The sequence below is a fragment of the Oncorhynchus mykiss genome, unplaced genomic scaffold (genome assembly GCF_057628025.1).
Source record: "Oncorhynchus mykiss isolate SJ-2025 unplaced genomic scaffold, ASM5762802v1 scaffold103, whole genome shotgun sequence".
Classification (NCBI taxonomy): Eukaryota; Metazoa; Chordata; class Actinopteri; order Salmoniformes; family Salmonidae; genus Oncorhynchus; species Oncorhynchus mykiss.
The window spans coordinates 2,663,694-2,735,782 of NW_028322102.1; the positions used below are offsets into that span (position 1 = coordinate 2,663,694).

The following is a 72,089-nucleotide window of genomic DNA, read 5'->3' on the forward strand; positions in this document are numbered from 1 at the left end:
AGGACCATTGCTTCCTGCATGGGGTTCTGGAACTAGGACCATTGCTTCCTACAAGGGGTTCTGGAGCTAGGACCATTACTTCCTGCATGGGGTTCTGGAACTAGGACCATTGCTTCCTGCATGGGGTTCTGGAGCTAGGACCATTGCTTCCTGCATGGGGTTCTGGAGCTAGGACCATTACTTCCTGCATGGGGTTCTGGAACTAGGACCATTACTTCCTGCATGGGGTTCTGGAGCTAGGACCTTTACTTCCTACATGAGGTTCTGGAACTAGGACCATTACTTCCTGCATGGGGTTCTGGAGCTAGGACCATTACTTACTGCATGGGGTTCTGGAAATAGGACCATTACTTCCTGCATGGGGTTCTGGAGCTAGGACCTTTACTTCCTACATGAGGTTCTGGAACTAGGACCATTGCTTCCTGCATGGGGTTCTGGAGTTAGGACCATTACTTCCTGCAAGGGGTTCTGGAGCTAGGACCATTACTTCCTGCTTGAGGTTCTGGAGCTAGGACCATTACTTCCTTCATGGGGTTCTGGAACTAGGACCATTGCTTCCTGCATGGGGTTCTGGAACTAGGACCATTACTTCCTACAAGGGGTTCTGGAACTAGGACCATTGCTTCCTGCATGGGGTTCTGGAACTAGGACCATTACTTCCTGCATGGGGTTCTGGAACTAGGACCATTGCTTCCTACAAGGGGTTCTGGAACTAGGACCATTGCTTCCTACAAGGGGTTCTGGAACTAGGACCATTACTTCCTGCATGGGGTTCTGGAACTAGGACCATTACTTCCTTTATTCCTGCATGGGGTTCTGGAACTAGGACCATTGCTTCCTACAAGGGGTTCTGGAGCTAGGACCATTACTTCCTTTATTCCTGCATGAGGTTCTGGAACTAGGACCATTGCTTCCTACAAGGGGTTCTGGAACTAGGACCATTACTTCCTGCATGGGGTTCTGGAACTAGGACCATTGCTTCCTGCATGGGGTTCTGGAGCTAGGACCATTGCTTCCTGCATGGGGTTCTGGAGCTAGGACCATTACTTCCTGCATTGGGTTCTGGAACTAGGACCATTACTTCCTGCATGGGGTTCTGGAGCTAGGACCTTTACTTCCTACATGAGGTTCTGGAACTAGGACCATTACTTCCTGGATGGGGTTCTGGAGCTAGGACCATTACTTCCTGCATGGGGTTCTGGAACTAGGACCATTGCTTCCTGCATGGGGTTCTGGAGCTAGGACCATTACTTCCTGCATGGGGTTCTGGAACTAGGACCATTACTTCCTGCATGGGGTTCTGGAACTAGGACCATTGCTTCCTACAAGGGGTTCTGGAACTAGGACCATTGCTTCCTACAAGGGGTTCTGGAACTAGGACCATTACTTCCTGCATGGGGTTCTGGAACTAGGACCATTACTTCCTTTATTCCTGCATGGGGTTCTGGAACTAGGACCATTGCTTCCTACAAGGGGTTCTGGAGCTAGGACCATTACTTCCTTTATTCCTGCATGAGGTTCTGGAACTAGGACCATTGCTTCCTACAAGGGGTTCTGGAACTAGGACCATTACTTCCTGCATGGGGTTCTGGAACTAGGACCATTGCTTCCTGCATGGGGTTCTGGAGCTAGGACCATTGCTTCCTGCATGGGGTTCTGGAGCTAGGACCATTACTTCCTGCATTGGGTTCTGGAACTAGGACCATTACTTCCTGCATGGGGTTCTGGAGCTAGGACCTTTACTTCCTACATGAGGTTCTGGAACTAGGACCATTACTTCCTGGATGGGGTTCTGGAGCTAGGACCATTACTTCCTGCATGGGGTTCTGGAACTAGGACCATTGCTTCCTGCATGGGGTTCTGGAGCTAGGACCATTACTTCCTGCATGGGGTTCTGGAACTAGGACCATTGCTTCCTGCATGGGGTTCTGGAAATAGGACCATTACTTCCTGCATGAGGTTCTGGAGCTAGGACCATTGCTTCCTGCATGGGGTTCTGGAGCTAGGACCATTGCTTCCTGCATGGGGTTCTGGAGCTAGGACCATTACTTCCTACATGAGGTTCTGGAACTAGGACCATTACTTCCTGCATGGGGTTCTGGAACTAGGACCATTGCTTCCTGCATGGGGTTCTGGAACTAGGACCATTACTTCCTGCATGAGGTTCTGGAGCTAGGACCATTGCTTCCTGCATGGGGTTCTGGAGCTAGGACCATTACTTCCTGCATGGGGTTCTGGAGCTAGGACCATTACTTCCTGCATGGGGTTCTGGAACTAGGACCATTACTTCCTGCATGAGGTTCTGGAGCTAGGACCATTACTTCCTGCATGGGGTTCTGGAGCTAGGACCATTACTTCCTGCATGGGGTTCTGGAGCTAGGACCTTTACTTCCTACATGAGGTTCTGGAACTAGGACCATTACTTCCTGCATGGGGTTCTGGAGCTAGGACCATTACTTCCTGCATGGGGTTCTGGAACTAGGACCATTACTTCCTGCATGGGGTTCTGGAGCTAGGACCATTACTTCCTACATGAGGTTTTGGTGCTAGGACCTTTACTTCCTGCATGGGGTTCTGGAGCTAGGACCATCACTTCCTGCATGAGGTTCTGGAGCTAGGACCATTACTTCCTGCATGAGGTTCTGACATTAACCACTACTGATAATGACATTAACCACTACTGATAAGTGAAAGGTGACCTCAGCGATCGGGTTGGTTCCAGCAGGCCTATCATAACCACTACTGATAATGTCATGGGTGTGACCAACCAGTATCTTTGATGAATGGGCCAAGAGCTGGTCTACTCTTCCAATGCCCATCAATGGGGCTCTGGCAAAGACCTCACCTCCAATCCTTACCTCTTGCCTGCTCACCAACGGTTGTCGATGGGGAGAACAGAATTAGGAATTAGGTAGGTTTAGTCTGATTTGTTCAAACTTCAACATGTTTGTGTTTCAGATATTACCTATACTAACTGCCATTGGTTTTAAAAAAAAAACAGTCACTATTTGTTCCCAGAAACATGTATGGAGCCAGCACATGGAGACTTGCATGATGATGTGATGGAGTCCAGACTGATAGACAGGTCTGATACTGATGTCTCTGAACGGAGAGAGACCTGGCACTCTGACAGACAGGCTTGATACTGATGTCTCTGAATGGAGAGAGACCTGGCATTCTGACAGACAGGCTTGATACTGATGTCTCTGAATGGAGAGAGACCTGGCACTCTGACAGATATATACTGATGTCTCTGAATGGACAGAGACCTGGCACTCTGACAGACAGGCTTGATACTGATGTCTCTGAATGGAGAGAGACCTGGCATTCTGACAGACAGGCTTGATACTGATGTCTCTAAATGGAGAGAGACCTGGCACTCTGACAGACAGGCTTGATACTGATGTCTCTGAATGGAGAGAGACCTGGCACTCTGACAGATAGATACTGATGTCTCTGAATGGAGACAGACCTGGCACTCTGACAGACAGGCATGATACCGATGTCTCTGAATGGACAGAGACCTGGCACTCTGACAGACAGGCTTGATACTGATGTCTCTGATTGGACAGAGACCAGACAGGCTTGATACTGATGTCTCTGAATGGACAGAGACCAGACAGGCTTGATACTGATGTCTTGAATGGAGACAGACCTGGCACTCTGACAGACAGGCATGATACCGATGTCTCTGAATGGACAGAGACCAGACAGGCTTGATACCGATGTCTCTGAATGGACAGAGACCTGGCACTCTGACAGACAGGCTTGATACTGATGTCTCTGAATGGAGAGAGACCTGGCACTCTGACAGACAGATACTGATGTCTCTGAACGGTGAGAGACCTGGCACTCTGACAGACAGGCTTGATACTGATGTCTCTGAATGGACAGAGACCTGGCACTCTGACTGATAGATACTGATGTCTCTGAATGGAGAGAGACCAGACACTCTGACAGACAGGCTTGATACTGATGTCTCTGAACCAGGATCAGTCAATATGTGGAGGGAGGAACCCTGTGTATGTATTCTGGACCAGGATCAGTCAATATGGGGAGGGAGAAACCCTGTGTATTCTGGACCAGGATCAGTCAATATGGGGAGGGAGAAACCCTGTGTATTCTGGACCAGGATCAGTCAATATGGGGAGGGAGAAACCCTGTTTATTCTGGACCAGGATCAGTCAATATGGGGAGGGAGAAACCCTGTGTATTCTGGACCAGGATCAGTCAATATGGGGAGGGAGAAACCCTGTGTATTCTGGACCAGGATCAGGTATCAGTCAATATGGGAGGGAGAAACCCTGTGTATTCTGGACCAGGATCAGGTATCAGTCAATATGGGGAGGGAGAAACCCTGTGTATTCTGGACCAGGATCAGTCCATATGAGGAGGGAGAAACCCTGTGTATTCTGGACCAGGATCAGGTATCAGTCAATATGGGGAGGGAGAAACCCTGTGTATTCTGAACCAGGATCAGTCAATATGGGGAGGGAGAAACCCTGTGTATTCTGGACCAGGATCAGTCAATATGGGGAGGGAGAAACCCTGTGTATTCTGGACCAGGATCAGTCAATATGGGGAGGGAGAAACCCTGTGTATTCTGGACCAGGATCAGTCAATATGGGGAGGGAGAAACCCTGTGTATTCTGAACCAGGATCAGGTATCAGTCAATATGGGGAGGGAGAAACCCTGTGTATTCTGAACCAGGATCAGGATCAGTCAATATGGGGGAGGGAGAAACCCTGTGTATTCTGGACCAGGATCAGTCAATATGGGGGAGGGAGAAACCCTGTGTATTCTGGACCAGGATCAGTCAATATGGGGAGGGAGGAAACCTGTGTGTTCTGGACCAGGATCAGAGAACTCCTGTTGTACATGGGACACCAGACAGGAAGGTATGCCCACGCTGACATGTTACCACGGTAACCCCATTACCACCACACAGGAAGGTATGAACACTCCGATGTGTTACCACGGTAACCCCATTACCAGCACACAGGAAGGTATGAACTCTCTCATATGTTACCCCGGTAACCCCATTACCACCAGACAGGAAGGTATGAACACTCTGACGTGTTACCACGGTAACCCCATTACCGCCACACAGAAAGGTATGAACACTGACGTGTACCCTGGTACACCCATGGTAGCCCCATTACCACCAGACAGGAATACGCAAATAGTCCTCAAGAGTCTTATGGCTTGAGGGTAGAAGCTGTTAGGAAGTATTTTTTTTATTTAGAATTGGCGTTCCGTTACTCCTCTAATCAAGGATAAATAATGAAACATGACTAGTGGTGAATTGAAGTTAACCCTCAAATAAATTGGACCACATTTGCAACTTTTCCTGGACTAAAAACAAGTGTTCTATTGACATACTGCATAACATTATGCAAATATCTGGTGGTATTCTAGTGACATCATCCCAACCCATAACATAATCCTTTATCGTGGTTTACACATACATGTGCATTGTGTAATCCTTGTACATATGACCTACTTTTTCACAAAGTTGTTTACGGTCAGTCAACAACTATTACAAACCTTTAAATCGGACTTATTTTTTTATGCGCTTTCGATTACTGCGGTGCGGATGAGACCATCGTTAAGGTGAGGCGGCCGCTATGTGATCGGTAAAGTCTGATACAGTATCTCTCACTATCTTTACATACTTTTGATTATTGACCGTATCAAAACAGTCATAACCACATAATGTATATCTAAATGCGCGACAACCTTAATATCATGATATTTAATGAGTAAACCCGACCACCCCTACGACTCATAAATGGTTCGCTCCAAAGTGCATGTCGTCACAGCGTGTAAATTCAGACACTGGCTCAATGTCTGGTAGTTGTGAGAGTTCAGTCCCCTGGGTGTGTGTCCATGCAGCACGGGAAGTTTGAACTCAATGCTTTGTCTTGTTGTTGTTGCAGTAGCTATGTTTTTTGCAACAAAAAACATTTGGAAGATGATTCTGCATTTCGAACTGTAAGTTGGTGTGGGAGTCAGACAGACATTGGGACCCATCGAGATGTGCAGCTTAATTCTCGTGAGTTGTAACACTGTTTAGCTACTATAGTTATACATTTTAGCTATGAGATTCTAGGTAGTAGAATAAGTAGCTGTGCAGTTAACTACCAAGCCATCTAGCAGGCTGTGCAGCTAACTACCAAGCCATCTAGCAGGCTGTGCAGCTAACTACCAAGCCATCTAGCAGGCTGTTCAGCTAACTTCCAATGCATCTAGCTGACTGTGCTGCTAACTACCAAGCCATCTAGCTGACTGTGCTGCTAACTACCAAGCCATCTAGCTGACTGTGCTGCTAACTACCAAGCCATCTAGCTGACTGTGCTGCTAACTACTAAGCCATCTAGCTGACTGTGCTGCTAACTACCAAGCCATCTAGCTGGCTGTGCTGCTAACTACCAAGCCATCTAGCTGACTGTGCTGCTAACTACCAAGCCATCTAGCTGGCTGTGCTGCTAACTACCAAGCCATCTAGCTGGCTGTGCTGCTAACTACCAAGCCATCTAGCTGGCTGTGCTGCTAGCTACCAAGCCATCTAGCTGGCTGTGCTGCTAGCTACCAAGCCATCTAGCTGGCTGTGATGCTAGCTACCAAGCCATCTAGCTGGCTGTGCAGCTAACTACCAAGCCATCTAGCTGACTGTGCTGCTAGCTACCAAGCCATCTAGCTGACTGTGCATCTAGCTGGCTGTGCTGCTAACTACCAAGCCATCTAGCTGACTGTGCATCTAGCTACCAAGCCATCTAGCTGACTGTGCTGCTAACTTCCAAGCCATCTAGCTGACTGTGCTGCTAACTACCAAGCCATCTAGCTGGCTGTGCTGCTAACTACCAAGCCATCTAGCTGACTGTGCTGCTAACTACCAAGCCATCTAGCTGACTGTGCTGCTAGCTACCAAGCCATCTAGCTGACTGTGCTGCTAGCTACCAAGCCATCTAGCAGACTGTGCTGCTAACTACCAAGCCATCTAGCTGGCTGTGCTGCTAACTACCAAGCCATCTAGCTGGCTGTGCTGCTAACTACCAAGCCATCTAGCTGGCTGTGCTGCTAGCTACCAAGCCATCTAGTTGACTGTGCATCTAGCTACCAAGCCATCTAGCTGACTGTGCTGCTAGCTACCAAGCCATCTAGCTGACTGTGCATCTAGCTACCAAGCCATCTAGTTGACTGTGCATCTAGCTACCAAGCCATCTAGTTGACTGTGCATCTAGCTACCAAGCCATCTAGCTGACTGTGCTGCTAACTACCAAGCCATCTAGCTGACTGTGCAGCTAACTACCAAGCCATCTAGCTGACTGTGCATCTAGCTACCAAGCCATCTAGCTGACTGTGCATCTAGCTACCAAGCCATCTAGCTGACTGTGCTGCTAGCTACCAAGCCATCTAGCTGACTGTGCTGCTAGCTACCAAGCCATCTAGCAGACTGTGCTGCTAACTACCAAGCCATCTAGCTGGCTGTGCTGCTAACTACCAAGCCATCTAGCTGGCTGTGCTGCTAACTACCAAGCCATCTAGCTGGCTGTGCTGCTAGCTACCAAGCCATCTAGTTGACTGTGCATCTAGCTACCAAGCCATCTAGCTGACTGTGCTGCTAGCTACCAAGCCATCTAGCTGACTGTGCATCTAGCTACCAAGCCATCTAGTTGACTGTGCATCTAGCTACCAAGCCATCTAGCTGACTGTGCTGCTAACTACCAAGCCATCTAGCTGACTGTGCAGCTAACTACCAAGCCATCTAGCTGACTGTGCATCTAGCTACCAAGCCATCTAGCTGACTGTGCATCTAGCTACCAAGCCATCTAGCTGACTGTGCATCTAGCTTCCAAGCCATCTAGCTGACTGTGCATCTAGCTACCAAGCCATCTAGTTGACTGTGCTGCTAACTACTAAGCCATCTAGCAGGCTGCATAAAAAGCTAGCTACTAGTAAACATGCGTACCCCGATGTAGGCTTATGTTAAAGCAATAATTGTGTTTGTACGATTTAACAAGTTATTTTATTCAGTCATTAAGCTTGCAATGTAACTATGTCTTCTGATAGGAAGGAAACTGTTATTATGTAAGAAAGTTAGAAAAAGTCAGCTACAACGTTTTCTACTTTGCTCTACTTTGTCCAGCCGGTTGTGCAGCCTAGTTAGTAAAGTATAGAAAAACAACCGGCATGCTAGTGAAGATGTTCATGAGGTAGTTGTTTGATTAAAATTGTAACATTTTAATTAGCAATTGATGTGATGAAACGTAGCAACCTTTTTCCCACAACTGTCAAAGAAATGGAGGTTGAATGCTCTTTATTGTACTGCGAATAACACTTTTCTGTAAAAAAAAAACAACTAAAATGTGTTTACTGCCTCTGCCTTCGAGGAACATGGCTTGGACTCGGTAGTAACTAGTTGTTACGGGCTGCCCATGACAACCAGGGCCTCTACTATAGCCGTCTGCTAGCTAGTGGTGTTATGTTGGAAAGTCCTGCTCTGTGAGATGCCTTTCTGTTTTCTAAACCATGTCATTGTGTTGACGAGAGGAGAGATGTGTCTGAACTCGGGCTTCTGTACTGCTGCGTTTCCCCTTTAAATCAAAATCAACCCGCAATGAACTGTAGGAAATACGAGAGTTGTTGTTTTTTAAAACTTTTGAATGGTTGTTGTAATTAATCGGGCGCATTGTTAGTATCGTTTTCATCCCGTGAGTTTGACAAGCAGATCCCGTGTGACAGGAACATATATCTTTGGGCCATATAAAGTATCAAGCAGCGTTTTTATAGATGTTATCATTTCAACTTATTCAGAACTTATTTTAGCATAAGAGAATGTTCATAATGGATAATGTTCCTCTCAGGTAGGTCGGGTTGACATGCTATCCAATATAACGTGCAGCTGTAATGTGGTCAACGACAGGATGTCGGCTTGCTATTCAACTTTCTCCATAACAACGATGTGGAAGGACCATGATATTTAGCTTGTATCTCAATACTGTACTTTTTTTTTTTGCTGAGAGAGATTTTAGAAGCAGGTCTCTTCATATTGTGTTACTACAGTATATAGCAGTTTGTGGCCCTTTCCCCCTCAAGGTTAAAATGTGTGCGTGCTCTATAGCCTCATTATAACATTCGGTGGGCTTCTGCAACACCAGCCTGCCTGCCAAACTTCTTTCCTTTATCAGAGGGACTTTGGAAACAACCAGACCTAGATAGTTTGTGGTTTGCTTGGGCTGTAATTTAGCTAGTTAAGCCTTGTCATGTTCATTGAGGAAGTGGAGCCAGAGGGAGAGAGGGGGGATCGTTCATGGTAAACAGTCAGGCCTAGATAGTTTGTGGGTTGCTTGGGTCGTATTTAGCTAGTTAAGCCTTGTCATATTCATTGAGAGAGAGAGAGAGAGAGAAAAAAAATTGTTCATGGTAAACAGGAGCCAGAGAGAGAGAGAGTGGGTCGTTCATGGTAAACAGCCAGGCGTTTGAGTCGTACATTAAACATGTGGTCTTACACCTCTTGATCTTTATCACGGCTGGCTGGTAGAATATGTTGTCAGTTGTGGTTTAGTTGTTACAGTCATAAGGCTCCGTTTTTAGCTGAGGCAGCAGGAACTGAATGTTGAGATGACTCTAGTGGGTTTTTGTCCATGTACACTATTTAAATAGGTCAGTGACAATGCAGTTAGACTTTTTCATTTTATTTTTTAAAGGTTGTTTGGGAGTGTCTCTAGAGTCTCTCTCACAGTACCTCATCTTCCCTTGGATGAGATATTTGGCCTAATGCCGACAAGTCACTTTTCTAAAATGTTAGGCTTAAGGCCTGTGTCCTAAATGGTGCCCTGTTCCCTTTTATAGTGCACTACTTTTGGGCCCATAGGGCTCAAAGTAGTGGACGATTATAGGGGAATAGGATGCAGCCTTCCCATGGTATCAATAGGCCTGCTCTACCTGCAGTGTAGGTTGGCCCTGTTACTTTAACGGGCATGAATATTCATGTAGACATTGACAGGGCTGGTGGAAAGACATGTTGTTTTTAAAGACCTCCGCCATTCTCTTGTTTCTGAACCATGGAGGCCTGTGTAGACGTCAACCAACCCGGTGCCGTTGTTTCCTAACCCACCCGGTGCCGGTGCCGTTGCTTCCTGACCCACCCGGTGCCGTTGCTTCCTGACCCACCCGGTGCCGTTGCTTCCTGACCCACCCGGTGCTGTTGTTTCCTGACCCACATACAGTGCTGCTGTTGCAGGCTGTAGACCTTCTTTATATAAAGTAAACCCACTAAAAGCAGGCCTCTCTGTCTTGGCTAACATGCATAGGCTTGCTGGGTGGGTCTTTGTGTTTATGGTAAGTGGCTGGGGCAGCTGCATGCTTATGAAACCATTACTGTGTCCAACTAGTCTCCGACACGGCTCAGGGCCTCCTCAACCCTAAACCATTACTGTGTTCCACTAGTCTCTGACATGGCTCAGGGTCTCCTAAACCATTACTGTGTTCCACTAGTCTCTGACACGGCTCAGGGCCTCCTAAACCATTACTGTGTTCCACTAGTCTCTGACACGGCTCAGGGTCTCCTAAACCATTACTGTGTTCCACTAGTCTCTGACACGGCTCAGGGTCTCCTCAACCCTAAACCATTACTGTGTTCCACTAGTCTCTGACACGGCTCAGGGCCTCCTAAACCATTACTGTGTCCCACTAGACTCTGACACGGCTCAGGGTCTCCTAAACCATTACTGTGTTCCACTAGTCTCTGACACGGCTCAGGGTCTCCTAAACCATTACTGTGTCCCACTAGTCTCTGACACGACTCAGGGTCTCCTAAACCATTACTGTGTCCCACTAGTCTCTGACACGGCTCAGGGTCTCCTAAACCATTACTGTGTTCCACTAGTATCTGACACGGCTCAGGGTCTCCTCAACCCTAAACCATTACTGTGTTCCACTAGTCTCTGACACGGCTCAGGGCCTCCTAAACCATTACTGTGTTCCACTAGTCTCTGACACGGCTCAGGGCCTCCTAAACCCTAAACCATTACTGTGTTCCACTAGTATCTGACACGGCTCAGGGTCTCCTCAACCCTAAACCATTACTGTGTTCCACTAGTCTCTGACACGGCTCAGGGCCTCCTAAACCATTACTGTGTTCCACTAGTCTCTGACACGGCTCAGGGTCTCCTAAACCATTACTGTGTCCCACTAGTCTCTGACACGGCTCAGGGTCTCCTAAACCATTACTGTGTTCCACTAGTATCTGACACGGCTCAGGGTCTCCTCAACCCTAAACCATTACTGTGTTCCACTAGTCTCTGACACGGCTCAGGGTCTCCTCAACCATTACTGTGTTCCACTAGTCTCTGACACGGCTCAGGGTCTCCTAAACCATTACTGTGTCCCACTAGTCTCTGACACGGCTCAGGGCCTCCTAAACCATTACTGTGTCCCACTAGTCTCTGACACGGCTCAGGGTCTCCTCAACCCTAAACCATTACTGTGTTCCACTAGTCTCTGACACGGCTCAGGGTCTCCTAAACCATTACTGTGTCCCACTAGTCTCTGACACGGCTCAGGGTCTCCTAAACCATTACTGTGTCCCACTAGTCTCTGACACGGCTCAGGGCCTCCTAAACCATTACTGTGTTCCACTAGTCTCTGACACGGCTCAGGGTCTCCTAAACCATTACTGTGTCCCACTAGTCTCTGACACGGCTCAGGGTCTCCTAAACCATTACTGTGTTCCACTAGTATCTGACACGGCTCAGGGTCTCCTCAACCATTACTGTGTTCCACTAGTCTCTGACACGGCTCAGGGTCTCCTAAACCATTACTGTGTTCCACTAGTCTCTGACACGGCTCAGGGTCTCCTCAACCATTACTGTGTTCCACTAGTCTCTGACACGGCTCAGGGTCTCCTAAACCATTACTGTGTCCCACTAGTCTCTGACACGGCTCAGGGTCTCCTAAACCCTAAACCATTACTGTGTTCCACTAGTCTCTGACACGGCTCAGGGTCTCCTAAACCCTAAACCATTACTGTGTTCCACTAGTCTCTGACACGGCTCAGGGTCTCCTAAACCCTAAACCATTACTGTGTTCCACTAGTCTCTGACACGGCTCAGGGTCTCCTCAACCATTACTGTGTTCCACTAGTATCTGACACGGCTCAGGGCCTCCTAAACCATTACTGTGTTCCACTAGTCTCTGACACGGCTCAGGGTCTCCTAAACCATTACTGTGTCCCACTAGTCTCTGACACGGCTCAGGGTCTCCTAAACCATTACTGTGTTCCACTAGTCTCTGACACGGCTCAGGGTCTCCTAAACCATTACTGTGTTCCACTAGTCTCTGACACGGCTCAGGGCCTCCTAAACCCTAAACCATTACTGTGTCCCACTAGTCTCTGACACGGCTCAGGGCCTCCTAAACCATTACTGTGTCCCACTAGTCTCTGACATGGCTCAGGGTCTCCTAAACCATTACTGTGTCCCACTAGTCTCTGACACGGCTCAGGGTCTCCTCAACCATTACTGTGTCCCACTAGTCTCTGACACGGCTCAGGGTCTCCTAAACCATTACTGTGTTCCACTAGTCTCTGACACGGCTCAGGGTCTCCTCAACCATTACTGTGTTCCACTAGTCTCTGACACGGCTCAGGGTCTCCTAAACCATTACTGTGTCCCACTAGTCTCTGACACGGCTCAGGGTCTCCTAAACCATTACTGTGTTCCACTAGTATCTGACACGGCTCAGGGTCTCCTCAACCATTACTGTGTCCCACTAGTCTCTGACACGGCTCAGGGCCTCCTAAACCATTACTGTGTCCCACTAGTCTCTGACACGGCTCAGGGTCTCCTCAACCATTACTGTGTTCCACTAGTATCTGACACGGCTCAGGGTCTCCTAAACCATTACTGTGTTCCACTAGTATCTGACACGGCTCAGGGTCTCCTCAACCATTACTGTGTCCCACTAGTCTCTGACACGACTCAGGGTCTCCTAAACCATTACTGTGTCCCACTAGTATCTGACACGGCTCAGGGCCTCCTCAACCCTCAACCATTACTGTGTTCCACTAGTATCTGACACGGCTCAGGGTCTCCTAAACCATTACTGTGTCCCACTAGTCTCTGACACGGCTCAGGGTCTCCTAAACCCTAAACCATTACTGTGTTCCACTAGTATCTGACACGGCTCAGGGTCTCCTCAACCCTAAACCATTACTGTGTCCCACTAGTCTCTGACACGGCTCAGGGTCTCCTAAACCATTACTGTGTCCCACTAGTCTCTGACACGGCTCAGGGTCTCCTAAACCATTACTGTGTTCCACTAGTCTCTGACACGGCTCAGGGTCTCCTAAACCATTACTGTGTCCCACTAGTCTCTGACACGGCTCAGGGCCTCCTAAACCATTACTGTGTCCCACTAGTCTCTGACACGGCTCAGGGTCTCCTCAACCCTAAACCATTACTGTGTTCCACTAGTCTCTGACACGGCTCAGGGCCTCCTCAACCATTACTGTGTTCCACTAGTATCTGACACGGCTCAGGGTCTCCTCAACCCTAAACCATTACTGTGTCCCACTAGTCTCTGACACGGCTCAGGGTCTCCTCAACCATTACTGTGTCCCACTAGTCTCTGACACGGCTCAGGGTCTCCTAAACCATTACTGTGTTCCACTAGTCTCTGACACGGCTCAGGGTCTCCTCAACCATTACTGTGTTCCACTAGTCTCTGACACGGCTCAGGGTCTCCTAAACCATTACTGTGTCCCACTAGTCTCTGACACGGCTCAGGGTCTCCTAAACCATTACTGTGTTCCACTAGTATCTGACACGGCTCAGGGTCTCCTCAACCATTACTGTGTCCCACTAGTCTCTGACACGGCTCAGGGTCTCCTAAACCATTACTGTGTTCCACTAGTCTCTGACACGGCTCAGGGTCTCCTCAACCCTAAACCATTACTGTGTCCCACTAGTCTCTGACACGGCTCAGGGTCTCTTAAACCATTACTGTGTCCAACTAGTCTCTGACACGGCTCAGGGTCTCCTCAACCATTACTGTGTCCCACTAGTCTCTGACACGGCTCAGGGTCTCCTCAACCATTACTGTGTTCCACTAGTCTCTGACACGGCTCAGGGTCTCCTAAACCATTACTGTGTCCCACTAGTCTCTGACACGGCTCAGGGTCTCCTCAACCATTACTGTGTTCCACTAGTCTCTGACACGGCTCAGGGCCTCCTAAACCATTACTGTGTCCCACTAGTCTCTGACACGGCTCAGGGTCTCCTCAACCATTACTGTGTTCCACTAGTATCTGACACGGCTCAGGGTCTCCTAAACCATTACTGTGTTCCACTAGTATCTGACACGGCTCAGGGTCTCCTCAACCATTACTGTGTCCCACTAGTCTCTGACACGACTCAGGGTCTCCTAAACCATTACTGTGTCCCACTAGTATCTGACACGGCTCAGGGCCTCCTCAACCCTCAACCATTACTGTGTTCCACTAGTATCTGACACGGCTCAGGGTCTCCTAAACCATTACTGTGTCCCACTAGTCTCTGACACGGCTCAGGGTCTCCTAAACCCTAAACCATTACTGTGTTCCACTAGTATCTGACACGGCTCAGGGTCTCCTCAACCCTAAACCATTACTGTGTTCCACTAGTCTCTGACACGGCTCAGGGCCTCCTAAACCATTACTGTGTTCCACTAGTCTCTGACACGGCTCAGGGCCTCCTAAACCCTAAACCATTACTGTGTTCCACTAGTATCTGACACGGCTCAGGGTCTCCTCAACCCTAAACCATTACTGTGTTCCACTAGTCTCTGACACGGCTCAGGGCCTCCTAAACCATTACTGTGTTCCACTAGTCTCTGACACGGCTCAGGGTCTCCTAAACCATTACTGTGTCCCACTAGTCTCTGACACGGCTCAGGGTCTCCTAAACCATTACTGTGTTCCACTAGTATCTGACACGGCTCAGGGTCTCCTCAACCCTAAACCATTACTGTGTTCCACTAGTCTCTGACACGGCTCAGGGTCTCCTCAACCATTACTGTGTTCCACTAGTCTCTGACACGGCTCAGGGTCTCCTAAACCATTACTGTGTCCCACTAGTCTCTGACACGGCTCAGGGCCTCCTAAACCATTACTGTGTCCCACTAGTCTCTGACACGGCTCAGGGTCTCCTCAACCCTAAACCATTACTGTGTTCCACTAGTCTCTGACACGGCTCAGGGTCTCCTAAACCATTACTGTGTCCCACTAGTCTCTGACACGGCTCAGGGTCTCCTAAACCATTACTGTGTCCCACTAGTCTCTGACACGGCTCAGGGCCTCCTAAACCATTACTGTGTTCCACTAGTCTCTGACACGGCTCAGGGTCTCCTAAACCATTACTGTGTCCCACTAGTCTCTGACACGGCTCAGGGTCTCCTAAACCATTACTGTGTTCCACTAGTATCTGACACGGCTCAGGGTCTCCTCAACCATTACTGTGTTCCACTAGTCTCTGACACGGCTCAGGGTCTCCTAAACCATTACTGTGTTCCACTAGTCTCTGACACGGCTCAGGGTCTCCTCAACCATTACTGTGTTCCACTAGTCTCTGACACGGCTCAGGGTCTCCTAAACCCTAAACCATTACTGTGTTCCACTAGTCTCTGACACGGCTCAGGGTCTCCTAAACCCTAAACCATTACTGTGTTCCACTAGTCTCTGACACGGCTCAGGGTCTCCTAAACCCTAAACCATTACTGTGTTCCACTAGTATCTGACACGGCTCAGGGTCTCCTCAACCATTACTGTGTTCCACTAGTCTCTGACACGGCTCAGGGTCTCCTAAACCATTACTGTGTTCCACTAGTCTCTGACACGGCTCAGGGTCTCCTAAACCATTACTGTGTTCCACTAGTCTCTGACACGGCTCAGGGCCTCCTAAACCCTAAACCATTACTGTGTCCCACTAGTCTCTGACACGGCTCAGGGCCTCCTAAACCATTACTGTGTCCCACTAGTCTCTGACATGGCTCAGGGTCTCCTAAACCATTACTGTGTCCCACTAGTCTCTGACACGGCTCAGGGTCTCCTCAACCATTACTGTGTCCCACTAGTCTCTGACACGGCTCAGGGTCTCCTAAACCATTACTGTGTTCCACTAGTCTCTGACACGGCTCAGGGTCTCCTCAACCATTACTGTGTTCCACTAGTCTCTGACACGGCTCAGGGTCTCCTAAACCATTACTGTGTCCCACTAGTCTCTGACACGGCTCAGGGTCTCCTAAACCATTACTGTGTTCCACTAGTATCTGACACGGCTCAGGGTCTCCTCAACCATTACTGTGTCCCACTAGTCTCTGACACGGCTCAGGGCCTCCTAAACCATTACTGTGTCCCACTAGTCTCTGACACGGCTCAGGGTCTCCTCAACCATTACTGTGTTCCACTAGTATCTGACACGGCTCAGGGTCTCCTAAACCATTACTGTGTTCCACTAGTATCTGACACGGCTCAGGGTCTCCTCAACCATTACTGTGTCCCACTAGTCTCTGACACGACTCAGGGTCTCCTAAACCATTACTGTGTCCCACTAGTATCTGACACGGCTCAGGGCCTCCTCAACCCTCAACCATTACTGTGTTCCACTAGTATCTGACACGGCTCAGGGTCTCCTAAACCATTACTGTGTCCCACTAGTCTCTGACACGGCTCAGGGTCTCCTAAACCCTAAACCATTACTGTGTTCCACTAGTATCTGACACGGCTCAGGGTCTCCTCAACCCTAAACCATTACTGTGTCCCACTAGTCTCTGACACGGCTCAGGGTCTCCTAAACCATTACTGTGTCCCACTAGTCTCTGACACGGCTCAGGGTCTCCTAAACCATTACTGTGTTCCACTAGTCTCTGACACGGCTCAGGGTCTCCTAAACCATTACTGTGTCCCACTAGTCTCTGACACGGCTCAGGGCCTCCTAAACCATTACTGTGTCCCACTAGTCTCTGACACGGCTCAGGGTCTCCTCAACCCTAAACCATTACTGTGTTCCACTAGTCTCTGACACGGCTCAGGGCCTCCTCAACCATTACTGTGTTCCACTAGTATCTGACACGGCTCAGGGTCTCCTCAACCCTAAACCATTACTGTGTCCCACTAGTCTCTGACACGGCTCAGGGTCTCCTCAACCCTAAACCATTACTGTGTTCCACTAGTCTCTGACACGGCTCAGGGTCCCCTAAACCATTACTGTGTCCCACTAGTCTCTGACACGGCTCAGGGCCTCCTAAACCATTACTGTGTCCCACTAGTCTCTGACACGGCTCAGGGTCTCCTAAACCATTACTGTGTTCCACTAGTCTCTGACACGACTCAGGGTCTCCTCAACCCTAAACCATTACTGTGTCCCACTAGTCTCTGACACGACTCAGGGCCTCCTCAACCCTAAACCATTACTGTGTCCCACTAGTCTCTGACACGGCTCAGGGTCTCCTAAACCATTACTGTGTCCCACTAGTCTCTGACACGACTCAGGGCCTCCTCAACCCTAAACCATTACTGTGTTCCACTAGTCTCTGACACGGCTCAGGGTCTCCTAAACCATTACTGTGTCCCACTAGTCTCTGACACGGCTCAGGGTCTCCTAAACCATTACTGTGTCCCACTAGTCTCTGACACGACTCAGGGCCTCCTCAACCCTAAACCATTACTGTGTTCCACTAGTCTCTGACACGGCTCAGGGTCTCCTAAACCATTACTGTGTCCCACTAGTCTCCGACACGGCTCAGGGTCTCCTAAACCATTACTGTGTCCCACTAGTCTCTGACACGGCTCAGGGTCTCCTAAACCATTACTGTGTTCCACTAGTCTCTGACACGACTCAGGGTCTCCTAAACCATTACTGTGTCCCACTAGTCTCTGACACGGCTCAGGGTCTCCTAAACCATTACTGTGTTCCACTAGTCTCTGACACGACTCAGGGTCTCCTCAACCATTACTGTGTTCCACTAGTCTCTGACACGGCTCAGGGTCTCCTAAACCATTACTGTGTTCCACTAGTCTCTGACACGGCTCAGGGTCTCCTAAACCATTACTGTGTTCCACTAGTCTCTGACACGGCTCAGGGTCTCCTAAACCATTACTGTGTTCCACTAGTCTCTGACACGGCTCAGGGTCTCCTAAACCATTACTGTGTCCAACTAGTCTCTGACACGGCTCAGGGTCTCCTAAACCATTACTGTGTTCCACTAGTATCTGACACGGCTCAGGGTCTCCTAAACCATTACTGTGTTCCACTAGTCTCTGACACGGCTCAGGGTCTCCTAAACCATTACTGTGTCCCACTAGTCTCTGACACGGCTCAGGGTCTCCTAAACCATTACTGTGTTCCACTAGTCTCTGACACGGCTCAGGGTCTCCTAAACCATTACTGTGTTCCACTAGTCTCTGACACGGCTCAGGGTCTACTAAACCATTACTGTGTTCCACTAGTCTCTGACACGACTCAGGGTCTCCTAAACCATTACTGTGTCCCACTAGTCTCTGACACGGCTCAGGGTCTCCTAAACCATTACTGTGTCCCACTAGTCTCTGACACGGCTCAGGGTCTCCTAAACCATTACTGTGTTCCACTAGTCTCTGACACGACTCAGGGCCTCCTCAACCCTAAACCATTACTGTGTCCCACTAGTCTCTGACACGACTCAGGGTCTCCTCAACCATTACTGTGTTCCACTAGTATCTGACACGGCTCAGGGTCTCCTAAACCATTACTGTGTTCCACTAGTCTCTGACACGGCTCAGGGCCTCCTAAACCATTACTGTGTCCAACTAGTCTCTGACACGGCTCAGGGTCTCCTAAACCATTACTGTGTTCCACTAGTCTCTGACACGGCTCAGGGCCTCCTCAACCCTAAACCATTACTGTGTTCCACTAGTCTCTGACACGGCTCAGGGTCTCCTAAACCATTACTGTGTTCCACTAGTCTCTGACACGGCTCAGGGTCTCCTCAACCATTACTGTGTTCCACTAGTATCTGACACGGCTCAGGGTCTCCTAAACCATTACTGTGTTCCACTAGTCTCTGACACGGCTCAGGGCCTCCTAAACCATTACTGTGTTCCACTAGTCTCTGACACGGCTCAGGGCCTCCTAAACCATTACTGTGTTCCACTAGTCTCTGACAGGGCTCAGGGTCTCCTCAACCCTAAACCATTACTGTGTTCCACTAGTATCTGACACGGCTCAGGGCCTCCTCAACCCTAAACCATTACTGTGTTCCACTAGTCTCTGACAGGGTTCAGGGTCTCCTAAACCATTACTGTGTCCCACTAGTCTCTGACACGGCTCAGGGCCTCCTAAACCATTACTGTGTCCAACTAGTCTCTGACACGACTCAGGGTCTCCTAAACCATTACTGTGTCCAACTAGTCTCAGACACGGCTCAGGGTCCCCTAAACCATTACTGTGTCCCACTAGTCTTTGACACGGCTCAGGGTCTCCTAAACCATTACTGTGTTCCACTAGTCTCTGACACGGCTCAGGGTCTCCTAAACCATTACTGTGTCCCACTAGTCTCTGACACGGCTCAGGGTCTCCTAAACCATTACTGTGTTCCACTAGTCTCTGACACGACTCAGGGTCTCCTAAACCATTACTGTGTTCCACTAGTCTCTGACACGGCTCAGGGTCTCCTAAACCATTACTGTGTTCCACTAGTCTCTGACACGACTCAGGGTCTCCTAAACCATTACTGTGTCCAACTAGTCTCTGACACGACTCAGGGTCTCCTAAACCATTACTGTGTTCCACTAGTATCTGACACGGCTCAGGGTCTCCTAAACCATTACTGTGTTCCACTAGTATCTGACACGGCTCAGGGTCTCCTCAACCCTAAACCATTACTGTGTTCCACTAGTCTCTGACACGGCTCAGGGCCTCCTAAACCATTACTGTGTTCCACTAGTCTCTGACACGGCTCAGGGCCTCCTAAACCCTAAACCATTACTGTGTTCCACTAGTATCTGACACGGCTCAGGGTCTCCTCAACCCTAAACCATTACTGTGTTCCACTAGTCTCTGACACGGCTCAGGGCCTCCTAAACCATTACTGTGTTCCACTAGTCTCTGACACGGCTCAGGGTCTCCTAAACCATTACTGTGTCCCACTAGTCTCTGACACGGCTCAGGGTCTCCTAAACCATTACTGTGTTCCACTAGTATCTGACACGGCTCAGGGTCTCCTCAACCCTAAACCATTACTGTGTTCCACTAGTCTCTGACACGGCTCAGGGTCTCCTCAACCATTACTGTGTTCCACTAGTCTCTGACACGGCTCAGGGTCTCCTAAACCATTACTGTGTCCCACTAGTCTCTGACACGGCTCAGGGCCTCCTAAACCATTACTGTGTCCCACTAGTCTCTGACACGGCTCAGGGTCTCCTCAACCCTAAACCATTACTGTGTTCCACTAGTCTCTGACACGGCTCAGGGTCTCCTAAACCATTACTGTGTCCCACTAGTCTCTGACACGGCTCAGGGTCTCCTAAACCATTACTGTGTCCCACTAGTCTCTGACACGGCTCAGGGCCTCCTAAACCATTACTGTGTTCCACTAGTCTCTGACACGGCTCAGGGTCTCCTAAACCATTACTGTGTCCCACTAGTCTCTGACACGGCTCAGGGTCTCCTAAACCATTACTGTGTTCCACTAGTATCTGACACGGCTCAGGGTCTCCTCAACCATTACTGTGTTCCACTAGTCTCTGACACGGCTCAGGGTCTCCTAAACCATTACTGTGTTCCACTAGTCTCTGACACGGCTCAGGGTCTCCTCAACCATTACTGTGTTCCACTAGTCTCTGACACGGCTCAGGGTCTCCTAAACCATTACTGTGTCCCACTAGTCTCTGACACGGCTCAGGGTCTCCTAAACCCTAAACCATTACTGTGTTCCACTAGTCTCTGACACGGCTCAGGGTCTCCTAAACCCTAAACCATTACTGTGTTCCACTAGTCTCTGACACGGCTCAGGGTCTCCTAAACCCTAAACCATTACTGTGTTCCACTAGTCTCTGACACGGCTCAGGGTCTCCTCAACCATTACTGTGTTCCACTAGTATCTGACACGGCTCAGGGCCTCCTAAACCATTACTGTGTTCCACTAGTCTCTGACACGGCTCAGGGTCTCCTAAACCATTACTGTGTCCCACTAGTCTCTGACACGGCTCAGGGTCTCCTAAACCATTACTGTGTTCCACTAGTCTCTGACACGGCTCAGGGTCTCCTAAACCATTACTGTGTTCCACTAGTCTCTGACACGGCTCAGGGCCTCCTAAACCCTAAACCATTACTGTGTCCCACTAGTCTCTGACACGGCTCAGGGCCTCCTAAACCATTACTGTGTCCCACTAGTCTCTGACATGGCTCAGGGTCTCCTAAACCATTACTGTGTCCCACTAGTCTCTGACACGGCTCAGGGTCTCCTCAACCATTACTGTGTCCCACTAGTCTCTGACACGGCTCAGGGTCTCCTAAACCATTACTGTGTTCCACTAGTCTCTGACACGGCTCAGGGTCTCCTCAACCATTACTGTGTTCCACTAGTCTCTGACACGGCTCAGGGTCTCCTAAACCATTACTGTGTCCCACTAGTCTCTGACACGGCTCAGGGTCTCCTAAACCATTACTGTGTTCCACTAGTATCTGACACGGCTCAGGGTCTCCTCAACCATTACTGTGTCCCACTAGTCTCTGACACGACTCAGGGTCTCCTAAACCATTACTGTGTCCCACTAGTATCTGACACGGCTCAGGGCCTCCTCAACCCTCAACCATTACTGTGTTCCACTAGTATCTGACACGGCTCAGGGTCTCCTAAACCATTACTGTGTCCCACTAGTCTCTGACACGGCTCAGGGTCTCCTAAACCCTAAACCATTACTGTGTTCCACTAGTATCTGACACGGCTCAGGGTCTCCTCAACCCTAAACCATTACTGTGTCCCACTAGTCTCTGACACGGCTCAGGGTCTCCTAAACCATTACTGTGTCCCACTAGTCTCTGACACGGCTCAGGGTCTCCTAAACCATTACTGTGTTCCACTAGTCTCTGACACGGCTCAGGGTCTCCTAAACCATTACTGTGTCCCACTAGTCTCTGACACGGCTCAGGGCCTCCTAAACCATTACTGTGTCCCACTAGTCTCTGACACGGCTCAGGGTCTCCTCAACCCTAAACCATTACTGTGTTCCACTAGTCTCTGACACGGCTCAGGGCCTCCTCAACCATTACTGTGTTCCACTAGTATCTGACACGGCTCAGGGTCTCCTCAACCCTAAACCATTACTGTGTCCCACTAGTCTCTGACACGGCTCAGGGTCTCCTCAACCATTACTGTGTCCCACTAGTCTCTGACACGGCTCAGGGTCTCCTAAACCATTACTGTGTTCCACTAGTCTCTGACACGGCTCAGGGTCTCCTCAACCATTACTGTGTTCCACTAGTCTCTGACACGGCTCAGGGTCTCCTAAACCATTACTGTGTCCCACTAGTCTCTGACACGGCTCAGGGTCTCCTAAACCATTACTGTGTCCCACTAGTATCTGACACGGCTCAGGGCCTCCTCAACCCTCAACCATTACTGTGTTCCACTAGTCTCTGACACGGCTCAGGGCCTCCTAAACCATTACTGTGTTCCACTAGTCTCTGACACGGCTCAGGGTCTCCTAAACCATTACTGTGTCCCACTAGTCTCTGACACGGCTCAGGGTCTCCTAAACCATTACTGTGTTCCACTAGTCTCTGACACGGCTCAGGGTCTCCTCAACCATTACTGTGTTCCACTAGTCTCTGACACGGCTCAGGGTCTCCTAAACCATTACTGTGTCCCACTAGTCTCTGACACGGCTCAGGGTCTCCTAAACCCTAAACCATTACTGTGTTCCACTAGTCTCTGACACGGCTCAGGGTCTCCTAAACCCTAAACCATTACTGTGTTCCACTAGTCTCTGACACGGCTCAGGGTCTCCTAAACCCTAAACCATTACTGTGTTCCACTAGTCTCTGACACGGCTCAGGGTCTCCTCAACCATTACTGTGTTCCACTAGTATCTGACACGGCTCAGGGCCTCCTAAACCATTACTGTGTTCCACTAGTCTCTGACACGGCTCAGGGTCTCCTAAACCATTACTGTGTCCCACTAGTCTCTGACACGGCTCAGGGTCTCCTAAACCATTACTGTGTTCCACTAGTCTCTGACACGGCTCAGGGTCTCCTAAACCATTACTGTGTTCCACTAGTCTCTGACACGGCTCAGGGCCTCCTAAACCCTAAACCATTACTGTGTCCCACTAGTCTCTGACACGGCTCAGGGCCTCCTAAACCATTACTGTGTCCCACTAGTCTCTGACATGGCTCAGGGTCTCCTAAACCATTACTGTGTCCCACTAGTCTCTGACACGGCTCAGGGTCTCCTCAACCATTACTGTGTCCCACTAGTCTCTGACACGGCTCAGGGTCTCCTAAACCATTACTGTGTTCCACTAGTCTCTGACACGGCTCAGGGTCTCCTCAACCATTACTGTGTTCCACTAGTCTCTGACACGGCTCAGGGTCTCCTAAACCATTACTGTGTCCCACTAGTCTCTGACACGGCTCAGGGTCTCCTAAACCATTACTGTGTTCCACTAGTATCTGACACGGCTCAGGGTCTCCTCAACCATTACTGTGTCCCACTAGTCTCTGACACGACTCAGGGTCTCCTAAACCATTACTGTGTCCCACTAGTATCTGACACGGCTCAGGGCCTCCTCAACCCTCAACCATTACTGTGTTCCACTAGTATCTGACACGGCTCAGGGTCTCCTAAACCATTACTGTGTCCCACTAGTCTCTGACACGGCTCAGGGTCTCCTAAACCCTAAACCATTACTGTGTTCCACTAGTATCTGACACGGCTCAGGGTCTCCTCAACCCTAAACCATTACTGTGTCCCACTAGTCTCTGACACGGCTCAGGGTCTCCTAAACCATTACTGTGTCCCACTAGTCTCTGACACGGCTCAGGGTCTCCTAAACCATTACTGTGTTCCACTAGTCTCTGACACGGCTCAGGGTCTCCTAAACCATTACTGTGTCCCACTAGTCTCTGACACGGCTCAGGGCCTCCTAAACCATTACTGTGTCCCACTAGTCTCTGACACGGCTCAGGGTCTCCTCAACCCTAAACCATTACTGTGTTCCACTAGTCTCTGACACGGCTCAGGGCCTCCTCAACCATTACTGTGTTCCACTAGTATCTGACACGGCTCAGGGTCTCCTCAACCCTAAACCATTACTGTGTCCCACTAGTCTCTGACACGGCTCAGGGTCTCCTCAACCATTACTGTGTCCCACTAGTCTCTGACACGGCTCAGGGTCTCCTAAACCATTACTGTGTTCCACTAGTCTCTGACACGGCTCAGGGTCTCCTCAACCATTACTGTGTTCCACTAGTCTCTGACACGGCTCAGGGTCTCCTAAACCATTACTGTGTCCCACTAGTCTCTGACACGGCTCAGGGTCTCCTAAACCATTACTGTGTTCCACTAGTATCTGACACGGCTCAGGGTCTCCTCAACCATTACTGTGTCCCACTAGTCTCTGACACGGCTCAGGGTCTCCTAAACCATTACTGTGTTCCACTAGTCTCTGACACGGCTCAGGGTCTCCTCAACCCTAAACCATTACTGTGTCCCACTAGTCTCTGACACGGCTCAGGGTCTCTTAAACCATTACTGTGTCCAACTAGTCTCTGACACGGCTCAGGGTCTCCTCAACCATTACTGTGTCCCACTAGTCTCTGACACGGCTCAGGGTCTCCTCAACCATTACTGTGTTCCACTAGTCTCTGACACGGCTCAGGGTCTCCTCAACCATTACTGTGTCCCACTAGTCTCTGACACGGCTCAGGGTCTCCTCAACCATTACTGTGTTCCACTAGTCTCTGACACGGCTCAGGGCCTCCTAAACCATTACTGTGTCCCACTAGTCTCTGACACGGCTCAGGGTCTCCTCAACCATTACTGTGTTCCACTAGTATCTGACACGGCTCAGGGTCTCCTAAACCATTACTGTGTTCCACTAGTATCTGACACGGCTCAGGGTCTCCTCAACCATTACTGTGTCCCACTAGTCTCTGACACGACTCAGGGTCTCCTAAACCATTACTGTGTCCCACTAGTATCTGACACGGCTCAGGGCCTCCTCAACCCTCAACCATTACTGTGTTCCACTAGTATCTGACACGGCTCAGGGTCTCCTAAACCATTACTGTGTCCCACTAGTCTCTGACACGGCTCAGGGTCTCCTAAACCCTAAACCATTACTGTGTTCCACTAGTATCTGACACGGCTCAGGGTCTCCTCAACCCTAAACCATTACTGTGTTCCACTAGTCTCTGACACGGCTCAGGGCCTCCTAAACCATTACTGTGTTCCACTAGTCTCTGACACGGCTCAGGGCCTCCTAAACCCTAAACCATTACTGTGTTCCACTAGTATCTGACACGGCTCAGGGTCTCCTCAACCCTAAACCATTACTGTGTTCCACTAGTCTCTGACACGGCTCAGGGCCTCCTAAACCATTACTGTGTTCCACTAGTCTCTGACACGGCTCAGGGTCTCCTAAACCATTACTGTGTCCCACTAGTCTCTGACACGGCTCAGGGTCTCCTAAACCATTACTGTGTTCCACTAGTATCTGACACGGCTCAGGGTCTCCTCAACCCTAAACCATTACTGTGTTCCACTAGTCTCTGACACGGCTCAGGGTCTCCTCAACCATTACTGTGTTCCACTAGTCTCTGACACGGCTCAGGGTCTCCTAAACCATTACTGTGTCCCACTAGTCTCTGACACGGCTCAGGGCCTCCTAAACCATTACTGTGTCCCACTAGTCTCTGACACGGCTCAGGGTCTCCTCAACCCTAAACCATTACTGTGTTCCACTAGTCTCTGACACGGCTCAGGGTCTCCTAAACCATTACTGTGTCCCACTAGTCTCTGACACGGCTCAGGGTCTCCTAAACCATTACTGTGTCCCACTAGTCTCTGACACGGCTCAGGGCCTCCTAAACCATTACTGTGTTCCACTAGTCTCTGACACGGCTCAGGGTCTCCTAAACCATTACTGTGTCCCACTAGTCTCTGACACGGCTCAGGGTCTCCTAAACCATTACTGTGTTCCACTAGTATCTGACACGGCTCAGGGTCTCCTCAACCATTACTGTGTTCCACTAGTCTCTGACACGGCTCAGGGTCTCCTAAACCATTACTGTGTTCCACTAGTCTCTGACACGGCTCAGGGTCTCCTCAACCATTACTGTGTTCCACTAGTCTCTGACACGGCTCAGGGTCTCCTAAACCATTACTGTGTCCCACTAGTCTCTGACACGGCTCAGGGTCTCCTAAACCCTAAACCATTACTGTGTTCCACTAGTCTCTGACACGGCTCAGGGTCTCCTAAACCCTAAACCATTACTGTGTTCCACTAGTCTCTGACACGGCTCAGGGTCTCCTAAACCCTAAACCATTACTGTGTTCCACTAGTCTCTGACACGGCTCAGGGTCTCCTCAACCATTACTGTGTTCCACTAGTATCTGACACGGCTCAGGGCCTCCTAAACCATTACTGTGTTCCACTAGTCTCTGACACGGCTCAGGGTCTCCTAAACCATTACTGTGTCCCACTAGTCTCTGACACGGCTCAGGGTCTCCTAAACCATTACTGTGTTCCACTAGTCTCTGACACGGCTCAGGGTCTCCTAAACCATTACTGTGTTCCACTAGTCTCTGACACGGCTCAGGGCCTCCTAAACCCTAAACCATTACTGTGTCCCACTAGTCTCTGACACGGCTCAGGGCCTCCTAAACCATTACTGTGTCCCACTAGTCTCTGACATGGCTCAGGGTCTCCTAAACCATTACTGTGTCCCACTAGTCTCTGACACGGCTCAGGGTCTCCTCAACCATTACTGTGTCCCACTAGTCTCTGACACGGCTCAGGGTCTCCTAAACCATTACTGTGTTCCACTAGTCTCTGACACGGCTCAGGGTCTCCTCAACCATTACTGTGTTCCACTAGTCTCTGACACGGCTCAGGGTCTCCTAAACCATTACTGTGTCCCACTAGTCTCTGACACGGCTCAGGGTCTCCTAAACCATTACTGTGTTCCACTAGTATCTGACACGGCTCAGGGTCTCCTCAACCATTACTGTGTCCCACTAGTCTCTGACACGGCTCAGGGTCTCCTCAACCATTACTGTGTCCCACTAGTCTCTGACACGGCTCAGGGCCTCCTAAACCATTACTGTGTCCCACTAGTCTCTGACACGGCTCAGGGTCTCCTCAACCATTACTGTGTTCCACTAGTATCTGACACGGCTCAGGGTCTCCTAAACCATTACTGTGTTCCACTAGTATCTGACACGGCTCAGGGTCTCCTCAACCATTACTGTGTCCCACTAGTCTCTGACACGACTCAGGGTCTCCTAAACCATTACTGTGTCCCACTAGTATCTGACACGGCTCAGGGCCTCCTCAACCCTCAACCATTACTGTGTTCCACTAGTATCTGACACGGCTCAGGGTCTCCTAAACCATTACTGTGTCCCACTAGTCTCTGACACGGCTCAGGGTCTCCTAAACCCTAAACCATTACTGTGTTCCACTAGTATCTGACACGGCTCAGGGTCTCCTCAACCCTAAACCATTACTGTGTCCCACTAGTCTCTGACACGGCTCAGGGTCTCCTAAACCATTACTGTGTCCCACTAGTCTCTGACACGGCTCAGGGTCTCCTAAACCATTACTGTGTTCCACTAGTCTCTGACACGGCTCAGGGTCTCCTAAACCATTACTGTGTCCCACTAGTCTCTGACACGGCTCAGGGCCTCCTAAACCATTACTGTGTCCCACTAGTCTCTGACACGGCTCAGGGTCTCCTCAACCCTAAACCATTACTGTGTTCCACTAGTCTCTGACACGGCTCAGGGCCTCCTCAACCATTACTGTGTTCCACTAGTATCTGACACGGCTCAGGGTCTCCTCAACCCTAAACCATTACTGTGTCCCACTAGTCTCTGACACGGCTCAGGGTCTCCTCAACCCTAAACCATTACTGTGTTCCACTAGTCTCTGACACGGCTCAGGGTCCCCTAAACCATTACTGTGTCCCACTAGTCTCTGACACGGCTCAGGGCCTCCTAAACCATTACTGTGTCCCACTAGTCTCTGACACGGCTCAGGGTCTCCTAAACCATTACTGTGTTCCACTAGTCTCTGACACGACTCAGGGTCTCCTCAACCCTAAACCATTACTGTGTCCCACTAGTCTCTGACACGACTCAGGGCCTCCTCAACCCTAAACCATTACTGTGTCCCACTAGTATCTGACACGGCTCAGGGCCTCCTAAACCATTACTGTGTTCCACTAGTCTCTGACACGGCTCAGGGTCTCCTAAACCATTACTGTGTCCCACTAGTCTCTGACACGGCTCAGGGTCTCCTAAACCATTACTGTGTTCCACTAGTCTCTGACACGGCTCAGGGTCTCCTAAACCATTACTGTGTTCCACTAGTCTCTGACACGGCTCAGGGCCTCCTAAACCCTAAACCATTACTGTGTCCCACTAGTCTCTGACACGGCTCAGGGCCTCCTAAACCATTACTGTGTCCCACTAGTCTCTGACATGGCTCAGGGTCTCCTAAACCATTACTGTGTCCCACTAGTCTCTGACACGGCTCAGGGTCTCCTCAACCATTACTGTGTCCCACTAGTCTCTGACACGGCTCAGGGTCTCCTAAACCATTACTGTGTTCCACTAGTCTCTGACACGGCTCAGGGTCTCCTCAACCATTACTGTGTTCCACTAGTCTCTGACACGGCTCAGGGTCTCCTAAACCATTACTGTGTCCCACTAGTCTCTGACACGGCTCAGGGTCTCCTAAACCATTACTGTGTTCCACTAGTATCTGACACGGCTCAGGGTCTCCTCAACCATTACTGTGTCCCACTAGTCTCTGACACGGCTCAGGGCCTCCTAAACCATTACTGTGTCCCACTAGTCTCTGACACGGCTCAGGGTCTCCTCAACCATTACTGTGTTCCACTAGTATCTGACACGGCTCAGGGTCTCCTAAACCATTACTGTGTTCCACTAGTATCTGACACGGCTCAGGGTCTCCTCAACCATTACTGTGTCCCACTAGTCTCTGACACGACTCAGGGTCTCCTAAACCATTACTGTGTCCCACTAGTATCTGACACGGCTCAGGGCCTCCTCAACCCTCAACCATTACTGTGTTCCACTAGTATCTGACACGGCTCAGGGTCTCCTAAACCATTACTGTGTCCCACTAGTCTCTGACACGGCTCAGGGTCTCCTAAACCCTAAACCATTACTGTGTTCCACTAGTATCTGACACGGCTCAGGGTCTCCTCAACCCTAAACCATTACTGTGTCCCACTAGTCTCTGACACGGCTCAGGGTCTCCTAAACCATTACTGTGTCCCACTAGTCTCTGACACGGCTCAGGGTCTCCTAAACCATTACTGTGTTCCACTAGTCTCTGACACGGCTCAGGGTCTCCTAAACCATTACTGTGTCCCACTAGTCTCTGACACGGCTCAGGGCCTCCTAAACCATTACTGTGTCCCACTAGTCTCTGACACGGCTCAGGGTCTCCTCAACCCTAAACCATTACTGTGTTCCACTAGTCTCTGACACGGCTCAGGGCCTCCTCAACCATTACTGTGTTCCACTAGTATCTGACACGGCTCAGGGTCTCCTCAACCCTAAACCATTACTGTGTCCCACTAGTCTCTGACACGGCTCAGGGTCTCCTCAACCCTAAACCATTACTGTGTTCCACTAGTCTCTGACACGGCTCAGGGTCCCCTAAACCATTACTGTGTCCCACTAGTCTCTGACACGGCTCAGGGCCTCCTAAACCATTACTGTGTCCCACTAGTCTCTGACACGGCTCAGGGTCTCCTAAACCATTACTGTGTTCCACTAGTCTCTGACACGACTCAGGGTCTCCTCAACCCTAAACCATTACTGTGTCCCACTAGTCTCTGACACGACTCAGGGCCTCCTCAACCCTAAACCATTACTGTGTCCCACTAGTCTCTGACACGGCTCAGGGTCTCCTAAACCATTACTGTGTCCCACTAGTCTCTGACACGACTCAGGGCCTCCTCAACCCTAAACCATTACTGTGTTCCACTAGTCTCTGACACGGCTCAGGGTCTCCTAAACCATTACTGTGTCCCACTAGTCTCTGACACGGCTCAGGGTCTCCTAAACCATTACTGTGTCCCACTAGTCTCTGACACGACTCAGGGCCTCCTCAACCCTAAACCATTACTGTGTTCCACTAGTCTCTGACACGGCTCAGGGTCTCCTAAACCATTACTGTGTCCCACTAGTCTCCGACACGGCTCAGGGTCTCCTAAACCATTACTGTGTCCCACTAGTCTCTGACACGGCTCAGGGTCTCCTAAACCATTACTGTGTTCCACTAGTCTCTGACACGACTCAGGGTCTCCTAAACCATTACTGTGTCCCACTAGTCTCTGACACGGCTCAGGGTCTCCTAAACCATTACTGTGTTCCACTAGTCTCTGACACGACTCAGGGTCTCCTCAACCATTACTGTGTTCCACTAGTCTCTGACACGCCTCAGGGTCTCCTAAACCATTACTGTGTTCCACTAGTCTCTGACACGGCTCAGGGTCTCCTAAACCATTACTGTGTTCCACTAGTCTCTGACACGGCTCAGGGTCTCCTAAACCATTACTGTGTTCCACTAGTCTCTGACACGGCTCAGGGTCTCCTAAACCATTACTGTGTCCAACTAGTCTCTGACACGGCTCAGGGTCTCCTAAACCATTACTGTGTTCCACTAGTATCTGACACGGCTCAGGGTCTCCTAAACCATTACTGTGTTCCACTAGTCTCTGACACGGCTCAGGGTCTCCTAAACCATTACTGTGTCCCACTAGTCTCTGACACGGCTCAGGGTCTCCTAAACCATTACTGTGTTCCACTAGTCTCTGACACGGCTCAGGGTCTCCTAAACCATTACTGTGTTCCACTAGTCTCTGACACGGCTCAGGGTCTCCTAAACCATTACTGTGTTCCACTAGTCTCTGACACGACTCAGGGTCTCCTAAACCATTACTGTGTCCCACTAGTCTCTGACACGGCTCAGGGTCTCCTAAACCATTACTGTGTCCCACTAGTCTCTGACACGGCTCAGGGTCTCCTAAACCATTACTGTGTTCCACTAGTCTCTGACACGACTCAGGGCCTCCTCAACCCTAAACCATTACTGTGTCCCACTAGTCTCTGACACGACTCAGGGTCTCCTCAACCATTACTGTGTTCCACTAGTATCTGACACGGCTCAGGGTCTCCTAAACCATTACTGTGTTCCACTAGTCTCTGACACGGCTCAGGGCCTCCTAAACCATTACTGTGTTCCACTAGTCTCTGACACGGCTCAGGGTCTCCTAAACCATTACTGTGTTCCACTAGTCTCTGACACGGCTCAGGGCCTCCTCAACCCTAAACCATTACTGTGTTCCACTAGTCTCTGACACGGCTCAGGGTCTCCTAAACCATTACTGTGTTCCACTAGTCTCTGACACGGCTCAGGGTCTCCTCAACCATTACTGTGTTCCACTAGTATCTGACACGGCTCAGGGTCTCCTAAACCATTACTGTGTTCCACTAGTCTCTGACACGGCTCAGGGCCTCCTAAACCATTACTGTGTTCCACTAGTCTCTGACACGGCTCAGGGCCTCCTAAACCATTACTGTGTTCCACTAGTCTCTGACAGGGCTCAGGGTCTCCTCAACCCTAAACCATTACTGTGTTCCACTAGTATCTGACACGGCTCAGGGCCTCCTCAACCCTAAACCATTACTGTGTTCCACTAGTCTCTGACAGGGTTCAGGGTCTCCTAAACCATTACTGTGTCCCACTAGTCTCTGACACGGCTCAGGGCCTCCTAAACCATTACTGTGTCCAACTAGTCTCTGACACGACTCAGGGTCTCCTAAACCATTACTGTGTCCAACTAGTCTCAGACACGGCTCAGGGTCCCCTAAACCATTACTGTGTCCCACTAGTCTCTGACACGGCTCAGGGTCTCCTAAACCATTACTGTGTTCCACTAGTCTCTGACACGGCTCAGGGTCTCCTAAACCATTACTGTGTCCCACTAGTCTCTGACACGGCTCAGGGTCTCCTAAACCATTACTGTGTTCCACTAGTCTCTGACACGACTCAGGGTCTCCTAAACCATTACTGTGTCCAACTAGTCTCTGACACGACTCAGGGTCTCCTAAACCATTACTGTGTCCAACTAGTCTCTGACACGACTCAGGGTCTCCTAAACCATTACTGTGTCCAACTAGTCTCTGACACGGCTCAGGGTCTCCTAAACCATTACTGTGTCCAACTAGTCTCTGACACGACTCAGGGTCTCCTAAACCATTACTGTGTCCAACTAGTCTCTGACACGACTCAGGGTCTCCTAAACCATTACTGTGTCCAACTAGTCTCTGACACGGCTCAGGGTCTCCTAAACCATTACTGTGTCCAACTAGTCTCTGACACGACTCAGGGTCTCCTAAACCATTACTGTGTCCAACTAGTCTCTGACACGACTCAGGGTCTCCTAAACCATTACTGTGTTCCACTAGTCTCTGACACGGCTCAGGGTCTCCTAAACCATTACTGTGTTCCACTAGTCTCTGACACGGCTCAGGGTCTCCTAAACCATTACTGTGTTCCACTAGTCTCTGACATGGCTCAGGGCCTCCTAAACCATTACTGTGTTCCACTAGTCTCTGACACGGCTCAGGGTCTCCTAAACCATTACTGTGTTCCACTAGTCTCTGACACGGCTCAGGGTCTCCTAAACCATTACTGGGTCCCACTAGTCTCTGACACGGCTCAGGGTCTCCTCAACCATTACTGTGTTCCACTAGTCTCTGACACGGCTCAGGGTCTCCTAAACCATTACTGTGTCCCACTAGTCTCTGACACGGCTCAGGGTCTCCTAAACCATTACTGTGTTCCACTAGTCTCTGACACGGCTCAGGGTCTCCTAAACCATTACTGTGTCCCACTAGTCTCTGACACGGCTCAGGGCCTCCTAAACCATTACTGTGTTCCACTAGTCTCTGACACGACTCAGGGTCTCCTAAACCATTACTGTGTCCCACTAGTCTCTGACACGACTCAGGGTCTCCTAAACCATTACTGTGTCCCACTAGTCTACTGTGTCCCACTAGTCTACTTAGTGAGGGGCCCATGTTACCAGCTGGTGTCCAGTCTACTTAGTGAGGGGCCCATGTTACCAGCTGGTGTCCAGTCTACTTAGTGAGGGCCCCATGTTACCAGCTGGTGTCCAGTCTACTTAGTGAGGGGCCCATGTTACCAGCTGGTGTCCAGTCTACTTAGTGAGGGGCCCATGTTACCAGCTGGTGTCCAGTCTACTTAGTGAGGGCCCCATGTTACCAGCTGGTGTCCAGTCCACGTACTGAGGGCCCCATGTTACCAGCTGGTGTCCAGTCTACTTACTGAGGGCCCCATGTTACCAGCTGGTGTCCAGTCCACGTACTGAGGGCCCCATGTTACCAGCTGGTGTCCAGTCCACGTACTGAGGGCCCCATGTTACCAGCTGGTGTCCAGTCCACGTACTGAGGGCCCCATGTTACCAGCTGGTGTCCAGTCCAGAGCCAATTTAGCTCTTTTTTTAAAAGCATTAAAAATATTTAAAGTTGCAATATGTAAAAAAAAATAATAATAAAAACAAATCTGACCTGATCAAATTCTCATAGAAATGTGAGTTATAGATCTGTCGTTCTTATTGAAAGCCAGTCTAAGAAGCTGTAAGATCTGTTCTATGTGTATTTCTAGGCTTCACGTTCTTAAATATCTTTTGGTTTTGTACACCAGTTTCAAACGGATGAGAAATATAATATTTTTGTTTATTTGACAAGATATTTCCCAGCGGTTTAGATGGAACACACTCTAACCAGGACGCCGCTGGGACAAGTGTGCGCCGCCCTGTGGGACTCCCGATCACGGCCCGGTTGTGATACAGTCCACTGCATCACTCGGGAGACCAATTTGGCAACCTAGTAGAATGTTATCAACCAGGAAATGGTGTGACGTCCCGGCTCAAGTTGCTGTGACTTGATGTGATCACTGTTAGGCCTAGTGATGGAGATCACACGGTCACCATGGTCAGTCAGCCCCCCTGCAGTCTTGTGATGAGTTTATATTCTGACTTCTCTCCTCTCTCGTATTGTTTCTCCTCTCTGTTCACTATGATCAAGACAACGCGCCTTTTGTTCCACAGACAACAGCTCTCTCCCTGCTCTCTACTCCCTCTATCCTCTCTCCCCAGCTCTCCCCTCTCTGCAGTTGTTCTGTCATTCATCTGACCCTCTCTTCACCCAACCCCTCTGTGCAGTCCTCATCTCATCTCCTACTATCTTCAGACCCCTCTGTGCAGTCCTCCTCCTCAGACCCCTCTGTGCAGTCCTCATCTCTTACCCCTCTGTGTAGTCCTCCTCATCTCAGACCCCTCTGTGTAGTCCTCCTCATCTCAGACCCCTCTGTGTAGTCCTCCTCTCAGACCCCTCTGTGCAGTCCTCCTCCTCTCAGACCCCTCTGTGCAGTCCTCCTCCTCTCTGACCCCTCCCTCTGTGCAGTCCTCCTCCTCTCTGACCCCTCCCTCTGTGCAGTCCTCCTCCTCTCTGACCCCTCCCTCTGTGCAGTCCTCCTCCTCTCTGACCCCTCCCTCTGTGCAGTCCTCCTCCTCTCTGACCCCTCCCTCTGTGCAGTCCTCCTCCTCTCTGACCCCTCCCTCTGTGCAGTCCTCCTCCTCTCTGACCCCTCCCTCTGTGCAGTCCTCCTCCTCTCTGACCCCTCCCTCTGTGCAGTCCTCCTCCTCTCTGACCCCTCCCTCTGTGCAGTCCTCATCTCATCTTCTACTGTGGTTCTGGAATGAATGGATCTTGTCCAACCACTGCTTTTCTCCTTTTTGGTATCTACAAGAGTGTGTCGTCGGAGACCTCAAATTCTGATGAGACTGATGACTGTGTCTGTCTGAGCTGAGCTGCCAGAGAGCTTAAATCAGCACTGGAGAGATGCAGTAGTCTGGTCCCAGATCAGTTTGTACGGTGTCACCAACTCCCATGATCACTGTCATTTCCATTGCAACCAGATCCTAGATCAGGCTTATGGGGAAGCCCCTTTAGAGGAAGCCCCTTGAGAGGAAGCCCCTTCAGGGATTCTGACTGACCGCCCCACAGTTCAGCTGGGTCATCAAATCAAATGTATTTATATAGCCCTTCGTACATCAGCTGATATCTCAAAGTGCTGTACAGAAACCCAGCCTAAAACCCCAAACCAGCAAGCAATGCAGGTGTAGAAGCACGGTGGCTAGGAAAAACTCCCTAGAAAGGCCAAAACCTAGGAAGAAACCTAGAGAGGAACCAGGCTATGTGGGGTGGCCAGTCCTCTTCTGGCTGTGCCGGGTGGAGATTATCAGAACATGGCCAAGATGTTCAAATGTTCATAAATGACCAGCATGGTCGAATAATAATAAGGCAGAACAGTTGAAACTGGAGCAGCAGCACGGTCAGGTGGACTGGGGACAGCAAGGAGTCATCATGTCAGGTATTCCTGGGGCATGGTTGAGGTCAGGGTTGAGGGTTGTTGAGAAACAAGGTCCTGAACTCCAGAAACGAACAGGATTCTAATCCCTTTGTCTCCTGCGACAGAGGAGGGACAGGAAGTAGACATTCCAGGAGGTGCTGAGGATCGTCAAGATGGCCTCCATCGCCAACCAGGTTCACAGCCAAAATGCCCTGGAATAGAGTGTGGCAGCGGAGATGTGGGGCGGCGTTGCCATGGTGATCATTTACACAACGTTACTGGAAAAGAAGCCGGGTGTCGACGATGTAAAGTCAAAGAGACCGATTTGGAGCTGGTGAGAAGTTCTCTCCATACACACACACACACACCTTTTGTATATGACTTTGTTATTTGCATATATCCTATGTGATTGTATGTTCGTACTGTTTAGTCAGTATGATGTCAACCATCCTGTCAGTTGGTAGGAAACACCAAGCCCAGTGTCAACCATCCTGTCAGTTGGTAGGAAACACCAAGCCCAGTGTCAACCATCCTGTTAGTCGGTAGGAAACACCAAGCCCAGTGTCAACCATCCTGTTAGTCGGTAGGAAACACCAAGCCCAGTGTCAACCATCCTGTCAGTCGGTAGGAAACACCAAGCCCAGTGTTAACCATCCTGTCAGTCGGTAGGAAACACCAAGCCCAGTGTTAACCATCCTGTCAGTTGGTAGGAAACACCAAGCCCAGTGTCCACCATCCTGTCAGTTGGTAGGAAACACCAAGCCCAGTGTTAACCATCCTGTCAGTCGGTAGGAAACACCAAGCCCAGTGTTAACCATCCTGTCAGTCGGTAGGAAACACCAAGCCCAGTGTCAACCATCCTGTCAGTCAGTAGGAAACACCAAGCCCAGTGTTAACCATCCTGTCAGTTGGTAGGAAACACCAAGCCCAGTGTCAACCATCCTGTCAGTTGGTAGGAAACACCACCATCCTGTCAGTTGGTAGGAAACACCAAGCCCAGTGTCAACCATCCTGTCAGTTGGTAGGAAACACCAAGCCCAGTGTCAACCATCCTGTCAGTTGGTAGGAAACACCAAGCCCAGTGTTAACCATCCTGTCAGTTGGTAGGAAACACCAAGCCCAGTGTCAACCATCCTGTCAGTCAGTAGGAAACACCAAGCCCAGTGTTAACCATCCTGTCAGTTGGTAGGAAACACAAAGCCCAGTGTAGAATAACGTCTTGACGCCGTCTAATCTCACTGCCGCGTTCTTCACCATCCCAAAGATGGAACAGTTTACGCCCTTACAGTATAATAACAATCTGTAGTGGATAAGACGCCATTTTAGATCCGGAGCCCTATGGGCCAATCTGTAGTGGATAAGACGCCATTTTAGATCCGGAGCCCTATGGGCCAATATGTAGTGGATAAGACGCCATTTTAGATCCGGAGCCCTATGGGCCAATCTGTAGTGGATAAGACGCCATTTTAGATCCGGAGCCCTATGGGCCAATATGTAGTGGATAAGACGCCATTTTAGATCCGGAGCCCTATGGGCCAATCTGTAGTGGATAAGACGCCATTTTAGATCCGGAGCCCTATGGGCCAATCTGTAGTGGATAAGACGTCATTTTAGATGTGCCCAGGGGGAATCCATTCCACAGCTGCAGTCTCCAACGTCCTCTTTCATGCCACATTTACATAGACCTACAAAAACACCACACACACACACACACACACATTGGTAGACACTATTGTTTCTGTGGTTTGCAGTAGACCATATCTTTGCATTACATTTCTAGGGGGTAGGGGATGCTAGCTTACACTTCCTGTTTCATTGTGTAGAGTGCTGTGTATGTACAGACGGCATGTTAAGCTCCAGTGTTGAGGTGACTTGGTGACAGAACGTTAAGCTCCAGTGGTGAGGTGACTTGGTGACAGAACGTTAAGCTCCAGTGGTGAGGTGACTTGGTGACAGAACGTTAAGCTCCAGTGTTGAGGTGACTTGGTGACAGAACGTTAAGCTCCAGTGTTGAGGTGACTTGGTGACAGAACGTTAAGCTCCAGTGGTGAGGTGACTTGGTGACAGAACGTTAAGCTCCAGTGTTGAGGTGAGGTGACTTGGTGACAGAACGTTAAGCTCCAGTGTTGAGGTGACTTGGTGACAGAACATTAAGCTCCAGTGTTGAGGTGACTTGGTGACAGAACGTTAAGCTCCAGTGTTGAGGGGAGGTGACTTGGTGACAGAACGTTAAGCTCCAGTGGTGAGGTGACTTGGTGACAGAACGTTAAGCTCCAGTGTTGAGGTGACTTGGTGACAGAACGTTAAGCTCCAGTGGTGAGGTGAGGTGACAGACCGTTAAGCTCCAGTGGTGAGGTGACTAGGTGACAGAACGTTAAGCTCCAGTGTTGAGGTGACTTGGTGACAGAACGTTAAGCTCCAGTGGTGAGGTGAGGTGACAGACCGTTAAGCTCCAGTGGTGAGGTGACTAGGTGACAGAACGTTAAGCTCCAGTGTTGAGGGGAGGTGACTTGGTGACAGAACGTTAAGCTCCAGTGGTGAGGTGACTTGGTGACAGAACGTTAAGCTCCAGTGTTGAGGTGACTTGGTGACAGAACGTTAAGCTCCAGTGTTGAGGTGACTAGGTGACAGAACGTTAAGCTCCAGTGTTGAGGTGACTTGGTGACAGAACGTTAAGCTCCAGTGTTGAGGTGACTAGGTGACAGAACGTTAAGCTCCAGTGTTGAGGTGACTTGGTGACAGAACGTTAAGCTCCAGTGTTGAGGTGACTTGGTGACAGAACGTTAAGCTCCAGTGGTGAGGTGACTTGGTGACAGAACATTAAGCTCCAGTGTTGAGGTGACTTGGTGACAGAACGTTAAGCTCCAGTGTTGAGGTGACTTGGTGACAGAACGTTAAGCTCCAGTGGTGAGGTGACTTGGTGACAGAACGTTAAGCTCCAGTGGTGAGGTGACTTGGTGACAGAACGTTAAGCTCCAGTGGGGAGGTGACTTGGTGACAGAACGTTAAGCTCCAGTGTTGAGGTGACTTGGTGACAGAACGTTAAGCTACAGTGTTGAGGGGAGGTGACTTGGTGACAGAACGTTAAGCTACAGTGTTGAGGGGAGGTGACTTGGTGACAGAACGTTGAGCTCCAGTGTTGAGGTGACTTGGTGACAGAACGTTAAGCTCCAGTGTTGAGGTGACTTGGTGACAGAACGTTAAGCCCCAGTGGTGAGGTGACTTGGTGACAGAACGTTAAGCTCCAGTGTTGAGGTGACTTGGTGACAGAACGTTAAGCCCCAGTGGTGAGGTGACTTGGTGACAGAACGTTAAGCTCCAGTGGTGAGGTGACTTGGTGACAGAACGTTAAGCTCCAGTGGTGAGGTGACTTGGTGACAGAACGTTAAGCTCCAGTGGTGAGGTGACTTGGTAACAGAACGTTAAGCTCCAGTGGTGAGGTGACTTGGTGACAGAACGTTAAGCTCCAGTGTTGAGGGGAGGTGACTTGGTGACAGAACGTTAAGCTCCAGTGGTGAGGTGACTTGGTGACAGAACGTTAAGCTCCAGTGTTGAGGTGACTTGGTGACAGAACGTTAAGCTCCAGTGGTGAGGTGAGGTGACAGACCGTTAAGCTCCAGTGGTGAGGTGACTAGGTGACAGAACGTTAAGCTCCAGTGTTGAGGTGACTTGGTGACAGAACGTTAAGCTCCAGTGGTGAGGTGAGGTGACAGACCGTTAAGCTCCAGTGGTGAGGTGACTAGGTGACAGAACGTTAAGCTCCAGTGTTGAGGGGAGGTGACTTGGTGACAGAACGTTAAGCTCCAGTGGTGAGGTGACTTGGTAACAGAACGTTAAGCTCCAGTGTTGAGGTGACTTGGTGACAGAACGTTAAGCTCCAGTGTTGAGGTGACTAGGTGACAGAACGTTAAGCTCCAGTGTTGAGGTGACTTGGTGACAGAACGTTAAGCTCCAGTGTTGAGGTGACTAGGTGACAGAACGTTAAGCTCCAGTGTTGAGGTGACTTGGTGACAGAACGTTAAGCTCCAGTGTTGAGGTGACTTGGTGACAGAACGTTAAGCTCCAGTGGTGAGGTGACTTGGTGACAGAACGTTAAGCTCCAGTGTTGAGGTGACTTGGTGACAGAACGTTAAGCTCCAGTGTTGCGGTGACTTGGTGACAGAACGTTAAGCTCCAGTGGTGAGGTGACTTGGTGACAGAACGTTAAGCTCCAGTGGTGAGGTGACTTGGTGACAGAACGTTAAGCTCCAGTGGGGAGGTGACTTGGTGACAGAACGTTAAGCTCCAGTGTTGAGGTGACTTGGTGACAGAACGTTAAGCTACAGTGTTGAGGGGAGGTGACTTGGTGACAGAACGTTAAGCTACAGTGTTGAGGGGAGGTGACTTGGTGACAGAACGTTGAGCTCCAGTGTTGAGGTGACTTGGTGACAGAACGTTAAGCTCCAGTGTTGAGGTGACTTGGTGACAGAACGTTAAGCCCCAGTGGTGAGGTGACTTGGTGACAGAACGTTAAGCTCCAGTGTTGAGGTGACTTGGTGACAGAACGTTAAGCCCCAGTGGTGAGGTGACTTGGTGACAGAACGTTAAGCTCCAGTGGTGAGGTGACTTGGTGACAGAACGTTAAGCTCCAGTGGTGAGGTGACTTGGTGACAGAACGTTAAGCTCCAGTGGTGAGGTGACTTGGTAACAGAACGTTAAGCTCCAGTGGTGAGGTGACTTGGTGACAGAACGTTAAGCTCCAGTAGTGAGGTGACTTGGCGGAGGGGCTTTCCAACCCAAAGGCAGGTGTTGTTTCCTAATGTGATGGCTTGTGTTTCCACAGATCAAGGCAGAGACCATGAGCCTTCAGGGGACAGCACTCTTCTCTTGTGGAGTCATGGGTGAGTGTGGATATAATGGCTGTAGGAGTGGCTGGCTTACCTAGGATGAGATGTTTCTGATTTACCCGAGACCAAATAACAGCTCTGAATTTAGCCTAATAATGGATTCAGTTGGAATTAAGAGTAGCTGCTGCCATGGCAGGAACTAATGGGGATCCATAGTAAACCCCAGGAACTAATGGGGATCCATAGTAAACCCCAGGAACTAATGGGGATCCATAGTAAACCCCAGGAACTAATGGGGATCCATAGGAAACCCCAGGAACTAATGGGGATCCATAGGAAACCCCAGGAACTAATGGGGATCCATAGGAAACCCCAGGAACTAATGGGGATCCATAGGAAACCCCAGGAACTAATGGGGATCCATAGGAAACCCCAGGAACTAATGGGGATCCATAGGAAACCCCAGGAACTAATGGGGATCCATAGGAAACCCCAGGAACTAATGGGGATCCATAGGAAACCCCAGGAACTAATGGGGATCCATAATAAACCCCAGGAAGAGTAGCTGCTGCCTTGCAGCTAATAGGGATCCATAATAAACCCCAGGAACTAATAGGGATCCATAATAAACCCCAGGAACTAATAGGGATCCATAATAAACCCCAGGAAGAGTAGCTGCTGCCTTGCAGCTAATAGGGATCCATAATAAACCCCAGGAACTAATAGGGATCCATAATAAACCCCAGGAAGAGTAGCTGCTGCCTTGCAGCTAATATGGATCCATAATAAACCCCAGGAAGAGTAGCTGCTGCCTTGCAACTAATAGGGATCCATAATAAACCAAAGGAACTAATGGGGATCCATAATAAACCCCAGGAACTAATGGGGATCCATAGGAAACACCAGGAACTAATGGGGATCCATATGTAACAGTATAAGTTTAGACCGTCCCCTCGCCCATACCCGGGCGCGAACCAGGGACCTTCTGCACACATCAACAACTGACACCTACGAAGCATCGTTACCCATCGCTCCACAAAAGCCGCGGCCCTTGCAGAGCAAGGGGAACTACTACTTCAAGGTCTCAGAGCAAGTGACATCACCGATTGAAACGCTATTTAGCGCCCACGCTAACTAAGCTAGCCGTTTCACATCCGTTACACATAGGAAACACCAGGAACTAATGGGGATCCATAGGAAACACCAGGAACTAATGGGGATCCATAGGAAACACCAGGAACTAATGGGGATCCATAGGAAACACCAGGAACTAATGGGGATCCATAGGAAACACCAGGAACTAATGGGGATCCATAGGAAATACATATAACAGCCACGTAAAACCAATCTTTCCAATTTAGCTGTTAGGTTTTGATTCACCGACTGGGTTTTGTTCATCCCACTGGTTTCACAGCGGCCATTTTCAGATCCAGTCCGTATGCACTTCCTCATTCATTGCTAGAGCTGTCTGGCTGCGTTGTTAGTTCCCCGCTCGCGCTGCACAGATGTTGACACGCATGTAAAACGGCATGTAGACCTGTTGAAACTGTTCATTAATGTTCACAGAACAATGTCCCCACAGGCTACAACACTATTACCGTTAGCTTCCAGTAGGCTAACTTCTACCAGGCTAACTTTCCTTGATAGATTATTTTTTTGTAATTTAAAAAATGTTAAAAAGATTGAACCTTTTTTATTTAACTAGGCAAGTCAGATAAGAACAAATTCGTATTTATAATGATGGCCAAACCCGGACGACACTGGGCCGATTGTGCGCCGCCCTATGGGTGACTATTACCATGTTGTATTGTAGTCTATATGTCCCCCCCTCCCCCCTGACTATTACCATGTTGTAGGCTATATGTCCCCCCCTGACTATTACCATGTTGTAGGCTATATGTCCCCCCCTCCCCCCTGACTATTACCATGTTGTAGGCTATATGTCCCCCCCTGACTATTACCATGTTGTAGGCTATATGTCCCCCCCTCCCCCCTGACTATTACCATGTTGTAGGCTATATGTCCCCCCTGACTATTACCATGTTGTAGGCTATATGCCCCCCCCCCCCTGACTATTACCATGTTGTAGGCTATATGCCCCCCCCCCCTGACTATTACCATGTTGTAGGCTATATGTCCCCCCCCCCTGACTATTACCGTGTTGTAGGCTATATGTCCTCCCCCCCTGACTATTACCATGTTGTAGGCTATATGTCCCCCCCCCCTGACTATTACCATGTTGTAGGCTATATGTCCCCCCTGACTATTACCATGTTGTAGGCTATATGCCCCCCCCCCCTGACTATTACCATGTTGTAGGCTATATGCCCCCCCCCCCCCTGACTATTACCATGTTGTAGGCTATATGTCCCCCCCCCTGACTATTACCATGTTGTAGGCTATATGTCCCCCCCCCCTGACTATTACCATGTTGTAGGCTATATGTCCCCCCCCTGACTATTACCATGTTGTAGGCTATATGTCCCCCCCCCCTGACTATTACCGTGTTGTAGGCTATATGTCCTCCCCCCCTGACTATTACCATGTTGTAGGCTATATGTCCCCCCCCCCTGACTATTACCGTGTTGTAGGCTATATGTCCCCCCCCCCTGACTATTACCGTGTTGTAGGCTATATGTCCTCCCCTGACTATTACCATGTTGTAGGCTATATGTCCCCCCCCCTGACTATTACCATGTTGTAGGCTATATGCCCCCCCCCCTGACTATTACCATGTTGTAGGCTATATGTCCCCCCCCCCTGACTATTACCATGTTGTAGGCTATATGTCCTCCCCTGACTATTACCGTGTTGTAGGCTATATGTCCCCCCCTGACTATTACCATGTTGTAGGCTATATGTCCTCCCCTGACTATTACCATGTTGTAGGCTATATGTCCCCCCCCCTGACTATTACCATGTTGTAGTCTATATGTCCCCCCCCCCTGACTATTACCATGTTGTAGGCTATATGTCCCCCCCCTGACTATTACCATGTTGTAGGCTATATGTCCTCCCCTGACTATTACCATGTTGTAGTCTATATGTCCTCCCCTGACTATTACCATGTTGTAGGCTATATGTCCCCCCCCCTGACTATTACCATGTTGTAGGCTATATGTCCCCCCCCTGACTATTACCATGTTGTAGGCTATATGTCCTCCCCTGACTATTACCATGTTGTAGGCTATATGTCCCCCCCTGACTATTACCGTGTTGTAGGCTATATGTCCCCCCCCCCTGACTATTACCGTGTTGTAGGCTATATGTCCCCCCCCCCTGACTATTACCATGTTGTAGGCTATATGTCCCCCCCCCCTGACTATTACCATGTTGTAGGCTATATGTCCCCCCCTGACTATTACCATGTTGTAGGCTATATGTCCCCCCCCCCTGACTATTACCATGTTGTAGGCTATATGTCCCCCCCTGACTATTACCATGTTGTAGGCTATATGTCCCCCCCCCCTGACTATTACCATGTTGTAGGCTATATGTCCCCCCCCTGACTATTACCATGTTGTAGGCTATATGTCCTCCCCCCCCCCTGACTATTACCGTGTTGTAGGCTATATGTCCCCCCCCCCTGACTATTACCATGTTGTAGGCTATATGTCCCCCCCCTGACTATTACCGTGTTGTAGGCTATATGTCCCCCCCCCCCCCTGACTATTACCGTGTTGTAGGCTATATGTCCTCCCCTGACTATTACCATGTTGTAGGCTATATGTCCTCCCCTGACTATTACCATGTTGTAGGCTATATGCCCCCCCCCCCTGACTATTACCATGTTGTAGGCTATATGTCCCCCCCCCCTGACTATTACCGTGTTGTAGGCTATATGTCCCCCCCCTGACTATTACCGTGTTGTAGGCTATATGTCCTCCCCTGACTATTACCGTGTTGTAGGCTATATGTCCTCCCCTGACTATTACCATGTTGTAGGCTATATGCCCCCCCCCCCTGACTATTACCATGTTGTAGGCTATATGTCCCCCCCTGACTATTACCGTGTTGTAGGCTATATGTCCTCCCCTGACTATTACCGTGTTGTAGGCTATATGTCCCCCCCCTGACTATTACCATGTTGTAGGCTATATGCCCCCCCCCCCTGACTATTACCATGTTGTAGGCTATATGTCCCCCCCCTGACTATTACCATGTTGTAGGCTATATGTCCTCCCCTGACTATTACCGTGTTGTAGGCTATATGTCCCCCCCCCCCCTGACTATTACCGTGTTGTAGGCTATATGCCCCCCCCCCCTGACTATTACCATGTTGTAGTCTATATGTCCCCCCCCCCTGACTATTACCATGTTGTAGGCTATATGCCCCCCTCCCCTGACTATTACCATGTTGTAGTCTATATGTCCCCCCCCCCTGACTATTACCATGTTGTAGTCTATATGCCCCCCTCCCCTGACTATTACCATGTTGTAGTCTATATGCCCCCCTCCCCTGACTATTACCGTGTTGTAGGCTATATGTCCCCCCCCCCTGACTATTACCATGTTGTAGGCTATATGTCCCCCCCCCCCCCTGACTATTACCATGTTGTAGGCTATATGTCCTCCCCTGACTATTACCATGTTGTAGGCTATATGTCCCCCCCTGACTATTACCATGTTGTAGGCTATATGTCCCCCCCTGACTATTACCATGTTGTAGGCTATATGCCCCCCCCCCCCCTGACTATTACCATGTTGTAGGCTATATGTCCCCCCCCCTGACTATTACCATGTTGTAGGCTATATGTCCCCCCCCTGACTATTACCATGTTGTAGGCTATATGTCCCCCCCCCCTGACTATTACCGTGTTGTAGTCTATATGTCCCCCCCCCCTGACTATTACCATGTTGTAGGCTATATGTCCCCCCCTGACTATTACCATGTTGTAGGCTATATGTCCCCCCCCCCTGACTATTACCGTGTTGTAGGCTATATGTCCTCCCCTGACTATTACCGTGTTGTAGGCTATATGTCCCCCCCCCCTGACTATTACCATGTTGTAGGCTATATGTCCCCCCCCCCTGACTATTACCATGTTGTAGGCTATATGCCCCCCCTGACTATTACCATGTTGTAGGCTATATGTCCCCCCCTGACTATTACCGTGTTGTAGGCTATATGTCCCCCCCCTGACTATTACCATGTTGTAGGCTATATGTCCTCCCCTGACTATTACCATGTTGTAGGCTATATGTCCTCCCCTGACTATTACCATGTTGTAGTCTATATGTCCTCCCCTGACTATTACCATGTTGTAGTCTATATGTCCTCCCCTGACTATTACCATGTTGTAGGCTATATGTCCTCCCCTGACTATTACCATGTTGTAGGCTATATGTCCCCCCCCCTGACTATTACCATGTTGTAGGCTATATGTCCCCCCCCCTGACTATTACCATGTTGTAGGCTATATGTCCCCCCCCCTGACTATTACCATGTTGTAGGCTATATGTCCCCCCCCTGACTATTACCATGTTGTAGGCTATATGTCCTCCCCTGACTATTACCATGTTGTAGGCTATATGTCCCCCCCTGACTATTACCGTGTTGTAGGCTATATGTCCCCCCCCCCTGACTATTACCGTGTTGTAGGCTATATGTCCCCCCCCCCTGACTATTACCATGTTGTAGGCTATATGTCCTCCCCTGACTATTACCATGTTGTAGGCTATATGTCCCCCCCTGACTATTACCGTGTTGTAGGCTATATGTCCCCCCCTGACTATTACCGTGTTGTAGGCTATATGCCCCCCCCCCCTGACTATTACCATGTTGTAGTCTATATGTCCCCCCCCCCTGACTATTACCATGTTGTAGGCTATATGCCCCCCTCCCCTGACTATTACCATGTTGTAGTCTATATGTCCCCCCCCCCTGACTATTACCATGTTGTAGTCTATATGCCCCCCTCCCCTGACTATTACCATGTTGTAGTCTATATGCCCCCCTCCCCTGACTATTACCGTGTTGTAGGCTATATGTCCCCCCCCCCTGACTATTACCATGTTGTAGGCTATATGTCCCCCCCCCCCCCTGACTATTACCATGTTGTAGGCTATATGTCCTCCCCTGACTATTACCATGTTGTAGGCTATATGTCCCCCCCTGACTATTACCATGTTGTAGGCTATATGTCCCCCCCTGACTATTACCATGTTGTAGGCTATATGCCCCCCCCCCCCCTGACTATTACCATGTTGTAGGCTATATGTCCCCCCCCCCTGACTATTACCATGTTGTAGGCTATATGTCCCCCCCCTGACTATTACCATGTTGTAGGCTATATGTCCCCCCCCCCTGACTATTACCGTGTTGTAGTCTATATGTCCCCCCCCCCTGACTATTACCATGTTGTAGGCTATATGTCCCCCCCTGACTATTACCATGTTGTAGGCTATATGTCCCCCCCCCCTGACTATTACCGTGTTGTAGGCTATATGTCCTCCCCTGACTATTACCGTGTTGTAGGCTATATGTCCCCCCCCCCTGACTATTACCATGTTGTAGGCTATATGTCCCCCCCCCTGACTATTACCATGTTGTAGGCTATATGTCCCCCCCCCCTGACTATTACCATGTTGTAGGCTATATGCCCCCCCTGACTATTACCATGTTGTAGGCTATATGTCCCCCCCTGACTATTACCGTGTTGTAGGCTATATGTCCCCCCCCCCTGACTATTACCGTGTTGTAGGCTATATGTCCTCCCCTGACTATTACCATGTTGTAGGCTATATGTCCCCCCCCCCCCCCCCCTGACTATTACCATGTTGTAGGCTATATGTCCCCCCCCCTGACTATTACCATGTTGTAGTCTATATGCCCCCCTCCCCTGACTATTACCATGTTGTAGTCTATATGCCCCCCTCCCCTGACTATTACCGTGTTGTAGGCTATATGTCCCCCCCCCCTGACTATTACCATGTTGTAGGCTATATGTCCCCCCCCCCCCCTGACTATTACCATGTTGTAGGCTATATGTCCTCCCCTGACTATTACCATGTTGTAGGCTATATGTCCCCCCCTGACTATTACCATGTTGTAGGCTATATGTCCCCCCCTGACTATTACCATGTTGTAGGCTATATGCCCCCCCCCCCCCTGACTATTACCATGTTGTAGGCTATATGTCCCCCCCCCTGACTATTACCATGTTGTAGGCTATATGTCCCCCCCCTGACTATTACCATGTTGTAGGCTATATGTCCCCCCCCCCTGACTATTACCGTGTTGTAGTCTATATGTCCCCCCCCCCTGACTATTACCATGTTGTAGGCTATATGTCCCCCCCTGACTATTACCATGTTGTAGGCTATATGTCCCCCCCCCCTGACTATTACCGTGTTGTAGGCTATATGTCCTCCCCTGACTATTACCGTGTTGTAGGCTATATGTCCCCCCCCCCTGACTATTACCATGTTGTAGGCTATATGTCCCCCCCCCTGACTATTACCATGTTGTAGGCTATATGTCCCCCCCCCTGACTATTACCATGTTGTAGGCTATATGCCCCCCCTGACTATTACCATGTTGTAGGCTATATGTCCCCCCCTGACTATTACCGTGTTGTAGGCTATATGTCCCCCCCCCCTGACTATTACCGTGTTGTAGGCTATATGTCCTCCCCTGACTATTACCATGTTGTAGGCTATATGTCCCCCCCCCCCCCCCCCTGACTATTACCATGTTGTAGGCTATATGTCCCCCCCCCTGACTATTACCATGTTGTGTTGCAGAGACCGGCAGCAGGTGGGGTGATGTGGGTCTGGGCCGGGGGTGTTGTGGAGCGCTGCATCACCAGAGAGCCTCAGTGGAGTCCTGTTGCCTGGAGAACCTGTGGGATGTCCTGCCCTCCGAGGTTCTACCCCCCCACTACTACCCGAGCCCAGTCAGAGACGCAGGACTGGGTCCCACCAGCATCACCTCCATCCCCATCACCAGCCTGCTACAGGACCTGAGCCTGGGTGAGACGTCAGCCGCCGTAGCCTCCTCAACCTCCACCGCTCCACCCTCCAAACGCCAGTGCCGCTCCGTCTCCTGCTCAGAGGACCTGGGAGGCCGGTCGTCGACCTGGAGGCCCCAGGGGTCCGGGGTGTGGACGGCTGTGGCGAAGAGGCGATCCCACAGCGGAGGAAGTGTCCAGAGAGGATTTGCATCAGGAGGAGGGACACGCTCTCAGCAGCTAGGGTTCCCTGCCATGCAGCGTAGCTTCAGCTTCAGCCTGCCAGCTCGCTCCAACACCCTCTCCCTGGATCTCACTGGCTTCACCTCCTGCCCTTCCTATTTCAGCGGTTTAGCCCCTCCCTCTTACTCCTCCCGGTCCTCAGAGCCCCCCAGGCCCTTCCTCTACCTCTCTCATGAACAGATCTGCCTCCCAGAGATCCAGGGAGTGCCGGCGTCGCCCCTGAGCTCCCCAGACTCCACCCCAGAGATGAAGCGCCGTGCTGGGCAGGGGGGGCTGGCCCGGAGTCGCTCTCAGCCCTGCGTCCTCAGCGACAAGAAGATGGGTATGAAGCGGAGGAGACCAGCCGACTCACACAAACAGAGGCCTTCTCTGGACCTGACCAAGATGACACAGGTTCGAAGGGGACGAATATAATGGGTTTACCTGTGTTGTAATTCAGGAGGATCTGGTCTGCTATAGCTAGCTCAAATCTTTCCTGCACTGTTGGGTAAAGCAAACAATTTAAAAAGGTCAAGTTGTGTGTTTCTTCAACCGCTATTATTGAACAAGTCCAATAGTGTCCCGTCAAGCCAGCGAAATATTGCATCTCCATGGAAACCAACTGTAGAGTAACTGCCAATGCTGTTCATGGGGTCTGACTGACTATGTCTGTTCAGGATCCTGCATGTTGTGTAGTTCTCTCTCCTCTCTATCCCAGTCCAGTCACGGTTTGCTTTAGTTTCTTTTTCCTGTGTGACCAAATAAATATTCATAACAAATTCATATAAAAAAATATATTTTTTCTATCCACAGAAACTTCGGAATTTCCAAAGCCTCAGCTGCCCTGGGATCACTGGGGACGACAGCTATCAATCAACCCAGGGCCCGCCCCCTCTGAGGACCACTGACCAATGTGAGACTGACTTTACCTCTGCAGGCAATCAGGGATTGGACGAGCCAACCTCCAGCTCCAAAGATAGCGGAGTTGTCACAAGTGTCTCTAGGGAGGAGGATCTAGCCAGCTCCATCGAGGAGCTGGATTGGCTGAGCTCCCCGGTCTGCGACGACGTGACCGAAGGGGCAGCCACTGGCACCAGGAAGGATGTGTATCAGCTGGGAGGAGATCTGGACATCGATCAGATCGAGAGGAACTGAACCCGGGTCGTTTTCATAAGGCACCAAACGGAACAAAACAGACTGAAACGAGGAGAGAGAACCTGGATATGTCCAATGAGAAATGCTGCAAAATGTTAATGCATTTTTTTTCTCATGTTCCCGAATGAACATGACCCTGAACTATACTTACCACCCTCAGGGGAATGACCCTGAACTATTCTTACCACCCTCAGGGGAATGGGACTGAATGAACATGACCCTGAACTATACTTACCACCCTCAGGGGAATGACCCTGAACTATTCTTACCACCCTCAGGGGAATGACCCTGAACTATTCTTACCACCCTCAGGGGAATGGGACTGAATGAACATGACCCTGAACTATACTTACCACCCTTAGGGGAATGACCCTGAACTATTCTTACCACCCTCAGGGGAATGACCCTGAACTATTCTTACCACCCTCAGGGGAATGGGACTGAATGAACATGACCCTGAACTATACTCACCACCCTCAGGGGAATGGGACTGTGAAGGGAAAGAGGAGTTGGGTGGTACAGTAGGTAAACCCTGCTGACAGGCTTAAAGGACAAAGACAAGTAGAGTACAGTAGTCCATGTGAAGAGACCAGGCTCCTGCTCTGACTAAACCCTGTAGACTACAGTAGTCCATGTGAAGAGACCAGGCCAGGTTCCTGCTCTGACTAAACCCTATAGACTACAGTAGTCCATGTGAAGAGACCAGGCTCCTGCTCTGACTAAACCCTGTAGACTACAGTAGTCCATGTGAAGAGACCAGACTCCTGCTCTGACTAAACCCTGTAGAGTACAGTAGTCCATGTGAAGAGACCAGACTCCTGCTCTGACTAAACCCTGTAGACTACAGTAGTCCATGTGAAGAGACCAGACTCCTGCTCTGACTAAACCCTGTAGACTACAGTAGTCCATGAGAAGAGACCAGGCTCCTGCTCTGACTAAACCCTGGGAGTGAAAGGTGAAGGAGGGTCTGTTGTCTGTCTGGGCTATCACCATTTCTCTCTTAGCCTGAATGCCTTATCTATAACGATGTACTGGGTATGAACAGAACACACAGCTGGTTTGTACTGGTGATGAACAGAACACACAGCTGGTTTGTACTGGTGATGAACAGAACACACAGCTGGTTTGTATAACGATGTACTGGTGATGAACAGAACACACAGCTGGTTTGTACTGGTGATGAACAGAACACACAGCTGGTTTGTATAACGATGTACTGGGTACGAACAGAACACACAGCTGGTTTGTATAACGATGTACTGGGTACGAACAGAACACACAGCTGGTTTGTATAACGATGTACTGGGTATGAACAGAACACACAGCTGGTTTGTATAACGATGTACTGGGTATGAACAGAACACACAGCTGGTTTGTATAACGATGTACTGGGTATGAACAGAACACACAGCTGGTTTGTATAACGATGTACTGGGTACGAACAGAACACACAGCTGGTTTGTACTGGGTATGAACAGAATAAACAGCTGGTTTGTATAATGATGTACTGGGTACGAACAGAATAAACAGCTGGTTTGTATAACGATGTACTGGGAATGAACAGAACACAGCTGGTTTGTATAATGATGTACTGGGTACGAACAGAATAAACAGCTGGTTTGTATAATGATGTACTGGGTATGAACAGAACACACAGCTGGTTTGTACTGGGTATGAACAGAACACACAGCTGGTTTGTACTGGGTATGAACAGGACACACAGCTGGTTTGTACTGGGTATGAACAGGACACACAGCTGGTTTGTACTGGGTATGAACAGAATAAACAGCTGGTTTGTACTGGGTATGAACAGAACACACAGCTAGTTTGTATTAATTATCTGCACTTGGACTAGTGGATGTCGTCCCAATCGATCACCTAAACCTGACGCACGTGGGGATCTGAGATGATTTGACCAGTGTCAATCAATAAATTATTTATAATTATTAGGTCAATCAATATGGTCGTAGTTCCCCACCCCCCTTTCCCTCTGATAGGCTAGGGGGAAGTTTCACCCTATTGCTTATACCAATCAAATCCACTCAGAGGGCGTAGGGCGCTAGGGGCCCGTCTGGGATTGGGTTGTTTCTCAACACCGATTCCTCCCACAGTACGTTAACAGGGACGTGAGGACGGCGATGGAGAGGACTTTGAGAGACACCGTCTGTCTGTACATTCCTTCCTCCTCCTTCCTCTATCTTTTTAATGGGGAAAATTAATTTCACACACAGCACCCCCCCAGACCTGGGTTCAAATACTATTTGAAATCTTTCAAACAAATCAAATGTATTTATAAAGCCCTTCTTACATCAGCTGATATCTCAAAGTGCTGTACAGAAACCCAGCCTAAAACCCCAAACAGCAAGCAATATAGAAGCACGTGGCCAGGAAAAACTCCCTAGAAAGGCCAGAACTCTAGGAAGAAACCTAGAGAGGAACCAGGCTCTGAGGGGTGGCCAGTCCTCTTCTGGCTGTGCCGGGTGGAGATTATAACAGAACATGGCCAAGATGTTCAAATGTTCATAAATGACCAGCAGGGTCAAATAATAATAATAATCACAGTAGTTGTCGAGGGTGCAACAAGTCAGCACCTCAGGAGTAAATGTCAGTTGGCTTTTCATAGCCGATCATTAAGAGTATCTCTCCCACTCCTGCTGTCTCTAGTGAGTTGAAAACAGCAGGTCTGGGACAGGTAGCATGTCTGGTGAACAGGTCAGGGTTCCATAGCCGCAGGCAGAACAGTTGAAAACTGGAGCAGCAGCACGGCCAGATGGAGTGGGGACAACAAGGATTCATCATGCCAGGTAGTCCTGGGGCATGGTCCTAGGGCTCAGATCCTCCGAGAGAAGAGAGAGAGAAAGAGAGAATTGGAAAGAGCACACTTAAATTCACACTGGACACCGGATAAGGCAGGAGAAATACTCCAGATATAACAGACTGACCCTAGCCCCCCGACACATAAACTACTGCAGCATAAAGACTAGAGGCTGAGAGAGGAGGGGTCTGGAGACACTGTGGCCCCATCTGACGATAAACACTTTTATCGTTTGCTTTAGGCCTGGAGTGCTTTAGGCCTGCCTGGAGTGCCTGGAGTGCTTTAGGCCTGCCTGGAGTGCTTTAGGCCTGCCTGGAGTGCTTTAGGCCTGCCTGGAGTGTCTGGAGTGCTTTAGGCCTGGAGTGCTTTAGGCCTGCCTGGAGTGCTTTAGGCCTGGAGTGCTTTAGGCCTGCCAGGAGTGTCTGGAGTGCTTTAGGCCTGCCTGGATGATGGGACTATTATTCTGGTTAAACAGACAAGATCAGTCAAGCCCAGTTAAAATATTGAAATTATTTCAAATAGTGTTTGAACCCAGGTCTGACACACACACACACACAGCCTATACAGAGTATATCAATGAACATTTCACACAATAACATTGAAATGAAATCTACTCTATCTATTCGCCAGAGAGAAACTTAGTGATGATGCTAATATGGCGTTTTTAATAATATAATATTGTTACTACAACGCGATGTAAGGTAAAAACATGGAACGTATTTCTATTGGAATAAACATGGTTGTTTTACATGTTCGTCTACCGTCTTCAGATATATGAATATAAACTCGGCAACAACAAAAAATAAACGTCCTCTCGCTGTCAACGGCGTTTATTTTCAGCAAACTTAACGTGTAAATGTTTGTATGAAAATAAGATTCAACAACTGAGACATAAACTGAACAAGTTCCACAGACATGTGACTAACCAAAATTGAATAATGTGTCCCTGAACAAAGGGGGGGTCAAAATCAAAAGTAACAGTCAGTATCAGTCAGTCAAAACCTAAAACAGAGAATTGTTACGAGGATTTAATGTCAGGAATTGGGACAAACTGAGTTGAAATGTTTCCAGTTTAGGTGTATGTAAACTTCTGACTTCAACTGTATATATAACTATGGCACAGACACGCTCACTGTAGTGGACTACACAGACACGCTCACTGTAGTGGACTACACAGACACGTTCACTGTAGTGGACTACACAGACACGCTCACTGTAGTGGACTACACAGACACGCTCACTGTAGTGGACTACACAGACACGCTCACTGTAGTGGACTACACAGACACGCTCACTGTAGTGGACTACACAGACACGCTCACTGTAGTGGACTACACAGACACGCTCACTGTAGTGGACTCCGATGACCCTGTGTTTTGAGCACTGAAGCAAAGCCAGGCCAGCGGGGATGACAGGCCAGCGGAGGATGACAGGCCAGCGGGGATGACAGGCCAGCGGGGATGACAGGCCAGCGGGGATGACAGGCCAGCGGGGATGACAGGCCAGCGGGGATGACAGGCCAGGGGGAGATGACAGGCCAGCGGGGATGACAGGCCAGGGGGAGATGACAGGCCAGGGGGAGATGACAGGCCAGGGGGAGATGACAGGCCAGCGGGGAGATGACAGGCCAGGGGGAGATGACAGGCCAGTGGAGGATGACAGGCCAGTGGGGAGATGACAGGCCAGTAAGGGATGACAGGCCAGGGGAGGATGACAGGCCAGCGGGGAGATGACAAGCCAGTGGGGATGACAGGCCAGGGGGAGATGACAGGCCAGTGGGGATGACAGGCCAGGGGAGGATGACAGGCCAGCGGGGAGATGACAAGCCAGTGGGGATGACAGGCCAGGGGGAGATGACAGGCCAGTGGGGATGACAGGCCAGTGGGGATGACAGGCCAGGGGGAGATGACAGGCCAGTGGGGATGACAGGCCAGGGGGAGATGACAGGCCAGCGGGGAGATGACAGGCCAGCGGGGAGATGACAGGCCAGGGGGGGATGACAGGCCAGGGGGAGATGACAGGCCAGGGGGAGATGACAGGCCAGTGGGGAGATGACAGGCCAGGGGGAGATGACAGGCCAGTAAGGGATGACAGGCCAGGGGGGATGACAGGCCAGCGGGGAGATGACAGGCCAGCGGAGGATGACAGGCCAGGGGGGATGACAGGCCAGCGGAGGATGACAGGCCAGCGGGGAGATGACAGGCCAGTAAGGGATGACAGGCCAGGGGGGATGACAGGCCAGCGGGGAGATGACAGGTCAGCGGAGGATGACAGGCCAGCGGGGAGATGACAGGCCAGGGGGGAAGTCCTCTTTTCCATGTTAAATGATGGGTTGCATCGTGGCAGTGCAGCCTAGAGACCTCCCTTCCTTTCTCCCTCCCTTCCTCTCTCCCTCCCTCCTGGGAAACAAAGGGGCTTTTTATCTGAAGAGCAGCAGTGACATGGGAGGAGAGGAGAGGGAAGGAGAAGCGAGGGGATGAGAGGACAGGGAGGGAGGAGAGGGCAGACAGGCGGACGGCTGTGAATGTGGGCCATGTGTCAGGACTGCTGGTGCTGCTTCTCTCCGTTGCTCTCTAGTTCTGTAACTAAGTGACTCGGGAAAAAATACATTCATATTTTGGGTCCGTGGCCAGGAAACTCCCCAGACCTTAATCCCATTGAGAACTTGTGGTCAATCCTCAAGAGGCGGGTGGACAAACAAAAACCCACAAATTCTGACAAACTCCAAGCATTGATTATGCAAGAATGGGCTGCCATCAGTCAGGATGTGGCCCAGAAGTTAATTGACAGCATGTCAGGGCGGATTGCAGAGGTCTTGAAAAAGTAGGGTCAACTCTGCAAATATTGACTCTTTGCATCAACTTCATGTAATTGTCAATAAAAGCCTTTGACACTTATGAAATGCTTGTAATTATACTTCAGTATTCCATAGTAACATCTGACAAAAATATCTAAAGACACTGAAGCAGCAAACTTTGTGGAAATTAATATTTGTGTCCTCAAAACTTTTGGCCACGACTGTGTCACCTGCCATGGCTTTGAGCCTCTGTTCTCCTTCCCTCGTAGTTTAGACCTGCTACCACAACGTCCTTCACTCCTTCCCTCGTAGTTCAGACCTGCTACCACAACGTCCTTCCCTCGTAGTTCAGACCTGCTACCACAACGTCCTTCCCTCGTAGTTCAGACCTGCTACCACAACGTCCTTCCCTCGTAGTTCAGACCTGCTACCACAACGTCCTTCCCTCGTAGTTCAGACCTGCTACCACAACGTCCTTCCCTCCTTCCCTCGTAGTTCAGACCTGCTACCACAACGTCCTTCCCTCATTCTTGTCGTGAAATACACGAGTCTCAGCCTTTCTCGGTAAGTGGAACAACTCTCCTCCTCTAATAGGCCAAGCAGCTAACCACCCCACCGGTTGACACGCTACACACCGGGCATGTCACATACAACACAGAGTAATTGGAGACTTTAATTACCCTAAAAAGGGACGAATGGTATTTATTTAATGGATTGGATTATGTTATGTTGTCGCCTGAGAGGAATCTGTCCGCTTGCACAATGACCTTTTTTTAAAACTTGGCCTTGTCAGCGAGAGAGAGAGAGAGCTTGGCTTTTCTGTACAAGGAGGCTTGTTTTGGCTGAGTCGACCTCGTTGGGGTAGTGAGTTCAGAAGGAAACGAGTGGAGCCAACAGGGCCTTGTAAAGAGAGGACACACACACACACCCTCTCCGACCTCCACAGCCTTTAATCTGACTAGTGACAGAAATGAAATGAGTCTGTGTTATTGGGTTAGGACAACAGGAGGGACTGTTCTGGGGTCAGATGGGACTGTTATGGGGTCTGATGGGACTACAGGAGGGACTGTTATGGGGTCAGATTGGACTACAGGAGGGACTGTTCTGGGGTCAGATGGGACTACAGGAGGGTCTTATGGGGTCAGATGGGACTGTTCTGGGGTCAGATGGGACTACAGGAGGGACTGTTCTGGGGTTAGATGGGACTACAGGAGGGACTGTTCTGGGGTCAGATGGGACGTGTTGTGTCCCTGTACAGGGTTGGTACCTCTAACCAGCTCAGACAGAAACATGTTCATTAAATTTTCATTTGCTCTTCCACTTTCTTGATCACACACAGCACCGTTCTCCTCAACCTGACACACTCACACAGCACCGTTCTCAACCTGACACACACACACAGCACCGTTCTCCTCAACCTGACACACAGCACCGTTCTCCTCAACCTGACACACTCACACAGCACCGTTCTCCTCAACCTGACACACTCACACAGCACCGTTCTCCTCAACCTGACACACACACACAACACCGTTCTCAACCTGACACACACACACACAGCACCGTTCTCCTCAACCTGACACACACACACAGCACCGTTCTCAACCTGACACACACACACAGCACCGTTCTCAACCTGACACACTCACACAGCACCGTTCTCCTCAACCTGACACACACACACAGCACCGTTCTCAACCTGACACACTCACACAGCACCGTTCTCAACCTGACACACACACACAGCACCGTTCTCCTCAACCTGACACACTCGCACAGCACCGTTCTCCTCAACCTGACACACAGCACCGTTCTCCTCAACCTGACACACTCGCACAGCACCGTTCTCCTCAACCTGACACACTCACACAGCACCGTTCTCCTCAACCTGACACACACACACAGCACCGTTCTCCTCAACCTGACACACTCACACAGCACCGTTCTCCTCAACCTGACACACACACACAGCACCGTTCTCAACCTGACACACACACACAGCACCGTTCTCCTCAACCTGACACACTCACACAGCACCGTTCTCCTCAACCTGACACACTCACACAGCACCGTTCTCCTCAACCTGACACACTCACACAGCACCGTTCTCCTCAACCTGACACACTCACACAGCACCGTTCTCCTCAACCTGACACACTCACACAGCACCGTTCTCCTCAACCTGACACACTCACACAGCACCGTTCTCCTCAACCTGACACACTCACACAGCACCGTTCTCCTCAACCTGACACACTCACACAGCACCGTTCTCCTCAACCTGACACACACACAGCACCGTTCTCCTCAACCTAACACAGCACCGTTCTCCTCAACCTAACACAGCACCGTTCTCCTCAACCTGACACACTCACACAGCACCGTTCTCAACCTGACACACTCACACAGCACCGTTCTCCTCAACCTGACACACTCACACAGCACCGTTCTCCTCAACCTGACACACTCACACAGCACCGTTCTCCTCAACCTGACACACTCACACAGCACCGTTCTCCTCAACCTGACACACTCACACAGCACCGTTCTCCTCAACCTGACACACTCACACAGCACCGTTCTCCTCAACCTGACACACTCACACAGCACCGTTCTCCTCAACCTTACACACTCACACAGCACCGTTCTCCTCAACCTGACACACTCACACAGCACCGTTCTCCTCAACCTGACACACACACACAGCACCGTTCTCCTCAACCTGACACACTCACACAGCACTATTCTCCTCAACCTGACACACACACACAGCACCGTTCTCCTCAACCTGACACACTCACACAGCACCGTTCTCCTCAACCTGACACACTCACACAGCACCGTTCTCCTCAACCTGACACACTCACACAGCACCGTTCTCCTCAACCTGACACACTCACACAGCACCGTTCTCCTCAACCTAACACAGCACCGTTCTCCTCAACCTGACACACTCACACAGCACCGTTCTCCTCAACCTGACACACTCACACAGCACCGTTCTCCTCAACCTGACACACACACACAGCACCGTTCTCCTCAACCTGACACACTCATACAGCACCGTTCTCCTCAACCTGACACACACACAGCACCGTTCTCCTCAACCTGACACACTCACACAGCACCGTTCTCCTCAACCTGACACACTCACACAGCACCGCTAGGCAGCTTGTTTCTGTATCTTATACTCTCACACACAAATGTAAGACATTTGAAGCTTAAAGCATTTCCTGGTTGGTCTCACAAAGTAGACAGACAGACAGGCAGGCAGACATACAGACAGGCAGGCAGGCAGGCATACAGACATGCAGACAGGCAGACAGACAGGCAGGCAGGCAGGCATATAGACAGACAGGCAGGCATATAGACAGACAGGCATACAGACAGGCATACAGACAGGCAGGCAAATAGACAAGCATACAGACAGACAGGCATATAGACAGGCAGGCATATAGACAGGCAGGCATACAGACAGACAGACAGGCAGGCAGGCATATAGACAGGCAGGCAGGCAGGCAGACAGGCAGGCAGGCAGACAGACAGGCACACCACAAACAAACAGAATTTGAGTCTGAAAGCAACAGGTCCTGTTAGGTTTCTCTCTTACTTCCAGGGGAGCTGTGCCTAAGTAACACATATATATACACACACACACACACACACACACACACACACACACACACATACACACACACACACCACAGAGCTGAGCTGTGCCTCCAGGCTAGTACTACCCTCTACCTCCAGAGGCAGTTCATGTGGTTGAATCTGAGAAACCCTCTCTTGGTCTCAGCTAAAGCCACATAACATTTCCACTTGAACAAATGCAACACTAAAGGCTTGGTCTCGTGGAACTTCACTCCAGGGTGTGGCTTGTTTCCTAGGTTACCGGGGATATATGGTGTGTAAACACACACGTTACATTGCCTGATGTCTCCTGTCAGTCGTTGCCATTTATGTAGGTGGCATAGTAGCTAAGACGTTGAACCATCCACATGTTATTAAATACCTAGAGGGGATATGTGTGTTAAACACTCAATGTGGGGGTGGAAATGGCAGCCATTTTGGTCAGGGAGGAATCCAAACCAGTCTAATTGGAATGAATGGCGGTAGAGGCATTTCCTGATTTTACTTATACAGGAAAGTAAAAATAAGTTATGTGATGTATCAGAAATTGTGTTATAGAATTATAGTCAACCTAAAATATTGTAATTTAAATATAGTTTTACCATTTTTATTACAATTTTCTGTTAACAGACCATAGATGTCTCGGTTTAATATTTTCTATTGGAAAGCTGTGAGTGATATTCTATGATACTATATCAGTCAGTAGCTGCTGCATTTCCAACGTGTCTGTCCTATCAACTGTCTGTCTATCAACTGTCTGTCCTATCAACTATCTGTCCTATCAACTATCTGTCCTATCAACTGATGTCTGTCCTATCAACTGATGTCTGTCCTATCAACTGATGTCCTATCAACTGTCTGTCTATCAACTGTCTGTCTATCAACTGTCTGTCCTATCAACTATCTGTCCTATCAACTGATGTCTGTCCTATCAACTGTCTGTCCTATCAACTGATGTCTGTCCTATCAACTGATGTCTGTCCTATCAACTGATGTCTGTCCTATCAACGGATGTCTGTCCTATCAACAGATGTCTGTCCTATCAACGGATGTCTGTCCTATCAACTGATGTCTGTCCTATCAACTGATGTCCTATCAACCGATGTCTGTCCTATCAACGGATGTCTGTCCTATCAACTGTCTGTCCTATCAACTGATGTCTGTCCTATCAACTGATGTCTGTCCTATCAACTGTCTGTCCTATCAACTGATGTCTGTCCTATCAAATGTCTGTCCTATCAACTGATGTCTGTCCTATCAACGGATGTCTGTCCTATCAACGGATGTCTGTCCTATCAACTGGCTGTCCTATCAACTGATGTCTGTCCTATCAACTGATGTCTGTCCTATCAACTGTCTGTCCTATCAACTGATGTCTGTCCTATCAACCAATGTCTGTCCTATCAACTGATGTCTGTCCTATCAACTGATGTCTGCCAGTCTGTCCTATCAACTGATGTCTGTCAGTCTGTCCTATCAACCGATGTCTGCCAGTCTGTCCTATCAACCGATGTCTGCCAGTCTGTCCTATTAACGGATGTCTGTCCTATCAACTGATGTCTGCCAGTCTGTCCTATCAACTGATGTCTGTCAGTCTGTCCTATCAACCGATGTCTGCCAGTCTGTCCTATCAACCGATGTCTGCCAGTCTGTCCTATTAACGGATGTCTGTCCTATCAACTGATGTCTGTCCTATCAACCAATGTCTGTCCTATCAACTGATGTCTGTCCTATCAACTGATGTCTGCCAGTCTGTCCTATCAACTGATGTCTGTCAGTCTGTCCTATCAACCGATGTCTGCCAGTCTGTCCTATCAACCGATGTCTGCCAGTCTGTCCTATTAACGGATGTCTGTCCTATCAACTGATGTCTGCCAGTCTGTCCTATCAACTGATGTCTGTCCTATCAACTGATGTCTGCCAGTCTGTCCTATCAACTGATGTCTGTCCTATCAACCGATGTCTGCCAGTCTGTCCTATCAACTGATGTCTGCCAGTCTGTCCTATCAACTGATGTCTGCCAGTCTGTCCTATCAACTGATGTCTGCCAGTCTGTCCTATCAACTGATGTCTGCCAGTCTGTCCTATCAACTGATGTCTGCCAGTCTGTCCTATCAACTGATGTCTGCCAGTCTGTCCTATCAACTAATGTCTGCCAGTCTGTCCTATCAACCGATGTCAGCCAGTGTATAGCTGTGGATCAACTGCATTGTTTCAATAGAATGTTGGCAGTTAATTTGAAAACAATATTGTATCATCTCTCTAAACTTGGCTGGCTGACTGGCTGACTGGCTGGCTGGCTGGCTGACTGACTGGCTGGCTGGCTGGCTGGCTGGCTGCCTAACAAACATAGGGTGTAAATAATTCATTGTTTTTACCCAATCGTATCACAGCACTGGCAAACCATGGTTGACCACCTCTCTGACCAACATGGCTGACCTTTCATCTCTTCATAGGAAGGTTCATGACCATTCTACTATTCTATACTGAACACAACATGGTCCCATGTTTAGTGAGCATTTAGTCTTTGCAAAGATAATCCATCCCCTGACAGACGCGGCATATCAAGAAGCTGACTAAACAGCAGGATCATTACAAAGGTGCACCTTGTGCTGGGGACGACAAAAGGCCACTCTCTAAAATGTGCAGTTTTGTCACACAACGCAACGCCGCGGACGTCTCATGTTTTGAGGGAGCGTTGCAATTGGCGTGCTGACTGCAGGAATGTCCACCACAGCCGTTGCCAGATAGTTTAATGTTAACTTCGCTGCCATAAGCCGCATCAAGTCGTTTTAGAGATTTTTTTTGACAGGACGTCCGTCCGGCCTCGCGTCCGCAGACCACGTGAAACCATGCCAACCACGCCAGCCCAGGACCTTCAAATCCGGCTTCTTCACCCGCGGGATCATCTGAGACCAGCCACCTGGACAGCTGCCGAAACTGAGGGTTTTGCACAACCAAAGAATTTCTGCACAAACTGTCAGAAACCGTCTCGGGGAAGCTCATCTGCTCGTCGTCCTCACCAGAGTCTTGACCTGACTGCAGTTCAGTGTCGTAACTGACTTCAGTGGGGACGTGCTCACCTTCGATGGCCCTCGGGACACGCTGGAGAAGTGTTCTCTTCACGGATGAATCCCGGTTTCATGTTTACCGGGCAGATTGTTCACGACGTTGACGTCAGCAGAGCGCCCCATGGTGACGGTGGTGGGGTTACGGTATGGGCAGTCATAAACTACTGACAACGAACACAACTGCATTTTATCGATGGCAATTTGAATGCGTAGAGATACCGTGACGAGTTCCTGAGGCCCGTTGTTGTGCCTTTCATCCACCGCCATCACCTCATGTTTCAGCATGATAATAGTATGGTAATGTATGATAATAGCATGATGATAACAGCATGAAAATTGTATGATAATGCATGACAATAGCATGATAATAGTATGATAATGCATGACAATAGCATGACAATAGTATGATAATGTATGCTAATAGCATGATGATAATAGCATGAAAATTGTATGATAATGCATGATAATAGTATGATAATGCATGATAACAGCATGACAACTGTATGATAATGCATGATAATAGCATGATAATAGTATGGTAATGTTTGATAATAGCATGATAATGCGTGATAATAGCACGATAATAGTATGATAATGCATGATAATAGCACGATAATAGCACGATAATGCGTGATAATAGCATAACAACAGCACGGCAATGCATGATAATAGTATGATAACAGCATGATAATGTACGATAATGGTACGATAATGCACGACAATAGCATGATAATAGTATGATAATGCACGATAATAGTATGATAATGCATGATAAAAGTACGATAATGCATGATAATAGCATAATAATGCATGATAATAGTATGATAATAGCACAATAATGCAGGATAATAGTACGATAATGCATGACCCCATGTTGCAAGGATCTAGCCTGCTCACGTCATCAGAGGGTTAACTGACACGCTCTAATTCATTAATAGACATCAAGGGCTGTCTCCCAAATGGCACCCTATTCCCTACATTGTGCACTACTACCTTATAGACCCTGGTTCAAAGTAGTGCACTGTGTAGGGAATAGGGCGCCATTTGGGATGATTCGGCCTGTTCTAGAGACAAGCCTCCAAATTAGAACCCCCTGGACAACACTGTTCTAGAGACAAGCCTCCAGATTAGAACCCCCTGGACAACACTGTTCTAGAGACAAGCCTCCAGATTAGAACCCCCTGGACAACACTGTTCCAGATTAGAGCCTCCAGATTAGAACCCCCTGGACAACGCTGTTCCAGATTAGAGCCTCCAGATTAGAACCCCCTGGACAACGCTGTTCCAGATTAGAGCCTCCAGATTAGAACCCCCTGGACAACGCTGTTCTAGAGACAAGCCTCCAGATTAGAACCCCCTGGACAACGCTGTTCTAGAGACAAGCCTCCAGATTAGAACCCCTGGACAACGCTGTTCCAGATTAGAGCCTCCAGATTAGAACCCCCTGGACAACGCTGTTCCAGATTAGAGCCTCCAGATTAGAACCCCCTGGACAACGCTGTTCCAGATTAGAGCCTCCAGATTAGAACCCCCTGGACAACGCTGTTCCAGATTAGAGCCTCCAGATTAGAACCCCCTGGACAACGCTGTTCCAGATTAGAGCCTCCAGATTAGAACCCCCTGGACAACGCTGTTCCAGATTAGAGCCTCCAGATTAGAACCCCCTGGACAACGCTGTTCCAGATTAGAGCCTCCAGATTAGAACCCCCTGGACAACGCTGTTCCAGATAAGAGCCTCCAGATTAGAACCCCCTGGACAACGCTGTTCCAGATTAGAGCCTCCAGATTAGAACACCCTCCCTCCCCTGAACCTGCAGTTTGGTGTTTATTGAGGTATACCGTTTCAAAATGGTTTGCAACAAAACCCGAACATGATTGGTGTTGATTCTCCCACAGGATAGTGTCCTTCTACATAGGGACATATGGACACACACACACACACACCAACCATAGGGTTATGTATTGTGTCTCGGGGGAGCAGTCCCTCAGGGTTTAGTCATTGGACAGTTGCTCGTCTTAGGGGTGGTGTGTCCCTGGGGTAGAGAGGTCTGTCTTAGGGGTGGTGTGTCCCTGGGGTAGAGGTCTGTCTTAGGGGTGGTGTGTCCCTGGGGTAGAGAGGTCTGTTTTAGGGGTGGTGTGTCCCTGGGGTAGAGAGGTCTGTCTTAGGGGTGGTGTGTCCCTGGGGTAGAGAGGTCTGTCTTAGGGGTGATGTGTGTCTGGGGTAGAGAGGTCTGTCTTAGGGGTGGTGTGTGTCTGGGGTAGAGAGATCTGTCTTAGGGGTGATGTCCCCCCCTGGGGTAGAGAGATCTGTCTTAGGGGTGGTGTGTCTGGGGTAGAGGTCTGTCTTAGGGGTGGTGTGTGTCTGGGGTAGAGGTCTGTCTTAGGGGTGGTGTGTGTCTGGGTTAGAGGTCTGTGGGTTTGTGTGTGTCCCTGGATGGAGGGGAGGAGGGATTTTGGGCAGCTGCTGTTCCAAAAAAACTGATGGGGATGGAAAGGGGGGTCGGAGAATTCAGGCCGTCGTTCCAAAGAGGGAGAACTCCCAGAGAACCTCCCTCCCAAACCACAGAGTGCTGTGAAAACTAGCAGTGTTGGCGTAGCTGTCCACGGGGGAATGGTAGTGATGAAACCAGGGGGAAACCACCGGCTTGGCCACGGAAAGAAAGAGAGAGGCCTCCCTCCACTCTGCAGTCCACAGAGACCACTGCTTGGCCACGGAAAGAAAGAGAGAGGCCTCCCTCCACTCTGTAGTCCACAGAGACCACCGGCTTGGCCACGAAAAGAAAGAGAGAGGCCTCCCTCCACTCTGCAGTCCACAGAGACCACTGGCTTGGCCACGGAAAGAAAGAGAGAGGCCTCCCTCCACTCTGCAGTCCACAGAGACCATGGCTTGGCCACGGAAAGAAAGAGAGAGGCCTCCCTCCACTCTGCAGTCCACAGAGACCACTGAAAGAAAGAGAGAGGCCTCCCTCCACTCTGCAGTCCACAGAGACCACCGGCTTGGCCACGGAAAGAAAGAGAGAGGCCTCCCTCCACTCTGCAGTCCACAGAGGCCACGGCTTGGCCACGGAAAGAAAGAGAGAGGCCTCCCTCCACTCTGCAGTCCACAGAGACCACGGAAAGAAAGAGAGAGGCCTCCCTCCACTCTGCAGTCCACAGAGACCACGGAAAGAAAGAGAGAGGCCTCCCTCCACTCTGCAGTCCACAGAGTCCACGGCTCGGCCACACAAAAGGGAGGGAAAACGGACACTTTAATGGGTCTGCTCGTATCAAAACGTGTGGCTGCAGGAGTGTGCAGTAAAGTCTGGTTGGTCAGCTGACATAACCATTTCCTGTGGAACAGGAAGTGCTTTAAAGAGGAGATGAAAGCTTCAAGGTACCACAGCTGGCAGTCGTTTCGGTGGGCCAACCCAACACAGGTGTCCTACAACAACGGCAGTCTGGGTTTAGTGTGTAGGCAGACACATGTAAGAAGATCTGTATGCAAACAGATGACATAGAAAGAAATATCTAGGCTATGTATCTGTGAGAGAGAGAGAGAGAGAGAGAGAGGGAGAGAGAGAGAGAGAGGGAGAGAGAGAGAGGGAGAGAGAGGGAGAGAGAGAGAGAGAAAGAGAGAGGGAGAGAGAGAGAGAGAGAGAGGGAGAGAGGGAGAGAGAGAGAGAGAGAAAGAGAGAGGGAGAGAGAGAGAGGGAGAGAGAGAGAGAGAGAGAGAGAGAGATCCTCTTACATGGGCCTGCCTACACACTAAACCCAGACTGCCGCTGTTGTAGGACACCTGTGTTGGGTTGGCCCACCTAAACGACTGCCAGCTGTGTTACCTTGAAGCTTGTATCTCCTCGTTAAGCACTTCCTGTTCCACAGGCCTGATGGAAAACACTTCATGAGTTTTGAAATGTCATGTTATATTTTTCATTGGATATAACTCTTTGCATTGCTCCTGGAGGAAACGGGTACAAATGTATCTATATCCACAGTAAAACGAGTCCTATATCGACATAACCTGAAAGGCCGCTCAGCAAGGAAGAAGCCACTGCTCCAAAACCGCCATAAAAAGCCAGACTACGGTTTGTAACTGCACATGGGGACAAAGATCGTACTTTTTGGAGAAATGTTGTCTGGTCTGATGAAACAAAAATAGAACTGTTTGGCCATAATGACCATTGTTATGTTTGGAGGAAAAAGGGGGAGGCTTGCAAACCGAAGAACACCATCCCAACCGTGAAGCACGGGGGTGGCAGCATCATGTTGTGGGGGTGCTTTGCTGCAGGAGGGACTGGTGCACTTCACAAAATAGATGGCATCGTGAGGCAGGAAAATTATGTAAATATATTGAAGCAACATCTCAAGACATCGGTCAGGAAGTTAAAGCTTGGTCGCAAATGGGTCTTCCAAATGGACAATGACCCCAAGCATACTTCCAAAGTTGTGACAAAATGGCTTAAGGACAACAAAATCAAGGTATTGGAGTGGCCATCACAAAGCCCTGACCTCAATCCTATAGAACATTTGTGGGCAGAACTGAAAAAGCGTGTGCGAGCAAGGAGTGGTCAGAGGGCGGTCAAGTTACGCTAATACTGTATGCTACGCTACTACTGTATGCTACGCTACTACTGTATGCTGCTACTGTATGCTATGTTACTACTGTATGCTATGCTACTACTGTATGCTACCCTACTACTGTATGCTACGCTACTATTGTATGCTGCTACTGTATGCTATGTTACTACTGTATGCTATGCTACTACTGTATGCTACCCTACTACTGTATGTTACACTACTACTGTATGTTACACTACCACTATTCTCTACCCTACCACTATATTCTACGTTACTACTGTATGTTACGTTACTACTGTCCGAGGAGTTATGAACTTCAAAGGCAGACACATGGTGAATTTGGATCCTAGAGCTTGTTGGTGTAATGAGGATCAGTTTGTCTGCATACACAGTAGAAGTGGTACGTTGTGTGTAAACTAAGTACTCGGGACAGTAGGGTGAGTTGGTGTAATGAGGATCAGTTTGTCTGCATACACAGTAGAAGTGGTACGTTGTGTGTAAACTAAGTACTCGGGACAGTAGGGTGAGTTGGTGTAATGAGGATCAGTTTGTCTGCATACACAGTAGAAGTGGTACGTTGTGTGTAAACTAAGTACTCGGGACAGTAGGGTGAGTTGGTGTAATGAGGATCAGTTTGTCTGCATACACAGTAGAAGTGGTACGTTGTGTGTAAACTAAGTACTCGGGACAGTAGGGCGAGTTGGAGTCGTAGGACTACCTGGTAGCTCTCTGTCTGTCTGTGGCTCTTCTTGTTACATAAGTTGGATTTGGCCCCGCAAAAGTGGTCAGGCCTCCGACCGATGGAGGTCTGCACAGATGCCAACAGCCCCTGGCAGAGAAGACACTCCTCCCACTTCCAATGTTGATCATCTCAACTACAGACTCCTCCCACTTCCAATGTTGATCATCTCAACTACAGACTCCTCCCACTTCCAATGTTGATCATCTCAACTACAGACTCCTCCCACTTCCAATGTTGATCATCTCAACTACAGACTCCTCCCACTTCCAATGTTGATCATCTCAACTACTGACTCCTCCCACTTCCAATGTTGATCATCTCAACTACAGACTCCTCCCACTTCCAATGTTGATCATCTCAACTACAGACTCCTCCCACTTCCAATGTTGATCATCTCAACTACAGACTCCTCCCACTTCCAATCATCTCAACTACAGACTCCTCCCACTTCCAGTGTTGATCATCTCAACTACAGACTCCTCCCACTTCCAATGGCTTGTTGTCTAACAAAGACTGTTGGGATATGAACTCAGCTCCAACTCAGGGCCAAGGCTGTGCGTTGGGACACACACACACACACACTAGGGCCTTGAGCCCTTAAAAACAGTCTATGATGACAATGAACCAAGATGTGGCAGAACAAAATGACTAAAGAAAAGACAATGTTCTCCACATCTCTTGGGAGTTTTTATTTTTACAATTGTATTTAACCAGGTAGGCTAGTTGAGAACACCTTTATTTAACCAGGTAGGCTAGTTGAGAACACCTTTATTTAACCAGGTAGGCTAGTTGAGAACACCTTTATTTAACCAGGTAGGCCAGTTGAGAACACCTTTATTTAACCAGGTAGGCCAGTTGAGAACACCTTTATTTAACCAGGTAGGATAGTTGAGAACACCTTTATTTAACCAGGTAGGATAGTTGAGAACAAGTTCTCATTTACAACTGAGACCTGGCCAAGATAAAGCAAAGCAGTGCGACACAAACAACAACAACAGAGTTACACATGGAGTAAACAAACATACAGTCAATAACACAATAGAAGAAAGAAAGTCTACATACAGTGTGTGCAAATGGCGTGAGGAGGTAGACAATAAATAGGCCATAGTAGCAAAGTAATTACAATTTAGCAGATTAACACTGGAGTGATACAGTGGGGCAAAAAGGTATTTAGTCAGCCACCAATTGTGCAAGTTCTCCCACTTAAAAAGATGAGAGGCCTGTAATTTTCATCATAGGTACACTTCAACTATGACAGACAAAATTAGAAGAAAAAAATCCAGAAAATCACATTGTAGGATTTTTAATGAATTTATTTGCAAATTATGGTGGAAAATAAGTATATATTTTTTTTAATCCAAAACATTAACTTAGTCAGCTAAATCCACAGTACTATCACATGGACACAGCCCACTACTAGACCCAGTCCATCTCCACAGTACTATCACATGGACACAGCCCACTACTAGACCCAGTCCATCTCCACAGTACTATCACATGGACACAGCCCAATACTAGACCCAGTCCATCTCCACAGTACTATCACATGGACACAGCCCACTACTAGACCCAGTCCACTAGATCCAGTCCATCTCCATCCAGTCCACTAGACCCAGTCCATCCAGTCCACTAGACCCAGTCCATCTCCACAGTACTATCACATGGACACAGCCCACTACTAGACCCAGTCCATCTCCACAGTACTATCACATGGACACAGCCCACTACTAGACCCAGTCCACTAGACCCAGTCCATCTCCATCCAGTCCACTAGACCCAGTCCATCTCCACAGTACTATCACATGGACACAGCCCACTACTAGACCCAGTCCATCTCCACAGTACTATCACATGGACACAGCCCAATACTAGACCCAGTCCACTAGACCCAGTCCATCTCCATCCAGTCCACTAGACCCAGTCCATCTCCATCCAGTCCACTAGACCCAGTCCATCCTCAGTGTGTAAAGAGGCTACTGGCTTTAGGCACCTTCAGGTAAACATGAGGTTATTAACTTACCTAACTAGCTGCCTCTGACCATGAGGTTATTAACTTACCTAACTAGTTGCCCTCTGACCATGAGGTTATTAACTTACCTAACTAGCTGCCCTCTGACCATGAGGTTATTAACTTACCTAACTAGTTACCCTCTGACCATGAGGTTATTAACTTACCTAACTAGTTACCCTCTGACCATGAGGTTATTAACTTACCTAACTAGTTACCCTCTGACCATGAGGTTATTAACTTACCTAACTAGCTGCCCTCTGACCATGAGGTTATTAACTTACCTAACTAGCTGCCCTCTGACCATGAGGTTATTAACTTACCTAACTAGCTGCCCCCTGACCAAGAGGTTATTAACTTACCTAACTAGCTGCCCTCTGACCATGAGGTTATTAAGTTATATCTCCTCCATCTTGGCTCCAACATGGCTCTATCTCCTCCAATACTGTGTTCCTCCATCTTGTCTCCAACATGGCTCTATCTCTCCATGGCTCTCTATGTTAGTGGGTTTCTCCCTGTTGTCAGATCGTACTAGAGTAATCACTGTGTGTGTGTGGTGTATTGTGGTGGTGAAGGTGGTTCTTTCTGGTCCTCTCCTCACTGGCCCCGGAGCTTCAGGATGGTTTCCACAGCCTCCGCAAGGTTGTCCACATAGCCATCAGCTGTTACTGTGGGGTGCTTCTCATCACTGGGCCTACAGAGAGAGAGAGACAGAGAGAGAGAGAGAGAGAGAGACAGACAGACAAAGAGAGACATACAGAGAGACAGACAGACAGACAGACAGAGATAGAGAGAAAGAGGCTGAATGCAGTGGTGTGCAGCATTGAATATTGAGGAGGCCATACATGCCTTGTGTTAACTGTCTGTCAACAAATCACATTTTATTTGTCACATGCGCAGAATACAACAGGTGTAGACCTCACAGTGAAACAGCTTACTGTACAAGCCCTTAACCAACAGGTGTAGACCTCACAGTGAAACAGCTTACTATACAAGCCCTTAACCAACAGGTGTAGACCTCTCAGTGAAACAGCTTACTATACAAGCCCTTAACCAACAGGTGTAGACCTCACAGTGAAACAGCTTACTGTACAACACTTAACCCACAGGTGTAGACCTCACAGTGAAACAGCTTACTATACAAGCCCTTAACCAACAGGTGTAGACCTCACAGTGAAACAGCTTACTGTACAAGCCCTTAACCAACAGGTGTAGACCTCACAGTGAAACAGCTTACTGTACAAGCCCTTAACCAACAGGTGTAGACCTCACAGTGAAACAGCTTACTGTACAAGCCCTTAACCAACAGGTGTAGACCTCACAGTGAAACAGCTTACTGTACAAGCCCTTAACCAACAGGTGTAGACCTCACAGTGAAACAGCTTACTATACAAGCCCTTAACCAACAGGTGTAGACCTCACAGTGAAACAGCTCACTGTACAAGCCCTTAACCAACAGGTGTAGACCTCACAGTGAAACAGCTTACTGTACAAGCCCTTAACCAACAGGTGTAGACCTCACAGTGAAACAGCTTACTGTACAAGCCCTTAACCAACAGGTGTAGACCTCACAGTGAAACAGCTTACTGTACAAGCCCTTAACCAACAGGTGTAGACCTCACAGTGAAACAGCTTACTGTACAAGCCCTTAACCAACAGGTGTAGACCTCACAGTGAAACAGCTTACTGTACAAGCCCTTAACCAACAGGTGTAGACCTCACAGTGAAACAGCTTACTGTACAAGCCCTTAACCAACAGGTGTAGACCTCACAGTGAAACAGCTTACTGTACAAGCCCTTAACCAACAGGTGTAGACCTCACAGTGAAACAGCTTACTGTACAAGCCCTTAACCAACAGGTGTAGACCTCACAGTGAAACAGCTTACTGTACAAGCCCTTAACCAACAGGTGTAGACCTCACAGTGAAACAGCTTACTGTACAAGCCCTTAACCAACAGGTGTAGACCTCAGTGAAACAGCTTACTGTACAAGCCCTTAACCAACAGGTGTAGACCTCACAGTGAAACAGCTTACTGTACAAGCCCTTAACCAACAGGTGTAGTAGACCTCACAGTGAAACAGCTTACTGTACAGGCCCTTAACCAACAATGCTTTAAGAAGTTAAGAAGAAAAATGTATTAAGTAAAAAAATAAAAGTAACAAATAATTAAAGATCCGCAGTAAAATAACAATAGTTATGTGTGGAGTGTGGAGGCTATATACAGGGTATTACGGTACAGAGTCAATGTGGAGGCTATATACAGGGTATTACGGTACAGAGTCAATGTGGAGGCTATATACAGGGTATTACGGTACAGAGTCAGTGTGGAGGTTATATACAGGGGGTACCGGTACAGAGTCAATGTGGAGGCTATATACAGGGTATTACGGTACAGAGTCAATGTGGAGGCTATATACAGGGTATTACGGTACAGAGTCAATGTGGAGGCTATATACAGGGGGTACCGGTACAGAGTCAATGTGGAGGCTATATACAGGGGGTACCGGTACAGAGTCAATGTGGAGGCTATATACAGGGGGTACCGGTACAGAGTCAATGTGGAGGCTATATACAGGGGGTACCGGTAC

General features: G+C 49.3%; 1 protein-coding gene and 1 pseudogene across 30 annotated transcripts in view; one reads left to right on the forward strand and one right to left on the reverse strand.

Moving 5' to 3' along the window:
* The first annotated feature begins 5,871 nt into the window (after positions 1-5,871).
* On the forward strand, positions 5,872-51,711 carry LOC118936627 (protein FAM53B-like; annotated as a pseudogene). The gene is made up of 5 exons (XR_016493798.1): positions 5,872-5,995; positions 35,850-36,058; positions 40,547-40,604; positions 48,297-49,138; positions 49,538-51,711. The product of XR_016493798.1 is annotated as a protein FAM53B-like (transcript).
* A 17,078-nt stretch (positions 51,712-68,789) lies between these two features.
* LOC110516312 (phospholysine phosphohistidine inorganic pyrophosphate phosphatase) overlaps positions 68,790-72,089 on the reverse strand; it is a 20,500-nt gene continuing 17,200 nt past the window's right edge. For 4 of the 29 annotated variants that reach the window (XM_090228914.1, XM_090228919.1, XM_090228915.1 and 1 more), the window contains one exon: positions 68,790-70,193. In XM_090228914.1, the coding sequence (XP_090085040.1) occupies positions 70,097-70,193 (97 nt within the window). In that variant the 3' untranslated portion in view covers positions 68,790-70,096. The remainder of the gene's footprint in view (positions 70,194-72,089) is intronic. The other 25 variants (XR_016493820.1, XR_016493818.1, XR_016493819.1 and 22 more) reach the window with 25 other exon arrangements.